The following is a 72,089-nucleotide window of genomic DNA, read 5'->3' as shown; positions in this document are numbered from 1 at the left end:
TTTATGTTTTAATTAGTGTTTGTGCCAAGTAAAGCCTTTAGGATCTTCTTGGGTGATTGTTATTTGATCTTGCTGTAAAAAACATAAAGTATGCGTTCACGAGAATAATTTTCATTTTTTACCAGAGAGCGATAAAATACCAATTCCACTTGCAGTAGATTAATAAGCAAATTTCCTAGGACTTCCTAATTTATCATGATTTTGGGAGTTACAGAAGTATTCGAATCCTACAGATTACTACAGACTGTTCTGTTTTTGATAGATTCTGTTTTCTATGTGTTGTTTGCTTATTTTGATGAATCTATGAGTAGTATCGGAGGGTATTAACCATAGAGAAGTTGGAATACAGTAGATATTATACCAATATGAATTTAGAATGAGTTCAAAACAGTACCTAAGTGGTGATTCATTTTCTTATACTAATGGAGCTCACGAGATTTTCTGTTTAAGTTTTGTGTTGTGAAGTTTTCAAGTTTTGGGTAAAGATTTGATGGAGTATGGAACAAGGAGTGGCAAGAGCCTAAGCTTGGGGATGCCCCGGAAGGCATCCCCTCTTTCGTCCTCATCCATCGGTAATTTTACTTGGAGCTATATTTTTATTCACCACATGATATGTGTTTTGCTTGGAGCGTCATTTTATTTTATTTTGTTTTGCTTGCTGTTTGAATAAAATACCAAGATATGAAATTCTTAATTGTTAGAGAGTCTTCACATAGTTGCATGATTATTCGACTACTCATTGATCTTCACTTATATCTTTCGGAGTAGTTTTGTCATTTGCTCTAGTGCTTGACTTATATCCTTTCAGAGCACGATGGTGGTTTTATTTTGAAGAAATATGAACTCTTGTGATTCACTTATATTATTTTGAGAGTCTTTAGAAAAGCATGGTAGTTTGCTTTGGTTATGAAACTAGTCCTAATATGATGGGCATCCAAGTGGGGTATAATAAAAACTTTCATATACTATGGGAAGCTTGATACTTGATGATTGTTTTGAGATATGGAGATGGTGATATTAGAGTCATGCTAGTTGAGTAGTTGTGAATTTGAGGAATACTTGTGTTGAAGTTTGTGATTCCTGTAGCATGCACGTATGGTGAACCGTTATGTGACGAAATCGGAGCATTATTTATTTATTGATTGCCTTCCTTATGAGTGGCGCTCGGGGACGAGCGATGGTCTTTTCCTACCAATCTATCCCCCTAGGAGCATGCGTGTAGTACTTTGTTTCGATTACTAATAGATTTTTGCAATAAGTATGTGAGTTCTTTATGACTAATGTTGAGTCCATGGATTATACGCATTCTCACCCTTCCACCATTGCTAGCCTCTCTAGTACCGCACAACTTTCGCCGGTACCATAAGCCCACCATATACCTTCCTCAAAACAGCCACCATACCTACCTATTATGGCATTTCCATAGCCATTCCAAGATATATTGCCATGCAACCTTCCACCGTTCCGTTATTATGACACGCTTCATCATTGGCATACTGCTTTTCATGATCGTGTAGTTGACATTGTATTTGTGGAAAAGCCACCATTCATAATTCTTTCATACATGTCACTCATGAGTCATTGCACATCCCAGTACACCGCCGGAGGCATTCATATAGAGTCATATTTTGTTCTAAGTATCGAGTTGTAATTCTTGAGTTGTAAGTAAATAAAAGTGTGATGATCATCCTTATTAGAGCATTGTCCCAGTGAGGAAAGGATGATGGAGACTATGATTCCCCCACAAGTCGGGATGAGACTCCGGACTGAATAAAAAAATAGGCCATAAAAAAAGAGAGAAAAGGCCCAAATAAAAAAATGAGAGAAAAAGAGAGAAGGGACAATGCTACTATCCTTTTACCACACTTGTGCTTCAAAGTAGCACCATGATCTTCATGATAGAGAGTCTCCTATGATATCACTTTCATATACTATTGGGAATTTTTCATTATAGAACTTGGCTTGTATATTCCAATGATGGGCTTCCTCAAAATTCCCTAGGTCTTTATGAGCAAGCGAGTTGGATGCACACCCACTTAGTTTCTTTTGTTGAGCTTTCATATACTTATAGCTCTAGTGCACCCGTTGCATGGCAATCCCTACTCACTCACATTGATATCTATTAATGGGCATCTCCATAGCCCGTTGATACGCCTAGTTGATGTGAGACTATCTTCTCCTTTTTGTCCACTCCACAACCACCATTCTATTCCACCTATAGTGCTATGTCCATGGCTCACGCTCATGTATTGCGTGAAGATTGAAAAAGTTTGAGAACATCAAAAGTATGAAACAATTGCTTGGCTTGTCATCGGGGTTGTGCATGATTTAAATATTTTGTGTGATGAAGATAGAGCATAGCCAGACTATATGATTTTGTAGGGATAGCTTTCTTTGGACATGTTATTTTGAGAAGACATGATTGCTTTGTTAGTATGCTTGAAGTATTATTGTTTTTATGTCAATATTAAACTTTTGTCTTGAATCTTATGGATCTGAACATTCATGCCACAATAAAGAGAATTACTTAGAGACATATGTAAAGTAGCATTCCACATCAAAAATTCTGTTTTTATCATTTACCTACTCGAGGACGAGCATGAATTAAGCTTGGGGATGCTGATACATCTCCAACGTATCTATAATTTTTGATTGTTCCATGCTATTATATTATCTGTTTTGGATGTTTATGGGCTTTATTATGCACTTTTATATTATTTTTGGGACTAACCTATTAACCCAGAGCCCAGTGCCAATTTTTGTTTTTTCCTTGTTTTAGAGTATCGCGGAAGAGGAAAATCAAATGGAGTCCAATTGACCTGAAACTTCATGGAACTTGTTTTTGGACCAGAAGAAGCCCACGGAGTATTGGAGATGGACCAGGAGAGTCCCGGGCTGCCCACGAGGGTGGGGGCGCGCCCCCTGCCTCGTGGACAACCTGGAGATCCACCGACGTACTTCTTCCTCCTATATATACCCATATACCCCCAAAACTCCGAGGATCAGAATAGATCGGGAGTTCCGCCGCCAGAAGCCTCTGTAGCCACCGAAAACCAATCTAGACCCGTTCCGGCACCCTACCGGAGGGGGTAATCCCTCTCCGGTGACCATCTTCATCATCCCGGCGCTTTCCATGATGAGGAGGGAGTAGTCCACCCTCGGGGCTGAGGGTATGTACCATTAGCTATGTGTTTGATCTCTCTCTCTCTCTCTCTCTCTCTCTCTCTCGTGTTCTTGAGGTGGTACGATCTTGATGTATCACGAGCTTTGCTATTATAGTTGGATCTTATGATGTTTCTCCCCCTCTACTCTCTTGTAATGGATTGAGTTTTCCCTTTGAAGTTACCTTATCGGATTGAGTCTTTAAGGATTTGAGAACACTTGATGTATGTCTTGCGTGGGATACCCGTGGTGACAATGGGGTATTCTATTGATGCACTTGACGTATGTTTTGGTGATCAACTTGCAGGTTCCGCCCATTAACCTATGCATAGGGTTGGCACACGTTTTCATCTTGACTCTCCGGTAGAAACTTTGGGGCACTCTTTGAAGTTCTTTGTGTTGGTTGAATAGATGAATCTGAGATTGTGTGATGCATATCGTATAATCATACCCATGGATACTTGAGGTGACATTGGAGTATCTAGGTGACATTAGGGTTTTGGTTGATTTGTGTCTTAAGGTGTTATTCTAGTACGGACTCTATGATAGATTGAACGGAAAGAATAGCTTCATGTTATTTTACTACGGACTGTTGAATAGATCGATCAGAAAGGATAACTTTGAGGTGGTTTCGTACCCTACCATAATCTCTTCGTTTGTTCTCCACTATTAGTGACTTTGGAGTGACTCTTTGTTGCATGTTGAGGGATAGTTATGTGATCCAATTATGTTATTATTGTTGAGAGAACTTGCACTAGTGAAAGTATGAACCCTAGGCCTTGTTTCCTAGCATTGCAACACCGTTTACGCTCACTTTTACCATTAGTTAACTTGCTGTTTTTATATTTTCAGATTACAAAAACCTATATCTATCATCCATATTGCACTTGTATCACCATCTCTTCGCCGAACTAGTGCACCTATACAATTTACCATTGTATTGGGTGTGTTGGGGACACAAGAGACTCTTTGTTATTTGGTTGCAGGGTTGCTTGAGAGAGACCATCTTCATCCTACGCCTCCCACGGATTGATAAACCTTAGGTCATCCACTTGAGGGAAATTTGCTACTGTCCTACAAACCTCTGCACTTGGAGGCCCAACAACGTCTACAAGAAGAAGGTTGTGTAGTAGACATCAGCGGACCCTACGGGTTCGAGAACCATGTAGACATGACCGAGACATGTCTCCGGTCAATAACCAATAGCAGAACCTGGATGTTCATATTGGTTCCTTCATATTCTACGAAGATCTTTATCGGTCAAACCGCATAACAACATACGTTGTTCCCTTTGTCATCGGTATGTTACTTGCCCGAGATTTGATTGTCGGTATCTCAATACCTAGTTCAATCTTGTTACCGGCAAGTCTCTTTACTCGTCCCGTAATGCATCATCCCGCAACTAACTCATTAGTCACATTGCTTGCAAGGCTTATAGTGATGTGCATTACCGAGAGGGCCCAGAGATACCTCTCCGACAATCGGAGTGACAAATCCTAATCTCAAAATACGCCAACTCAACAAGTACCTTCGGAGACACCTGTAGAGCACCTTTATAATCACCCAGTTATGTTGTGACGTTTGGTAGCACACAAAGTGTTCCTCAGTAAACGGGAGTTGCATAATGTCATAGTCATAGGAACATGTATAAGTCATCAAGAAAGCAATACCAACATACTAAACGATCAAGTGCTAAGCTAACGGAATGGGTCAAGTCAATCACATCATTCTCCTAATGATTTGATCCCGTTAATCAAATGACAACTCATGTCTATGGCTAGGAAACATAACCATCTTTGATCAACGAGCTAGTCAAGTAGAGGCATACTAGTGACACTCTGTTTGTCTATGTATTCACACATGTATTATGCTTCCGGTTAATACAATTCTAGCATGAATAATAAACATTTATCATGATATAAGGAAATAAATAATAACTTTATTATTGCCTCTAGGGCATATTTCCTTCAGTCTCCCACTTGCACTAGAGTCAATAATCTAGATTACACAGTAATGATTCTAACACCCATGGAGCCTTGCTGCTGATCATGTTTTGCTCGTGGAAGAGGCTTAGTCAATGGGTCTGCAACATTCAGATCCGTATGTATCTTGCAAATCTCTATGTATCCCACCTGGACTTGATCCCGGATGGAGTTGAAGCGTCTCTTGATGTGCTTGGTTCTCTTGTGAAACCTGGATTCCTTTGCTAAGGAAATTGCACCAGTATTGTCAAAAAATATTTTCATTGGACCTGATGCACTAGGTATGATACCTAGATCGGATATGAACTCCTTCATTTGCTGCTTCCGAAGCAGCAATATACTCCGCTTCACATGTAGATCCCGCCACGACGCTCTGTTTAGAACTGCTCCAACTGACAGCTCCACCGTTCAATATAAACACGTATCCGGTTTGCGATTTAGAATCGTCCGGATCAGTGTCAAAGCTTGCATCAACATAACCATTTACGATGAGCTCTTTGCCACCTCCATAAACGAGAAACATATCCTTAGTCCTTTTCAGGTACTTCAGGATGTTCTTGACCGCTGTCCAGTGATCCACTCCTAGATTACTTTGGTACCTCCTTGCCAAACTAATAGCAAGGTACACATCAGGTCTGGTACACGGCATTACATACATGATAGAGCCTATGGCTGAAGCATAGGGAACATCTTTCATTTTCTCTCTATCTTCTGTAGTGGTCAGGTATTGAGTCTTACTCAACTTCACACCTTGTAATACAGGCAAGAACCCTTTATTTGCCTGATCCATTCTGAACTTCTTCAAAACTTTGTCAAGGTATGTGCTTTGTGAAAGTCCAATTAAGCGTCTTGATCTATCTCTATAGATCTTGAAGCCCAATATGTAAGCTGCTTCACCGAGGTGCTTCATTGAAAAACTCTTATTCAAGTATCCTTTTATGCTATCCAGAAATTCTATATCATTTCCAATCAACAATATGTCTTCCACATATAATATTAGAAATGCTACAAAGCTCCCACTCACTTTCTTGTAAATACAGGCTTCTCCAAAAGTCTGTATAAAACCATATGCTTTGATCACCCTATCAAAGCATTTATTCCAACTCCGAGTAGCTTGCACCAGTCCATAAATGGATCGCTGGAGCTTAGAAACTTTGTTAGTACCTTTTGGATCGATAAAGCCTTCAAGTTGCATCATATACAACTCTTCTTCCAGAAATCCATTCAGGAATGCAGTCTTTACATCAATTTGCCAAATTTCATAATCATAAAATGCAGCAATAGCTAACATGATTCAGACGGACTTAAGCATCGCTACGGGTGAAAAGGTCTCATCGTAGTCAACTCCTTGAACTTGTCGAAAACCTTTCGCAACAAGTCGAGCTTTCTAGACAGTAACATTACCATCAACGTCTGTCTTCTTCTTGAAGATCCATTTATTCTCGGTGGCTTGCCGATTGATACGTCTCCTTCATATCTACTTTTCCAAACACTTTTGCCCTTGTTTTGGACTCCAACTTGCATGATTTGAATGGAACTAACCCGAATATGGTTAGTTCATAATCTTTGCTGAAAACTTGAATGCTGGCTTTACATATTTACAACAACAAGAGCAAACAGAGTTTGTAAAAGTTTTTCTTTATCACATTCAGTTTGTCAACTGAATTGCTTGAGGACAAGCAAAGGTATAATCTTGGGGGAGTTGATACGTCTCCGTCGTATCTACTTTTCCAAACACTTTTGCCCTTGTTTTTGACTCTAACTTGCATGATTTGAATGGAACTAACCTGGACTGACGCTGTTTTCAGCAGAATTGCCATGGTGTTATTTTTGTGTAGAAATAAAAGTTCTCGGAATGACCTGAAAATCAACGGAGAATTATTTTAGAATATATAAAAAATACTAGAGGAAGAATCCACGTCAGGGGGCCTCCACCTGTCCACGAGGGTGGGGGGCGCGCCCCTGCCTCATGGGCCCCCTAACGCTCCACCGACCTCAACCCTGACTCCATATATTCACTTTTGGGGAGAAAAAAAATCAGAGAGAAGGATTCATCGCGTTTTACGATATGCAGCCGCCGCCAAGCCCTAAACTCTCTCGGGAGGGCTGATCTGGAGTCCGTTCGGGGCTCCGGAGAGGGGAATCCGTCGCCATCGTCATCATCAACCATCCTCCATCACCAATTTCATGATGCTCACCGCCGTGCGTGAGTAATTCCATCGTAGGCTTGCTGGATAGTGAGGGGTTGGATGAGATTTATCATGTAATCGAGTTAGTTTTGTTAGGGTTTGATCCCTAGTATCCACTATGTTCTGAGATTGATGTTGCTATGACTTTGCTATGCTTAATGCTTGTCACTAGGGCCCGAGTGCCATGATTTCAGATCTAAACCTATTATGTTTTCATCAATATATGAGAGTTCTTGATCCTATCTTGCAAGTCTATAGTCACCTACTATGTGTTATGATCCGGCAACCCCAAAGTGACAATAATCGGGACCACTCCCGGTGATGACCATAGTTTGAGGAGTTCATGTATTCACTATGTGTTAATGCTTTGGTCCGGTACTCTATTAAAAGGAGGCCTTAATATCCCTTAGTTTCCAATAGGACCCCGCTGCCACGGGAGGGTAGGACAAAAGATGTCATGCAAGTTCTTTTCCATAAGAACGTATGACTATATTCGGAATACATGCCTACATTACATTGATGAACTGGAGCTAGTTCTGTGTCACCCTAGGTTATGACTGTTACATGATCGATCGCACCCAACATAATTCTCCATCACCGATCCAATGCCTACGAGCTTTCCATATATTGTTCTTCGCTTATTTACTTTTCCGTTGCTATTGTTACAATCACTACAAAACACCAAAAATATTACTTTTGCTACCGTTACTTTTGCTATCGTTATCACTACTATCATACTAATTTGCTACTAAATACCTTGCTACAAATATTATGTTTCCAGGTGTGGTTGAATTGACAACTCAGCTGCTAATACTTGAGAATATTCTTTGGCTCCCCTTGTGTCTAATCAATAAATTTGGGTTGAATACTCTACCCTCGAAAACTGTTGCGATCCCCTACACTTGTGGGTTATCAAGACTATTTTCTAGCGCCGTTGCCGGGGAGCATAGCTCTATTCTTTGAGTCACTTGGGATTTATATCTGCTTATCGTTATGAAGAACTTGAAAGATCCGAGAACCAAGATTTATCCCTCAACTAGGAGGGGAGGTAAGGAACTGCCATCTAGCTCTGCACTTGATTCACCTTCTGTTTTGAGTAAGCTTGCGACACCTAAACCAGCTTCTGCTATTAATTCTGATATGTCACATGTTATTGATGATGCCACTTCTGTTATGCATGATACTTATGATGAAACTAATTCTATCACTACTAGAAAAAGGGCTATAGATGGGATTGACACTAATGGCGCACCAGACAAGCGGTGCGCCATTAGTATATACTAATGGCGCACCACCTTCTGATACGCCATTAGAGTTGAAACTACTAATGGCGCACCTGGCCCAGGGTGCGCCATTAGTATCAATTTTTTTGAACTAGTGCGCCTGTCCAAACATACTAATGGCGCATCCAGACACAGTGCGCCATTACTAGTTGTAACTAGTAATGGCGAACCTGTCGGAGAGTGCGCCACTAACATTGTTTTTTTATTCCTTTTTTTGCAAAACTACTAATGGCGCACTGTTCCACCGTGCGCCATTACAAGTTTAAACTAGTAATGGCGCACTGTGCGACAGTGCGCCATTAGTATGTTTTTTTTTTGCAAAACTACTAATGGCGCACCACCAGAAGGTGCGCCATTAGTAACCTGGATTACTAATGGCGCATTTAGAGTTGGTGCGCCATTAGTAAGTGGGCAGCAACAAGATATTTTGGACAGCCTCTCCTACCCACACTCACTTTCTCCCCACTTCGTTCTCTCCACCTCCTCCTTGTCTCGGGTGCCTCCTCTTTTTCACCTCATTTCCACCATAGATTCATTCAAATTAAGTGGTTAAATTACCTTGTTTTGATAGGTAAGTAAGGGGGGAAGCTATATTTACGTTGTTCTCCCTACAACAATGTGCACATGCACTTTTTATGGCCTAGCTAGATCTATGTATGTTCGTGGTGTATCATATGTGTTTGTGTTTGGAGGTGTACCGGTATTTGAAATGCGATAGTTGCCAATATTTTGCCGGAATGTTGATTCATTTCCGTTTCGGCGAGAATTTTGGCATTAAGCATTCTTTTTGGTCCTATTTTTAGGGAAAGTCATGCCAAATTTTTTCTTGGTTCTAAAATATCGTTTTGCTCTACCCCGCAGGCGACCATGGTCCGCACGATGACCGAAGGCATCATGAATAGGTTTTTGAGGTCCGCCAAGGCCGAGATGCTTCAAAAGAACGAGACGGAGATAAGATGTACGTGTCGAAGATGCAAGCTGAAGAGCCTTATTGCGGACCCGGATTCCGGGAAGGTGCGGGACCACCTGCTCTTGCGTGGTTCCATGGATGGCTATTGGTGGCAAGGTGATGAAGATGACTACGAAGTCGTCCATGGGGGCCGGGCAAGAAATGAGGAAGGGCAGCAAGACAACCACCACGGCTCGGGCGGGCGAGAAGACGAAGAATCCCCAGGAGATGATCATGACGGTGATGCTGTACACAGTCATCATGTAGAAGATGCAGGACATGATGATGAGGAAGATGCCGGAGCAGACGACGGGCATGATCATGAAGATGATGATGCCAGCGGAGCAGACGACGCTGGACCATCGATGGGCTGGGTGCAGGACCCTCATATTCAAGAGCTGCTTCTCAAGCAGACGGATAACGCAAGAGCTGCCGCCCGAGAGAAAGCCAAGATGGATCAACTTGAGTTAGACGCGGTTACTCCATTGTATGAAGGATGCAGGCCCGAGGATACCCGCCTGAAATTAACGCTCATGGCTCTGGAGATGAAGGTAAAACACAAAATGACCGACACATGCTTCGACGAGAACATGTCATTCTGGCACGAACGTCTTCCCAACGGGAACAAGTGCCCGACCAGTTTGGAGGAGGCAAAGAAAATCGTGTGTCCTCTGGATTTACCGCACGTGAAATACCATGTGTGCATGAACAATTGCATCATTTATCGGGACGAGCACGCGGAGTCTACCATATGTTCGGTGTGCGGCGTCACTCGATACAAGAAGAGGAAGAAAGCTCCTCGAAAAGTGGTGTGGTACTTCCCGATCACTCCTCGTCTGCAGCGGTATTTCGCAGACCCTAAGGTAGAAAAGCTCCTGCGTTGGCACGCGGATAGGGAGGAGAAGAAGCGAGAAGATGACGCAAATGATCCGGAGATAGATAAAAAAGACAAGATGCTGAGTCACCCTAAGGATGCGAGCCAGTGGCAAGCGTTGAACTTCGAAGACCCAGAATTTGGGAATGATCCAAGGAACATCGTGCTGGGCGCGAGCACCGATGGAGTCAATCCGTTTGGCAGCCAGAGAAGCACACATAGCACCTGGCCTGTATTTGTGTGGATGTACAACCTTCCCTCCTGGTTGTGCATGAAGAGGAAGTACATTCACATGAGTATGCTAATTGAAGGACCGAAAAAACCAGGGAACGACATCAATCTGTATCTGGGGCTGCTGAAAGAGGAGCTTGACACGCTGTGGAAAACGCCAGCCAATATGTGGGACGCCGCAGAGAAAGAATATTTCCCTATGAGAGCCGCGCTGCTCACGACGGTGCACGACTATCTCGGTTACGGATATGTCGCGGGGCATGTGGTCCACGGATTTTCTGGATGCGTCAGGTGCATGGATGACACAACGTATCGCTAGCTAGATAGAGATCCCGGGTCTTCGAAAACCATGTTCATGGGACATCGAAGGTGGCTTCGCGACGATGACCTGTGGAGAAAACGTAAGGATCTGTTCGATGGTGAAACCGAACCCCGAGGACGCCCGCGTACGAGGAGCGGCGAGGAAATAGACGAGCTGTTGAAAAATTGGAAAGACTGCCCACTGCCGGGAAAGAAGCAAAAGGCGCCAGAGCCGGGAAAGAAGCGAAAGGCGCCAGATCCGCTGCTGAAGGTATGGAAAACGAGGTCTGTTTTCTGGGACTTGCCGTACTAGAAGATCCATCGTGTTCCTCACAGCCTTGATGTCATGCATATCACGAAGAACGTGTGCGAGAGTCTGCTTGGTACCCTGCTCAACATGCCAGAGAGGACCAAAGATGGGCCGAAAGCAAGGGCAGACTTGAAATCAATGGGCATCAGGCAGGAGCTTCACGCTATATATGATGATCATGATGATGATGATGATGATGATGATGAGGCGAAGCAGGACACGAAAAGTCGTCGCAAAGGCAAAAAAGCCAAGAAGACCGGAAATGACTACCCTCCCGCGTGCTTCACTCTAAGTCAGGAGGAGATTGAGCAATTTTTCACCTGCCTCGTAGGAGTAAAACTTCCTTACGGTTACACGGGGAAGATAAGCAGATACCTAGACCCAGCGAAGCTGAAGTTCAGCGGGATGAAGTCTCACGACTGTCACATGCTGATGACGCAGATACTTCCAGTTGCAATCCGTGGGATCATGGACGCGCACGTCCGTGAAACCCTATTTGGCCTATGCAACTTTTTCGACGTCATCTCTCGGAAGTCTGTTGGCGTGAGGCAACTCAGAAGGCTACAGGAAGAGATCGTGGTGATACTATGCGAGCTTGAGATGTACTTCCTGCCCGCATTCTTCGACGTTATGGTGCATCTACTGGTCCATATCGTGGACGATATCATCCAACTCGGGCCGACGTTCCTGCATAGCATGATGCCGTTCGAAAGGATGAATGGTGTCATCAAAGGATACGTTCGCAACATGTCACGTCCAGAGGGAAGCATAGCCAGGGGCTTTCTGACCGAAGAGTGCATCTCCTACTGCACGAATTATCTAGGCATCGAGAACCCCGTTGGTCTGCCCGTCAACAGGCACCTCGGCAGGCTCGCTGGATGGGGTCACCGTGAGGGTCGTCGCGAAATGCATGTCGACTTCGAGGGTCGACTCGCCGACTTTGAAAGAGCAAACCTAGTCGCGCTACAACACATAGACGTGGTCGATCCTTGGGTGGTAGAGCACAAAACCTTTATTAAGAAGACGTACAATGACCGAGGCCAATAGAGGACGGACAGAGATATACTCAAAGAGCACAACTCATGTTTCACGCGTTGGTTCAAGCAGAAGCTTCTGTCGTACCCTTTACATGAGGATTCTTCCGCGGAAGAACAACTCATATTCGCCTTGTCACAGGGCGCCGAGCACAACCTGATGACCTATGAGGCGTACGATATCAACGGCTACACATTCTACACCGAGGCCAAGGACATGAAGAGCGATGGTTAGCAGAACTCCGGGGTAACGATGGAATCCTACACCGGTAACGACAAGGACAGATACTACGGAAGGATCGAGGAGATCTGGGAGCTGAGCTACGCTGGAGAGAAGGTCCCGATGTTCCGTGTCAGATGGGCCAAGAGCGTCCTAAAAGAAGACCGGTATTTCACCACCATGGTTATACCCGAAGCCAAATCCAAGACCGCGGGCGCAAACGTCACCGCGAAAAATGAGCCATGGGTACTGGCTTCCCAAGTGGACCAATGCTTCTTCATTACCGACCCGTGAAAGCCCAGTCGTGTTGTCGTGAGGAGAGGCAAAAGGAAGATCATCGGAATGGATGGAGTAGCCAATGAGCAAGACTTCGACAAGTACGGCGACCCGAGGATCGAACATGACGACGATCATGAAGTAGCAGCATACACCACAAGAAGAAGCAGGACCACCCTACCTAAAGGACGTCCGTTCCACAGAAGAACTCCATTTGCGAAAAAGAAGGGCAAGAGGATTGTGAACAGATAGCTAGCTAAGATCGATTGTATTTAAATCGTAGCCTTCATTTCTCGATTGTATTTCATGGGCACTTTTTGAACTATCATGAATATATTTAAATTTCATGGACACTCGATCTCGATCCCCCTCCATCTCGATCGCTATCCCACCTCGCCAGATCTGGTCCCCCTCGCCGCCGAGCACCCCCCGGTCCACCAGCCGCCGCCGCCGACCGCCCTCACCCTCGATTCCCCTACTCAACCGCCGCCGCCGACCCCCCGCACCCCTCCCCTACTCAACCGCCGCCGCCGACCCCCGCACCCCGCGCACCCTCCCCCGCTCCACCGACATTACTGTTTGATGATATATTTTTAAAAAATATTACTGTCTTATAAAAAAAATATTACTGTTATGATTTAAACAAGTTTGAACATATTTAAACACAAATAAGTATCAAACAGCATTTTAAATGCATAAAAAAATTTGTGGAGCCTGGGAATCGAACCCAGGACCTCCTAGTGTGAGAACTAGCTGCTGACCAGTCGAGCTAGTAGAGGGAACTTGGTGTGGATCAGGTCAGGTGGAAGATAACCTGTTGGCTCGAGCAGAAATCAATTTTTTTTTACTAATGGCGCACCACGGTGAGGTGCGCCATTAGTATGGATGTACTTATGGCGCACCGAGGGGTGGTGCGCCATTAGTATTGAGCCATTGCTATAAGAAAAAAAACTACTAATGGCGCACCAGGGTGAGGTGCGCCATTAGTATGGATGTACTTATGGCGCACCGAGGGGTGGTGCGCCATTAGTATTGTGCCGCCCCCATCCATATTTCCTCCCCGGCCCCTCCCTATCCCCTCTCTCTCCCTCGCCCTCGCCCTCGATCCCCTTCCCCTCTCCTCTCTCGACGCCAGCCTCTCCTCTCCCGACGCCGCCCCGTTCGTCCTCGTCTCCCCGCCGCCCCGTCGTCCTCGTCTCCCCGCCGCCCCGTCGTCCTCGTCTCCTCGGCGCCGCTCTCCCCGTCGCCCCACCTCGTTGGACGCCATCTTCCCGCCGCCCTCGTCGCCGGTGGCCCGGACGCCGCCCCGTCCACACCACCGTCGCCGGAGCACCACCACCACCCGGACCTCGTCGCCTCCCGGACCTCGTCGCACCACCACCACCCGGACCTCGTTGCCCCACCTCGTCGCCCCGTCCACACCACCGCCCCCGTGAGCTCCCCCTCCTCCTCTCCCCCTCTCCCCCTCTGTTCACTGTGAAGAAATGTGTGACAGTTTCACTAACTTAATTTCATTCTGAAGAAATTTGCGCCTAGAATTTCTTTTTGTTACAATGCTGCTTGCTGAATGGAGTGATGGCATCAAATTGAAATATGGATAGAAAAAAATTGTGTTCTGAAATATGTGTTCTGAAATATTATGCTAGAAATGTAAATATGTGTTCTGAAACACTTAGCTTGATCATAGTTAATTTACCGAATTTTTTAACAAAAAGGAGATCCAGCATGCACAGTGTCCTGCACTATATACTCATCTTTGTATGCCCAGGCACATTGATGCACCGGCCTTGTAAGAAGCATCAGGGAAATAGAGGTTGGTTGTGGCAATTGTCACATTAGCCTTGCGCTCTCCGACCAAATGTAAGATATGCAACAAATAACGGACAAATACCTAACAGTTTTTTGGAGCTAGCGAAGAGATTAAAATCTATGTGAGATATTCATAGCCATGAAGCCCAGTAGCCTATAGTTCACTAAACTTATAGCTCAAGACCCAATTTACATGCTATACCCTTCAGCAACATTGCTTGCTAGAACTACTGTCACATGTGCACTTGGCAGGTAACACTAACTAAACCTAGCATGCAAAAAGGATCACATGTTTTAGAGCAGTATCTTCTACTACAACCTGAGGGTTTTCTTAGCTAAATTAGGCTATGTTCGTTTTGTGTCAGCTACTTGCTGTCCATGTTAACTTCTTTGCATGGTACCCAGATATTTGACTTTCAGTGTTGGTGATTCTGCAGTTGCCGTAGACTACTATAGTGATGAGTGTCTAGCTTTTGTAATCTACACTTCTTGCATAAGGATTTGCATGTGCCTTTGTACCATGAGTAATTTGGGACTTGGGAATTGGTTCTTTCTTACTACAGTCTTGCTGCTATAGTATGGCTCTGTTCTTGGTGGAGGTTTCATTACTTGTTTTGTGTGGCTTAGGTTATATTTTAGTGGAATTTGTGTGATATGTTTGGCTGGACTCTGCTCTTTTCACTGTTATAGTGTTGTCACTTTACAGCTTGCATGCTTGCCATACCAGACCATCAGTGTTCCGCTGTTATGATAAACTGTTCAATTCTTTTTCCGCTATTATAGTTTGTCCTCTAATTAGCAGAAACTACTCATTCTTACTCCCCGCAGGTGGCTGGCAGTATCATCCTTGATCTATATTTTTTGGATGGTTAGTCAAAGAGCATGTGATTAATAAATTAGAGGAAGTGCATGTGATTAATAAATTGTGGATACCACTTGCATCTTTTCTATGTACACATGAAAAAGCATGACGGTTTGCTTCAGTTTGTATGTGTCCAATTGTTTTTTTTAATTTGACTGAAACTATCTATCTTGGTGGCACTTGCATCTCCTGTACATACATACATATGAATCAGCACCACACTTCTCTTCAGTTTGTATGTGTCATTTTTTTTGGTTGAACTTTGACTGAAACCAACTGGATGTACTTGGCATTAATTCAGATTCAGTCATGTACTTGGCATTCAAATAGTATAAATCTGTTCAAATGGCATAATTTACTTGCTGATAGATAGATAGCATATCCAAATACTCAGACATGTACTACTAGTTATTTATAGATCAAATCTGACAAAACAAGGACATTAGTTGGAGGTCACCTTTTTTTGGGGTAGTTTTTGTTTGGAGATTGCAATTGGAATTGTTGTATTTGGTGCATCTGTCAGTCAACTGCTGCTGACCATATGATACTGCTTGGAGATGCATATATTGTTTCACCTCTTCACATGCCAATGTATTTTCCATGTTGTGATGGAGGCCTTTTTTGCCTTGTCCACCCGAGAGGCCCTTGAGTTTGCTGGAATGTCGATTAACTTCCGTTCCGGCAAATTCGGGTACTCCATATGTCCTATTTTCAGCAAAGGTCATGCTGAAATTTTCCGTGAATTTTAGCATGACTTTGCTAAAAATAGGACATATGGGGTACATGTGACTAATGCATGGGCCGGGGTATCTTAGTAGTTAATTAAGTAGGATCAAGTGCCCCGGCGTACTTGTGACTAATGCATGGCTTTTAGGGTGCCTCGGTGTCGATAAAAACCGAAATGATGAAAGCTTAGGCTTTTAGGGTGCCTCGACGTTGAAAAACCCTCAATGATAAAAGCTTAGCTTTTAGGATGCCTCGGTGTCGACAAACCCTAAATGATGAGACCATGATCTTGTTCCTTGACAATAACCAACTTTTTGACCAAACTTTGTTCCTATTTAGAGAGAAACATGGCCAACAACGATGAGGCCGGGGGTTCGGGCATCAAGGCATTCTGGGAGCTGTCCCAGGAGATGGAGGAACAACCTCACTTGTATGAGGACGCCGCCTTCCCCACCGATCCTGAGACCACTGATGGTACCGTCGAGGATGACCCCACTGATGCCACCACTGATGGTGCCGCCAAGGATGCCACCACTGATGATGGCGGTGCACGCACAGATGGCAGCCAACCGAAGAGGCAACAGAAGGACCGGCGCCCGACCGTGCTCCGCACCCTCAAGGAGGAAGTTACTGAAGTGGACTCCAACGGGAATCCAACGGCACCCAAACGAATAGTCAAGGGGTACTCGCTTCAGCTCGGGTGCATTCTCCGGAGCACCGTCTCGATCAACACCGAGAACCTGAGGCATCCTGAGCTAGGGAATTTGCGCAACCTCCTCTTCACGAAGCCGCACGAACGATACAAGTTCCCTGCTAAATTTGAAAACACAAGCCTCAAAGGGAATAAAGTGAACAGTGCTGCCCTCACGAAGATGAGCACGGCCTTGTCTACTTGGAAAAGCAATGTGAAGAGAATGATCGAGAAAGGTGAGAGTTATGAGAAGATTAAGGAGAAAAATCCTTCGATCACCGAAGATGACTACAACGACTTCAAGATCAATTGCTCGAGCACCGCAAACTCCGAATCAAGTAAGTGGGGGAAAGAAATGCGGGAGCTGAACTTATTGGAACACACACTCGGTCCCGGCGGTTACAGAGTGGCGGAGCCTATATGGGACAAGGAGGAGGCAGACCGTGCCGAGCAAGGCCTACCGCCCCTCTTCGATAAATACGGTGACAAGTAGACCAGGAACTTTGTCAGGGCCCGGTACAAGTAGGACCCGAAAACAAAGGAGCTTACCATGGATCCGAAGACCCGGGCGCTTGAGCTTGTTCTGGTAAGGAATACACCCCCGCGTAATTAGCTCCATATGGTTGCATTCTAATTAATGAAGCCAAATTTCTAAATGGTTCACATTCCTTCCGCAGGCGACTGAAAGCAGTAGCGCGGGGTCGACTAAGAGCAACCCTTGGGACACCACTCTAAATAGGGCGTTGAATGTAATGAAGAACAAGGATAAGCTCAGTAAGCCGACGTCAGCTGGTCGTGTGGCCGGCAAAGGCTTGTCGACAAAATGGTCGTCATACTATAACACTGGTGGGCGGAAGGAGAAAAAGACCAGCTCGGAAAGCCAGGCGCGCGAGGTTCAAGAACTCAGGGCACAGGTGGCGCGGATTCCAGAGATTGTCCAAGAGCAAGTGCAACAACAACTTGGAGCGATGATCACCGCCATTGTGCCTACCTTGATCCAGGGGATTAGTGCGTGGATTGCGGGCGGCCAATAGGGGCCGCCCCCGATTCCTAGCTTCACGGCCAGCAACTCGCAGAACGCGATGGCGGGGCCATTGGTGTCTCCGGCGGAGGCGGCATTGGTGTCTCCGACGCCGGCACGGGAGCTTAATGCACCCGGGTGTACGCCGGCCGGCACCTCTGCAGCAAGCGGCCCCTCCGTCAACTGCACGCCCGCCGTTGGCGGTGCCTCGACATTAGCCGAGCTCGACGCCATCATCACGGTAACTAATTAAGCCTCTCTCGGCCGAGGACTTCATCTCCTTGCCTTTGAATGGGCATCCCTGACGCCCTACATGTTTTCGCAGGGCGCCGCTGACGTTCCGTGCACTCTCCTGCACTTCGTGAACAACGAGTTGGTCGATGTCGCCAAGGGAAAAATCGTTCAACCGGGCAACCCCTTGTTCCACGGTACCCAGATGCCACCCAACTTGTTTAGGGTTCAACTGGTTCGGGTGCTGACAGGCTGCGACGAGTTGTTACCTCCGATTCGACCCGTCGGGGCCGACGATGATGACGTGATGACCCTCAGCGCCTGCCTGAGCTGGCCCCTGCTTTGGCCGAAGAGCCAGATTCGTTTGGGGGCGGGGGACACCACCCCAAAGACAACACCGCCAGTCGTGCCGGCGCCAAGTCGGCCCCATGGCAAGACCGCCGCAACGGTGTCGGACATCCCTATGCCACTGGATCCAAACATGGATATGGCACAGGATCAGAATGACGACGACGATGATACATTTGCCAACGTCGATCAGTACTTTGCCGATCATGGGTACGGTGGCGACTTCATGGGGCCTGCTTCTCAAGAACCCAACCCAACAAAAGACGTGCGCGATCTAGCTGGTACCGCGGAGAAGCCAAGTTGCAACAGGCGTCGTCTGCCGTTCAGCTCTCAGGAGACGCCTCCAGCTGCCGACTTCACCGAGCCTTAGATAGGCGTGGTGCGAAATATTATCAGCCCCAACACACTCAGGAAGGCGGTTTGTGAGCAGAACTTGGTCCCATTACAGGAGAAGAAGAAGGCACGCAAAAGAAAGACTAACAAGGGTGCGGGCCAGCCGGCACCGAGTACGATCCGTGCTCAGGACGGGCCACCTTCACCTGAGGATTTAATGAGGAGGCTACCGAGAAATATGCTCGATGCTGCAACCGGTGCTATGCGGAGTCTGCATGACAGTGTTCTTTCTTTAGAGAAGCGGCGTCTCAGAGAGAAGGATGTGGCATACCCGGTTTTCGCGGCCAAGGTGCCAGAGGGCAAGGGCTTTGTGGATAACTCCATCGGGGGTACGATCGTCCTGCGGTTTGATGACATCCATGCTATGTTGAACCTTCATCCGCTGCACTACACCTTCGTTCGGCTATTTTCGCTGAGTATGGAGATGCGGATCATTCGCGACAAGACCCCAGACATCGTGATAGTTGACCCCTTCTACATGCGTGCCAAGATCTTGGGCAGCGCTGGGGTCCGGCAAGTCGCGAGTTCTTACCTCGAAGGCGTCATTCTGGCAAACCAAGATAAGGATAACTTCCTCGTGCCTTACTTTCCCGAGTAAGTCCTCCCCTCAACTACCCCGTAACATATGAATTCTTAGATTTCGATCGTTTTTCTTTTAACATTCCGTGTTTTCTGCAGTGACACACATTGCATGCTCATCCTCCTAAGCCCCAAATATTCCATGGCCATGTATTTCGACCCGGACCGTCAGTCGAACGTAGACTACACAAATGTCAAGAAGGTTCTTGATGATGTTCTCCCCGGCTACGTCAAATCCGGAGGCACCTTCACCTGGCCTATTCGTAAGTACGGCAAGCACGTGTTCTCCCACAATACGACGTTCTGCTGTGTCAAGCAGCTGCCTGGCGGTCAGAAGGGTGCCTACTACGCCATCCATCACATGCGGGCGATCGTACGGGACCATCATCAACTTCTGCTACCGATTAGACTCAAAGATTGGGCCGCGAGCGTGTCGGCAATCGAGGACGCGGACATCAGACAAGAATTCTTTCGCATCCAGTCGGAGTTTGCGGAAATCATCCATCAAGATGTCCTTCGTACCTCGGGGCAGTTCTACCTCAGAAATCAACCGTTCAACAGTGACATCGACACAATCCTACAAATGCAGGCTGACAACGCCCGTTATTTCATGACTCCCGCGATAGACGGCGGCTTCATCCACGCTCCGGTCCCTTGAGTCGAGTCGAAAGCAGTGATGCTGTGTCTAGTTCTGAAACATCGATTGGCTCATGTTGTAATTAAACTTTAATGAACTTGTAGTATGTCTCTTTGGTTTCGAGAGTCGTTCAACTTAGATGTAATCGATTCTATTAATGTCTTGCTTTTCTCTTCCGATCGTTCTGTTGCATACTTATATATTGCTTATGTATTGTCTGTGAATTGGTACTAACGTTTCGTTTGGCTACTGCATAGCGATGCCGTGGTATGTCGTGTACAAGGGTAAGGTTCCCGGAGTCTACGATTACTGGGAGGAGTGTCAGAGGCAGGTTCACCGATTCAGCGGTAACAGTTACAGAGGGTACACCACTAGGGCCGAGGCCGAATCTAGATACGCCCGCTATCTAGCGGGAGAGGGGAGGGAGCGTTGGAGGAACCGGATGAAGACGAGTTTCATCGTGATGATGCTCATCGTGATGACCGCAGCTCTCTTCTATGTGATGGTAGTTTAGATGATCGATATCGACTTGTAATGTGAAGACAAACTCGCGGTCTCGAGACTTGTAATATAATGTTCTATCTTTGTTCGGTCTTTTCAACTCGGAGACTAATATGATGAATTGTATTCGGAGACTAAAATGATGAATTGTATTCAGAGACTAATCTTCTATTGTATTCGATGAATCTGTTGTTGATGTGTGCTGTCTATATTTTGTCCAATTATACATTTTGTAACCTGTGCAAAAAACAGAAAATAAAAAAATAAAAAAACCTAATATTCATACTAATGGCGCATCACATCACAGTGCGCCATTAGTATGCCAAAGGATACTAATGGCGCATCATTAAACAGTGCGCCATTAGTATGCCGAAGTTACTAATGGCGCATCTTGTTGTTGTGCGCCATTAGTATGCCAAAGCACCTGGGTATACATGGCCCCCTGGGAGGCATACTAATGGCGCACTGTTGTATATACTAATGGCGCATCTGAGGTGCGCCATTAGTATACCAGATACTAATGGCGCACCAGTGGCACTAATGGCGCACCACTAATGCGCCATTAATGGACAAATTAGGTGCGCCATTAGTAGGCCTTTTCCTAGTAGTGTATACTTGATACTACTGTGCCACTTGGTGAATTTCTTGATGAACAACTTGCTAGGGCTAGAGAGAATGAAATTATTGAAACTGATAATATTGATGAAAGTGATGATGAAGATTCTCCCCCTAGATATGAATTACTTGTTGTGCCTGAGGGCTATGTTATGGATGAAGAAACTGCTAGAGATTTTCTTGCTTGCAATGATAGGAGTGATCTTAAGAAACTTTTAGCTAAGCTGAAACAAAAAAACTTTGGATGCTAGAATGAAATATGATCCCGCTTATGCTACTTCACCTATCTTTGTTACTGATAAGGATTATGATTTCTCTGTTGATCCTGAGATAATTACTTTAATTGAATGTGATCCTTTCTATGGCTATGAATTTGAAATGTTGTGGCACATCTTACAAAATTAAATGATATAGCCACCCTGTTCAATGATGATGAGAAAACTTGCTACTATTATATCCTTAAGATATTTCCGTTCTCATTAAAGGGTGATGCTAAGATATGGTTTAATTCTCTTGATCCTGATTGTGTGCATAGTCCCAAGGATATGATTTATTACTTATCTGCTAAATATTTCCCTACTCATAAGAAACAAGCTGCGTTAAGGGAAATATATAATTTTTTGCAAATTGAAGAAGAGAGTCTCCCACAAGCTTGGGGGAGGCTTCTCCAATTACTTATTTCTTTGCCTGATCATCCTCTTAATAAAAATGAAATGCTTGATATCTTTTATAATGGACTAACGGATGCTTCCAGAGACCACCTGGATAGTTGTGCTGGTTGTGTTTTCAGGGAAAAAACACCAGATGCAGCTGAAATTTTATTGAATAATATGTTGACCAATGAAAATAATTGGACACTTCTTGAGGCAACCCCTAAGCCAACTCCGAAGAAAAGGGGTATTCTATTTCTCAGTCCTAAAGATATGCAAGAGGCAAAGAAATCTATGAAAGAAAAATGTATTAAAGCTGAAGATGTTAAGAATTTACCTCCTATTGAAGAAATACGTGGTCTTAATTTACCGCCTGTTGAAGAAATACATGGTCTTGATAACCCGACACAGGTAGTAAAGGTAAATTCTCTCCATAGATATGATAAAGCTGAAATCCCATTTACTAAGTTTGCTAGCCCATGCTTGGCTGAGTTTGATGACTTTATGGTTAAACAAGAAAACTTCAATGCTTATTTTGGTAGAGAGTTAAAACATAATGCTTATATGATTGAACACTTGAGTGATTATATGGCTAATGTTAAAGGTGAACTAAAACTTATTAGTAAACATGCTTCTATGGTTACCACTCAAGTAGAACAAGTACTTAAAGCTCAGAATGATCTGCTCATTGAATTAAATAGTAAGAAAAATGATAATGTTGTTTGAGTTATGACTAGAGGTGGTAAAATGACTCAGGAACCTTTGTATCCTGAGGGCCATCCTAAGGGAATTGATCAAGATTCTCAGATAAATAATATTGATGCACCTAGTCCTTCTAAAAGGAAGAAAAAGAAAAATGATAGGACTTTTCATGCTTCTAGTGAACCTGTTGTTGACACACCTGAGAATCCCAATGATATTTCTATTTTTGATGCTCAAACCCAACCTGGTAATGAACATGAACCTAGTGATAATGTTAATGATGATGTTCATGTTGATACTCAACCTAGCAATAATAATGATGTAGAAATTGAACCTGCTGTTAATCTTGATAATCTAGAATCAAAGAATCAATGTTATGATAAGAGAGACTTTGCTGCTAGGAAGCACGGTAAGGAAAGAGAACCATGGGTTCAGAAACCCATGCATTTTCCTCCCAAACCATCCAAGAAAAAGGATGATGAGGATTTTGAGCGCTTTGCTGAAATGATTAGACCTATCTTCTTGCATATGCGTTTGACTGATATGCTTAAAATGAATCCTTATGCTAAGTACATGAAAGATATTATTAATAATAAAAGAAAGATACCGGAAGCTGAAATTTCCACCATGCTTTCTAATTATACTTTTAAGGGTGGAATACCAAAGAAACTTGGAGATCCCAGAGTACCAACTATACCATGCTGCATTAAAAGAAACTATGTTAAAACTGCTTTATGTGATCTTGGAGCTGGTGTTAGTGTTATGCCTCTCTCTTTATATCATAGACTCGATTTGAATAAGTTGACACCTAATGAAATATATTTGCAAATGGCTGACAAATCAACTGCTATACCTGTCCGTATTTGTGAGGATGTGACTGTTGTGGTTGCAAACGTTACTATTTTAATGGACTTTGTTATTCCTGATATCCCCGAGGACGATAGTATGTCTATTATTCTTGTAAGACCCTTTTTGAATACTGCAGAGGCTGTTATTGATTGCACCAAAGACAATGTCACTTTTCATGTTAATGGTAATGAGCATATGGTACACTTTCCGAGGAAACAACCTCAAGTCCACAGTATCAATTCTATTGGACAAATTTCAACAATTACTATTGGAGGTTTTGAATTTCCTCTTCCTACTGTCAAGAAGAAATATGATATTCTTATTGTTGGGGATGTGCATATCCCCGTTGAGGTAACCTAGTGTTATTCGAAAATTCTCCGGTTCCATGTTACCCGGAATGAGTTTGTTAACAAGACCTGATCAACCTTGTTAGTGGATTCCTTTTGATGAGCATGAGATGGATGAATTTAGAAAACACAACTCTCTGTACCCTCTTTTTACTTTCTGTTATTTATATTAAATAAAGCAAAAATAGTAATTTCTGTCAGTGTTCTGAATTATCCATGCAATAAAAAATACCTTGAAAATAAAAGTTCTCCAAGTGCCCTAAAATTTAAATATGATTTTTTTCTAGAATATTTGAGAATATCTGGCACTAAGAACACAGCAGGGGGAGCAAGCACCTGGCCACGAGGGTCCAGGGTGCTCCCTACCCCCTGGGCGCGCCCCCTTGCCTCGTGGGCCCATGGTGGCTCCCCTCCACTTATTCCAGCCACCACACACTCCTTCTTCCCCCCAAAAACATCACTAGCCATCTCAAACCCGAGCCCAAGCTCATCTTGCTGCCATTTTCGATCTTGCTCAAAGCTCCATTCACGAAACTGCTTTGGGGGATTGTTCTTTGGTATGTGACTCCTCCAATGGTCCAATTAGTTTTTGTTCTAGTGCTTTATTCATTGCATATTTTTGCTGCTTAGGTGACCCTGTTCTTGAGCTTGCATGTCAAATTTATATGGTCAAAAGTAGTTTTAATGCATGATATATACTCTAGGCACTTGTGGGAGTAGTTGCTATCAATTTTGTTGAGTTTGGTTCACTTTTATTTTGAAGTTACTAAAAATTTCAGAAATTTTTTAGAGGAAGAAATATGTTTAGGAAAATGTACCAAGGTGGTTCTTCAAGGAAGCAAGCACCCAGACTCGCAATACAGGATGAGGACGAGGAACAACCAAGGGATGCTCAAGTGCGGCCCTGCGAATGGTCGTCGGAGGATTTCATGATTCGAGCAGGAATCAAGGAGGGATTTGATGCTTATGTGCGTAATGCCGATCTTGAGAGCTTCGAGGAAGATAAGTGCCGCCAATACCTCTATTTAACTGATTCATTTGTGAGAAGGTTTAAATTTTCATCATCACGCAATTCTCAGACTGTCCTATTTGATCTTTATGATAAATCTTATAGAATGGACTTAGAAGATTTTACCACTGCTTGTAAACTCCCTCAATGGGGTGATGTTAGTGAACCTCGCAAGTCTGAATTTAGAGATTTTCTTGCTAGTATAACTGTGGGGAATCTAGGGATGTGACGCAAGCTACCATAGGGAGCATTCATTTTCCTACTATACATTATTTTGCTCTCTTCATAGGTAGATGCATTAATGGTAAAGATGAAGCATGTCACATATGTGTGCCTGATCTTAGCGTTCTCAGAAGCGCTGTATTAGGAGATAGACAATACAACTACCGTTGCACGTAGGTTGCATAATAATTGTATTCATGGAGATTTCTTTGGTGGAATTTATGCAACCTGCATAGCTAACTTTCTTGAGATACCCATACATGGACATGATATTGAGTTGCCTCCTTCTTATCTAGATTATGAGGCTATGGTTCGTCATCAGTTTGTTGAGAGGAATGATCAGTTCCGCTAGTACCGACTAATCTTTGACAGACGACGCCCCTATCACGTCGCTCTCCCTGCTCCTACTTTCTTTGACTTTCAGGCAAAGGGCGATATTTTATAACCAAGGAGGAGGCGACCGAGTATGAGAGGATGGCGGAGACATCTCGCCTCCAAGCTGCAGCTCATCAGACAATTGCCGCTGCATCTCAGTACGACCCCAGCTACAACTTTGGATATCCACCAGGCCAGCCGTGGCCATAGACCAACTTAGGCAAACAGCCTAAGCTTGGGGGAGTACGTATTTCTCACCAACATTACATTCATGTTCACACACTCATTGCTAGTTGTTGGTGCTCATACTTTTTCATTGTATCATCCATGCTAGTTTATTTTTCCTTTTTATGCTTTCTTCTTGTGTGTTTAATAAACCTTAAGAAAAACAAAAAAATAGTTGTAGCTTTTAATTAGTTTACTTTCCATGCTTGTAGTAGTAATTAAAAAGAAACCCAAAAAGATTTCCTATTCTTCTTTTGCTTGTTGGGAGCTTTCCCGTGTAAATATTTTATTTCTTTCTTGTTCTTTGGGGGTCGAGAGGAGAAGACCATAATGAAAATGTTGAGTGGCTCTTATATGCATTATTGTTGATCTAACGAAGAGGCCATATTACCTTGTCTTCTCTCTTGAATTGAATGCTTGCAGATTCTAGCTTAGTCCAATGCACGTGCACTATTATTATTTTCCACACTATTCGGTCATGCAAGTGAAAGGCAATAATGATGATTATATGATGAGCTTATTGAGATGAGAAAAGCTGGTATGAACTCGACCTCTCTTGTTTTTTAAATATGATTAGTTCATCGTTCCTGATTCAGCCTATTATGAATAAACATGTTTGCAATGACAATTGGAGATTGTAGTTGCTTATGCCATGCTTAATTAGCTAGGAGCTTATAATGGTTTACCTTGCTTGCCAACATGCTATTAAATGGTTGTGATGTGGTATGATAGGGTGGTATCCTATTTTGAACGATTCGAGTGGCTTGACTTGGCACATGTTCACGCATGTAGTTGAAACAAAATCAACATAGCGTCTACGATATTTATGATCATGGTGCATTATATCCTACTCATGCTTGCATTCGGTGTTGATTAATTTTAATGCATGCTCATGACTGTTGTCACTTTCTAGCTGGTCGCTTCCCAGTCTTTTTCTAGCCTTTACTTGTACTAAGCGGGAATACTGCTTGTGCATCCAACTCCATAAACCCCAAAGTTGTTCCATATCACTAGTAGAAAAGGGGGCAAAGGTCCAGGCCGGGTCAGCCCATTAGTCCCGGTTCAGTCCAGAACCGGGACCAATGGGGGCATTGGACCCGGTTCGTGAGCCCAGGGGGCCGGCCGGGCCACGTGGGCCATTGGTCCCGGTTCGTCTAGGCCTTTTGGTCCCGGTTGGTGGGACGAACCGGGACCAATGGGCCTCGCTCCTGGCCCACCACCATTGGTCCCGGTTGGTGGCTTGAACCGGGACCAAAGGCTCCCCTTTAGTCCCGGTTCATGCCACCAACCGGGACCAATGAGGTGCCTATATATACCCCCTCACGTAAGAGCAGAGCACACTGCTCTGTTTTTTCTGGCCGAGGGGGAGAGGGCTTGGTGGTGCTCTAGCTCACCTCCTATGCACACAAGGTGTTCGATGGAATGCCCGAGCCACACTACTTAAGCTTTCTCCTCTCCAAGCTCGACCTCCAAGCTCCATTTTCCTCAATATCTGTCTAGGTTTAGCGGTCCGTCACACCTCGTCCCCGTCTTCACCGCCGTCGTTCACCTGCGCAAAGCTCATCGCCGGCACCACCGTGGTGAGCCTCTTGTTCTTATCTTATTTCTGAAAGGAAAAAATATTCTTACTTGTATGTTTACATAGATACTTGTATTATTTTCTTACTTTTATTATTTCATCTTATATAGTGCGATGGTTTTGGTATCCGCCCCCGTCGGCCCTCGTCCTGTCTATGATTCGGATGTGGTATATATATTATCTTTATAACTATTGGTTCATTTATTGTTTATGAAAATTAAGCCGACCAACGTGACATAGATTTTATTTATCTAGGATGTATGTGAACCGGAAATTCCAACCGACCCTATTGTCGAGAGGTTAAATTTAGTTGAAGAAGAAAACAATTTCTAGAAGGAAAAAATAAAAAAATTGAGGAGGAGAAGATGATATTGGAGTTGCATGTTGCGGATGTCGTCGATGATCACAAGATCAAGATGGATGCAATGCGCTTGAAGATGAGAAAGATTAGAAAATATGCCATTCATATCGAGGCTTGGTATCATTATGCTGTTGGATCAATTGTTACCTTGGTTGCGATTATGATCACATTTTTTTCGCATTGAAATGCTTTACATAGTTTCAATGTATGGTTTAATTAATTAGATGCTCTGGAGAGCTATATGTTGTTAGATGAGAACTATGTATGTACTTTGGTTTTAATGTGATGACGAACTTCTATTAATTTGGACACTTAATTATATATAATGCACGCAGATGAACCGGCAATGGATGTACGGTGACAAACACACCTCCGAGTACATTAAGGGCGTGCATGAGTTTCTCGATGCGGCTGAGGCAAACAAGCAGAATGGTTTTATGTCTTGTCCATGCACTGAATGTGGGAATACGATGTCTTACTCTAACCGGAAAATCCTTCACTCCCACCCGCTTTACAAGGGTTTCATGCCACACTATAATGTTTGGACGAGGCACGGAGAAATAGGGCTTATGATGGAAGACGGCGAAGAAGAAGAGTACGATGACAACTATGTGCCCCCTGAATACGGTGATGCTGCAACGGGGGGAGCTGGTGAAGATCAAGAGGAACCAGACGATGTGCCCAATGATGCTGCAACGGGTGAAGGTGCTGAAGATCAAGAGGAACCAGACGATGTGCCCGATGATGATGATCTCCGCCGGGTCATTATCGATGCAAGGACGCAATGCGAAAGTGAAAAGGAGAAGCTGAAGTTCGATCGCATGTTAGAGGATCACAAAAAAGGGTTGTACCCCAATTGCGAAGATGGCAACACAAAGCTCGGTACCGTACTAGAATTGCTACAGTGGAACGCAGAGAATGCTGTGCCCGACAAAGGATTTGAGAAGCTACTGAAAATATTGAAGAAGAAGCTTCCTCAGGATAACGAATTGCCTGACAGTACATACGCAGCAAAGAAGGTCGTATCCCCTCTAGGATTGGAGGTGGAGAAGATACATGCATGCCCTAATGACTGTATCCTCTACCGTGGTGCATACAAGGATCTGAACGCATGCCCGGTATGCGGTGCATTGCAGTATAAGATCAAACGAGATGACCTTGGTGATGTTGATGGTGAGCCCCCTAGGAAGAGGGTTCCTGTGAAGGTGATGTGGTATGATCCTATAATACCACAGTTGAAACGTCTGTTCAGAAACGGAGAGCATGCCAAGTTGATGCGATGGCACAGCGAGGACCGTAAGAAAGATGGGAAGTTGAGAGCACCCGCTGATGGGTCGCAGTGGAGAAAAATCGAGAGAAAGTACTGGGATGAGTTTGCAAAGGACCCAAGGAACGTATGGTTTGCTTTAAGCGCGGATGGCGTTAATCCTTTCGGGGAGCAGAGCAGCAATCACAGCACCTGGCCCGTGACTCTATGTATGTATAACCTTCCTCCTTGGATGTGCATGAAGCGGAAGTTCATTATGATGCCAGTTCTCATCCAAGGCCCTAAGCAACCCGGCAACGACATTGATGTGTACCTAAGGCCATTAGTTGAAGAACTTTTACAGCTGTGGAATGGAAACGGTGTACGTACGTGGGATGAGCACAGACAGGAGGAATTTAACCTAAAGGCGTTGCTGTTCATGACCATCAACGATTGGCCCGCTCTCAGTAACATTTCAGGACAGACAAACAAAGGATACCGCGCATGCACGCATTGTTTAGATGACACTGAAAGTATATACCTGGAAAAATGCAGGAAGAATGTGTACCTGGGCCATCGTCGATTTATTTCGACCAACCATCAATGTCGAAAGAAAGGCAAGCATTTCAAAGGCGAGGCAGATCACCGGAAGAAGCCCGCCATGCGTACCGGTGATCACGTACTTGCTATGGTCAATGATTTACATGTAATCTTTGGAAAGGGTCCCGGTGCACTAGCTGTTCCGAATGACGCTGAGGGACACACACCCATGTGGAAGAAGAAATCTATATTTTTGGACCTACCCTACTGGAAAGACCTAGAGGTCCGCTCTTCAATCGACGTGATGCACATCAAGAAGAACCTTTGCGTGAACCTGCTAGGTTTCTTGGGCGTGTATGGAAAGACACAAGATACACTTGAGGCACGGGAGGACCTGCAACGTTTGCACGAAAAAGACGGCATGCCTCCGAAGCAGTATGAAGGTCCTGCCAGCTACGCTCTTACGAAAGAAGAGAAAGAAATCTTCTTTGAATGCCTGCTCAGTATGAAGGTCCCGATTGGATTCTCGTCGAATATAAAGGGAATAATAAATATGCCAGAGAAAAAGTGTCAGAACCTAAAGTCTCATGACTACCACGTGATTATGACGCAACTGCTTCCAGTTGCATTGAGGGGGCTTCTACCGGAAAATATCCGATTAGCCATTATGAAGCTATGTGCATTCCTTAATGCAATCTCTCAGAAGGTGATCGATCCAGAAATCGTACCAAGGCTAAGGAGTAATGTGGCACAATGTCTTGTTAGTTTTGAGCTGGTGTTCCCACCATCCTTCTTCAATATCATGACGCACGTCCTAGTTCATCTAGTCGATGAGATTGTCATTCTGGGGCCCGTATTTCTACACAATATGTTCCCCTTTGAGAGGTTCATGGGAGTCCTAAAGAAATATGTCCGTAACCGCGCTAGGCCAGAAGGAAGCATCTCCATGGGCTATTAAACAGAGGATGTTATCGAGTTTTGTGGTGACTTCATTCCTGGCCTTAAGAAGATAGGTCTCCCTAAATCGCGGTATGAGGGGAGACTTACTGGAAAAGGCACTCTTGGAAGTGACTCAATAATATGCAGGGACAGATATTCTTGGTCTCAAGCACACTATAAAGTTCTGCAGAACTCTACCTTGGTGACCCCGTATGTCGATGAACACAAGAACAGTCTGCGCTCGAAACATCCGGAGCAGTGCAACGACTGGATTACATGTGAACACATCAGGACTTTCAGCAGTTGGTTGGAAACACGTCTCAGAGGTGACAACACTGTTTGTGATGAGCTGTACTTGTTGTCCAGGGGACCATCTTTGACTGTATTGACTTACAAAGGATACAAGATAAATGGGAATACATTTTACACGATCGCCCAAGATCAAAAGAGCACCAACCAAAACAGCGGTGTCCGCTTTGATGCAGCAACCGAGAGCGGAAAGGACACATATTATGGTTACATAGTGGACATATGGGAACTTGACTACGGACATGATTTTAAGGTCCCCTTGTTTAAGTGCAAATGGGTCAATCTGTCAGGAGGCGGGGTACAGGTAGACCCACAGTACGGAATGACAACAGTGGATCTGAAAAATCTTGGGTACACTAACGAACCATTCGTCCTAGCCAATGATGTGGCACGGGTTATCTATGTGAAGGACATGTCTACCAAACCGAGAAAAAGAAAAGATAAGGGAGCGAATACATCATATGATGAGCCAAAGCGCCACATAGTTCTTTCAGGAAAAAGGGATATCCTGGGAGTGGAGGGCAAGACAGACATGTCTGAAGATTAAAAAGTTTCATGAAATTCCTCCCTTCAATGTCAAGGCTGACCCAAGCATCCTGATAAACGATGAAGATTATCCATGGTTACGGCACAATAAGAAAATGACACAAGCGAAGAAAAAGTGAAGACTTTCTCCCGCAACTATTATGATGATACCATGCCAACTTTGTAACACACGAGTATGCAATGCCAACTTTTTCAGAGTTCATTTGAAAACAATGAATTTAGGTCGAATTTTCTCTATTGGTGCATCTATGTTCATTTTTTAGTAAAGTTAATCACAAACTTGTGATTCACACAAATTTCAAAGAATTCAAATTTTAACTATTCAAATTTGAAAAAATGGCACTAACAGAAAGTTTATAATTTTTCTAAAACTAATGGCACTAACAGAAAGTTTATAATTTTGCTGACCTAAAAGCAAAAAGAATTAAAAAATAAAGCAAAAAAAAAGAAAATAAGTAATACAAAAAACAAAACAAAAAAACTGAAAAAATTAAAAATAGTAACAATAAGTATTTTGTTGTAAGTAGAAACAAAATAAAATAAATAAAGCAACAAAGAAAACAAAAAAACTAAAAAAGTGTTTTCAAATTTGAAAACTAATGGCACTAACAGAAAGTTTATAACTTTTTTAAAACTGAAAGCAAAAAGAATTGGAAAATAAAGCAAAAAACAACAGAAAATAAATAATGCAGAAAACAAAACAAAAAAACTGGAAAAAATAGGCACTAAAAGCAAAAAAAAGTGTTCTCAAATTTGAAAACTAATGGCACTAACAGAAAGTTTATAATTTTTCTAAAACTAAAAGCAAAAAGAATTAAAAATAAAGCAAAAAACAAAAGAAAATAAATAATGCAGGAAACAAAACAAAAAAACTAGCAAAAAAAAATTAAAAATAGCAACAATAAGAAAGAAAACAAAAAAAACAAAAAGTGCCTCCTACTGAGCCCCCACGGCGTGAATACGACTAGAAACCCTACCATGGGCCAGGACTCAGGCCCGCAGGAGACCCAGTAGGCCCACAGGCACAGACAGTGGATTTAGGCCCGTAAGCCTGCAGTAGAGAGGAGCTCGAAGTGGTTGGCTCGGCAGAGCTTATAAACCACTCCAAGCCCCTCTCGGCTAGCGAGGTGGGACTTAACATCCCACCGCACTGCGCCAGTTCTAGCACACAACCTTTGGTCCCGGTTAGTGCCACCAACCGGGACTAAAGGGGTGCCTTGGTCATGGTTTGTGGCACCAACCGGGACCAATGCCCCCCCTTTAGTCCCGGTTGGTGCCACCAACCGGGAAAAAAGGCAGCCGCTTCGCGCCCTTTGGGCTGCTGAAAAGAGGCCTTTGGTCCCGGTTGGTGGCACCAACCGGGACTAAAGGGGGCATTGGTCCCGGTTGGTAGGACGAACCGGGACCAATGCTCCATCTATATAAGCCACACTTGTGAAAAAATTGGTTCTGTTCGATCCCGCCCCGACGCCGCCGCCAGGCTGCCCCTCTGCGCCTCGCCGTCGCCGTCGTCGCCCCTGCCTCCGACACCGTCCCGCGCCGCCCAGACGTCGTCGCCACCCCGCGTCGCCCCGACTCCGTTGCCGCGCGCCACCCCACGCCATCGCGGTCACCTCCCCGCGCCGCCCCGACGCCATCGCCGCCCCATGTCGCGCCTCGACGCCGTCGCCGCCCCGCGTCGCCACCCCAACGCCGTCGCCGCCCCGCGCCGCCGTCGCCTCTCGCTTTGGTCAGGGCCGGCACCACCCCCCTCTCCCCCCCTGTTTTTTTGCAAATATATATATGTTTTTTTCCTGATTATATGTATATGTATAGTACATGTATGTGTGTATATGTATGCAAAAGATAGATTAATAGAAAAATAGTATTTTTTTCTGTTCATAGATTTTTTTTGGTGATATTGATTATTGTAAATATGCAAATGTTTGTATATTCATATGAACAATGAATTAGGCAAAACCTTTACTTTTTTTCTAAAATTTCTATTTGAACATTATTTTAAAAAAACAAGCAATACTACTTCATGTATTTTTAAGAAGGAAGAAGATGAAAAAGAATGAGAGGAAAAAGGAAATAAGAAGAGGAAGAAAGGAGAAGAAGTGGGGAGAGGAAGACGAGGAGAAATAAATAAGAAGAAGAAAAAAGAAGAAAGGGGGGGGGGTCGATATACCCCCTCCCGATAACTTCAACCCGAGGGGGGGGGTCGATATACCCTCTCCCCGATAATATTATTTTCCCATGTATGTATGTCGTGTCGATATAAACTCCCGATAACTTCAACACGTGGGGGGGGGGTCGATATACCCCCTCCTGATAACTTCAACACGGGGGGGGGGGGTCTATATATACACCCCGTCCCCGATAATATTATTTTCCCGCATGTACGTATGTCGTGTTGATATAAACTTCTGATAACTTCAACACATGGGGTGGGGTCGATATACCCCCTCCCGATAACTTCAACACATGGGGGGGTCGATATACTCCCTCCCGATAACGTCAACACGAGGAGGGGGGGGTCGAACATGAGAGGAAGAAGAGGATAAAAAAAGAAGAGGAAGAAGAAAAAAAAGAGGAGAAGAAAGAATAGAGGAGACTCCTCTATTCTTTCTTCTCCTCTTTTTTTTCTTCTTCTTCCTCTTTTTTTATCAGGAACGAGGGTCGAGAGGGGGTCTAGGGTCGCCGAGGGGTCGAGGGTCGAGAGGGGGTCGACGGTCGCCGAGGTGTCGAGGGTCGAGAGGGGGTCTAGGGTCGCTGAGGGGTCGAGGGTCGTCGAACATGAGAGGAAGAAGAGGATAAAAAAGGAAGAGGAAGAAGAAAAAAGAGAGGAGAAGAAAGAATAGAGGAGTAGAACTTGTGGATGTAGATGTAGTCTCCGACACCGACGGCCACATGTATCTCACACCCAGGATACTTGCTATTTAGGGTTTCCTCTACCGCTCGGTGACCCTCGACGACCCTCGTTCCCGATAAAAAAAGAGGAAGAAGAAGAAAAAAAAGAGGAGAAGAAAGAATAGAGGAGTTCTTACTCCTATATTCTTTCTTCTCCTCTTTTTTTTCTTCTTACTCTTCTTTTTTTTATCCTTGAAGCATTGTCGAGGCCACCGCAAACCCTAGAGAAGCAGCGTCGAGGCCACCCCAAACCCTAGAGAAGTAGCGTCGAGGCCACTAATTAACATTAGTTCTACGTTTGCCACTAATATATCCATCTGTCATGTTTGAATAATAATTGCCATGTTGTAAATATTTGTAGAAACTATGGACACCGCCCGAGACGAAGTACAAGAAGAGTTGTTGGGGGACATGATCGCACGAGGAAGTGATGCCGTCTGCTCGTTGTTTCTCAATGACACCGATGGTCTGGAAGCAGCTGGCTATGATTATGATGGCTCCGGTGACCTAATGCCGGTGCAAGAAGGAGACCGTGAGGACGGCTCCGGTGACCCAATGCCGGTGCAAGAAGGAGACCGTGATGACGTCTCCGATGACTGAACCGAGTCCGGCCAGGTATATATATTAGTTAAGCTTCTGCTGACAAGCTAATTGATGCATTCATTGTTTTGGTATGTACAAATATTAATTAAGTCTTTGTTCTTTTTTCTAGCCCTCCGGATCGAGAACAACTTCGATAAAGAGACGAGGCCCGAAGAAAAAGTTGAGCTCGGATGAAAAGTTTGAGATCATAGCAATCGCGCCCGACGGCCAACCGATTGAACCCCTTCGGACAAAGAGCGCATTTGTTGCTCAGTGCGGGGTTTTGGTTAGGGACAAGATCCCGATCAACATCCAGCAATGGTTAAAGCCGGCTACAGAAGACCCTGAGGTGTCTTATGTCAATGATATGCAGAAAAATGACTTTGGACTGAGCTGAAGTCAAATTTCACCCTACCGCTAGAGGATGATCCGGAGAAGCCAGTTAAAGAGCAATTAATCAAGTCTTTTGCTCTTAAGAGGATGGCATAACTATTCAGGAGGTGGAAGAAAGAGCTGAATAAGTTTGTCGAAAATAAAGAGACACCAGAATTCAAGGGCAGATACGAGAAGATCAGAGATCACTGGCCCGCATTTGTGGCCCACAAGACATCGGAAAAGAGTAAGAAGATGTCGGCGACAAACAAGCAAAATGCTGCGACGAAGAAGCATCACCATCGCACAGGGTCAGGTGGCTACCTCGTAGCCCGACCTAAGTGGGCCAAGACTGAGAATGATCTGGTTGATAAAGGGATCGAACCAGAGACAATTAACTGGCCAGACCGTTGCCGGACTTGGTTCTTCGGGGATTGGCAGAACCTTGGACCCTGTATCAAGGAAGTGCATTTGGACGAACAATCAAATGGAAATACTAGTCAAGAAGCTTCAGCAGTATATCGAAGCAGCGCAGCAAGGGACGTTCGTTCCAGACAGAGAGAACGACGAGCTCAAAATGGCCCTTGGGAATCCTGAGCACCCTGGACGGACAAGAGGCACGCCAGGCTCCATTCCGTGGAAGGTTGGGTTTCCGGACGTAGGCGGTTACAAATGCCACAAGAGGAGGAAGAAAGTGGAGCAGACCCAACTGCAGGCGCCGCACGCTAGGGTACAAGCGATAGAGGAACGAGAAGCAAATCGCAGCAAACGAACTGCCGAAGCTTCCCCCGAAGCTACCCCGCCATCTCAGCGGAGAAGCAGCGTGGCTTCCACCGAGCTGCTTCAGCCGGAGAATGTCTTGACGGCTCCTGCCAGCTATCCCATGGATGCTATCACGGAGTCTCAAAATTGCCACCTTATGACGCAATGGATTAATATGAAGGTCAAGGCGGCTGTTGGCTCTGTTTTTCCTACTGAACCCGGCGCAACTTTTCACTGCCGGCCGATTCCAGAAGGATATGCTAGGGTGATGGTGGATGAAAGAAGGGAGGGATTTGAGGACCTCCAACTTGACCAACCTACCAGTGAAGGGGAGACTCGTCTGGGTTCTGCTCTGAAGACTCCATGCCTATGGCGGAAGGAGCTCATCAGCCTTCCGAACTGGACGCCTCCGCCGCCTCCTCCTCCTCCGGCGAGTCAGGGCACTCCGTCTCCTCCACTGCCTCCTCCTCCGGCCAGTGACGATCAGGGCACTCGGCCGGTTCCTTCTTCGGCGCGTGGCGGCACTCCGCCTCCTTCTCCGCTTGCGCCAGCGCGCCCGAGCAGCCAACCTCCTCCTTCCCCGCCTCGTCAGCAAGGGCGGAAGAGACCTCCCGCCGCTCCGGCTGCTTCGGCACGTCGTAGTCCTTCTCCTCCGCCTCGTAAGCAAGTAAAGAAGACAACCGCTCCGTCTGCTCTGCTGGCATCTAGCAGCACAGCCAGAGGCGGGAGGACATACAGATTCGGTCCTTCTCTGAAGACTCCAGAGAAGTTACCATACGAGAGGACCCCGAAGGAGAACGCCGAGATCACGCGAGAAGAAGTGAGGAACTTCTTTGAAGGGGTGAAAGCAAAGAAACATCCACCTCCGGAGGAGAAGGTAGATCCGGTGAAAGCGAAGCGCACTCTAGCTGCCCTGACAAAACCACCCAAGTCTCCGCCGAAAGGAAACTATGAGCGCATTATTGGAAAGGAATTTGCCAAAGCGGAGCGGTCAGGAAGTACTGTCAGTGATCAAAGGCTGAAAGAACGACGAGCTGGGAAACAAATTGCCCAGCTCGGCGAACAAGCATAGCAATCGTGCCCCCCGCTCAAGGTGCCTAGCGACATCGTCGCTAATGATCCGAGGATGGTGCCCAGTTATAGCAATCTTGGAGATTACCTGCCCGACGATGTACATTATGATTTCATGGAGGTGCAGATACAAAGATACGAGTATGGGAAGCCTCTCGTCAAAGATGAAAGATCTCTATCAACGATGATGTGAAGATTGCATGATTGGTACTTGGAAATCTGCAGAGAGTCTGGGGGGAGGAGTACTTTGTATGTGAGAGTTAAAAAGGAGCATGACCTCATTGGAATTGAACTGTTGCCTGTTCCATTTGAGGAGTTCTTTCAGTTTTTCAGTCAATTGGCCCTCGATAAAGCAACGGTCACCTGCTACTGTCTGTAAGTAGTACTACTTCTGTCATTAAGTCTCTCTATATAGCTCAGCTCTTTCATTGCATGTATTTATAATTATTCTCACTATATTATGTAGATTGAAGATCGTCGAATTGAAGAAAAGACAAATCGGTGATATTGGGTTCATTAACACAAATCTCATAGATGCAACTGAGGTTAAATTTCATGCCGCAGATACTGTTGGGGATATCACTACTGGGCGTAAACCGGCCTATCTGGGCCGGGTTAACTTCGTCAGTAGTTAACTATGTTAAAGCCCAAGAAGGCAGATGAGGGCTCAAGGCCCATAGCCGGTTCAAGGCCTATAGCCGTAAACCGGCGTTGGTATGTAACTTGTATTATAAGTTAGAAATAAGTAGAGACCGAACCGGACACATCTATGAGCCGGTATTGGGACTCTGTGAACCAACGGGCGTCACCCGTGTATATAAGGGGACGACCCGGCGGCGGTTCAAGGACAACAGAGGACAACTCGAGACTTAGGCGAAGCTTGTTGGCTCCCTAGTCATCGAAACCCCATCAATTCCATCACAACTAGACGTAGGCTTTTACCTTCATCGAAGGGGCCGAACTAGTATAAACTCTCTTGCGTCCCTGTGTCCGCTTTAACCCCATCAAGCTAACCCGTTGCGATGTCTCCATGACTAAGTCCTTTCTCTAGGACATCTGCCGTGACAAAACCACGACAGTTGGCGCCCACCGTGGGGCTATCGCACGATGGTTTCAAGTTCTTGGAGGGCCGCTTTGAAGGACTTGAGGGCTACACTGTAGGCCAGATGACTAAGAGTCGTCGCGGAAAGCTCTACATCGATGATGCAGGATGGGGCCCCGAGGCCGGCTCAGTTGAGTATGGGTACCGGGTCCCCTTCGGTGGCATACACGTTTTCATCGACAAGATCGGTGAACCGGGCCCTGAGCCGGACATCTGCACCGACCTCGTCGAAACGGCTCAGCGTGCACGGTCCGCCCGGGTTAAACCGGCCGTGAAGCGTGCCTTAGTGGGACTCATCCATGGAGGAAGTTACGAGGATGGATCGGAATCTCGCCGTGAGACCGTCGTTTATTCCGGCGACGAGTCATCAACCGGAGAAACCGAATCTCTATTTCAGCTACAAGATGGCCGGATTGGGGGCTGTTCCGATGGCGACAGTATTCCGGACCCCTCTGATCTACCCAACTGAGTTGGAATATTCATGGACGGCACACAAGCAACGCTTCATTCTTCGACCGCTACGTCAATGACCTCTGGTTCAGTAGCAACGACGGCTGCCGGGGCAGGAAGCTCTGTACGCCCGCCGGCTCAAGTTCTATCAGATCTATTTGATGCATTGGCCATGCTTATGGTAGAAGCTAATCCGGTGGATCAGGACGTCCAGAACGCGGAGATTGCAAAGGTGAAGGAACAGATCACCCAGGCCAAGGCGGACCTGGCAGCTGAGAATGCCAGGATGACCGCAGAGCTGGCCGCTTTAGACCAGAACGCGTCGCATGAAGTCATGAAGAGGAAGTACCGATCCCGTTTGCCTTCGGTTTTCGACGCCAGAGACCTTTTCAACACCCCAGGAGCAGGAACTAGTAACCCGATGGAGGGAAACCGGGCGGAAGCTCCTGGGACCGGTCCCGGCTGATGGATCTGCCTCGTCAAAACACTGTTATACCTCAGGCTGTTTCGACACCTCCGGGTCACTACTCCAACCCGATGGACAATCTCGTTGCCGTCGCTGCACGGCTGGAGGCCATTCCAATTGAAGGTGACTCGCCGCAGGCGGTAGAGACGCGACGGGTCAAGGAGCTTCTTAGGACAGCTCCGCGTAAGGTACCAAATTACACGGCGGATCAACCTCCAGAGATATGGGTGGAGAGCTATGAGATGGCCATGGAAATGCTTGATGTGGATGATGTGGCATGTGCGAAGTACTACACCATGATGCTCGAAGGAACGGCCCGTACTTGGTTAAAAAACTTACCGGCCAATTCTATCAGTTCATGGGACCAATTACGAGCCCGGTTTATCAGTAATTTCAAGGATACATGTAAGCAGCCTATGTCGATAGTGGACTTAGCTGCCTGTGTCCAGGAGGAAGGAGAATCGATGACTCATTGGGTGCACCGGGTCTCGCAGGTTCTGCATTCATCAGACTGCATCAACGCTGACACCGCAGTTATAACCATAGAAGGCAATTGCCAGTTTGGGCCCCTAAAGCTGAAATTAGGATGGATGAAGCGCCATTGCACTGACATGGGGACCCTCATGGCTGCCTTGGTAAAATATGCTGATTCTGATAGTACCAAGGATCCCGAGTCTGATGATGACAAGACAGGGAAGGGAAAAAAGAACAGCAACTCGAAAGGTCAATAGCACCACTCGGCAGGTAATGGTAACGGAGGCAAGCGTAAAGCAGATGGCAACATGGACTTCGTGGCTAATACCAACGCGTAGGACAAGGGTCAGCGATACAAGGGTAAACCGCCGAATCACAGTGGAGCGCCTAACCCTAACCCGGACCGCTTAAATTATCTATTGAACCAGCCCTGTCCAAAGCATGGGATGAAGGAGGTGCCAGCAAACCACCTTTGGAAGGATTGCTTCATTATGTAGGAGTTCAAGAATTCTAATGCTTTCCGGTATGATCACGGCTCCAGCGGTGGCTCAGGATCCGGGCCGGGATACGGTGGAGGAAATTCCGGTTCAGGATTTAATGGTAATCCGGGCGGACATAACAATCAAAATAATCAGAACAACCAGGGTGGTTACAACCAGCAGCAGCAACAGTTGGGTTACCAGAGCAACCCAAAGCAGTTGAATAGTGGGCAGTACCATGTTTTCACCACTATCTTGGACAAGCGAGACCAGAAGGTTCAGAGGCGGGCAGTCAACTCTGTTGAACCGGCCGTGCCCCGTTATCTACGTTGGTGTGAACAGCCAATCATATGGAGCAGAGAGGATCACCCTCCCCAGGTTGATAATCCGGGTCAGTTGGCTCTGGTGGTGGCGCCTCAGGTGGGAGGTTACAAGTTCACCAAGGTGCTCATGGATGGAGGGAGCAGCATTAATATCTTATACTATGAGACCTTCCGTCGTATGGGACTAACAGATAAAAATCTCAAACCATCCAATACGGTGTTCCACGGTGTGGTACCTGGCAAGTCAGCATATCCTGTTGGTAAGATAGCTCTGGAAGTGGCCTTTGGAGATGATCATGATTCCAGGTCGGAAACATTGACGTTTGAAGTGGTGAAAATCCAAAGTCCATATCACGCCCTGTTTGGGCGACCGGCCTACGCCAAGTTTATGGCACGACCCTGTTATGTGTATTTGCAGCTCAAGATGCCGGGTCACAAGGGGACAATAGCGGTTCACGGAAGCCGTAAAATTGCTTTGGAGTGCGAGGAAGGAGATGCGGCCTACGTAGAGTCGGTTTGTGCCACCGAGGAGCTGAAGTATTATAAGGACAATGTTGATCCGGCGGACATGACTCCATTAAAGAAGCCAACTACGGAGCATGATCCGGCCCTGAAGTTCAAATCGGCAGCTGAAACTAAGCTTGTTGACTTCGTGCCTGGCGATTCGTCCAAGCAGTCTAGCATCAGTGCCAACTTGGATCCGAAATAGGAAAGCGCGCTCATCGAGTTCATCCGTGAGAATCGGGACATTTTTGCATGGAAGCCCTCTGACATGCCAGGTGTACCGAGGCAACTCGCTGAGCACACTCTTAATGTGGATCCTAAATACAAACTGGTGAAACAGTTCCTCCGCCGGTTTAACGAAGAAAGATGCAAGGCGATTGGAGAAGAGGTATCCAGGCTCTTAGCAGCTGGCTTTATTATTGAAGTTTTCCACCCTGAGTGGCTTGCCAATCCGGTGCCGGTCCTTAAGAAAAACGACACCTGGCGCATGTGTGTGGATTACACAGATCTTAATAAGGCTTGTCCAACAGATCCTTTTGCCCTCCCCCGTATTGATCAAATTATTGATGCTACGGCGGGTTGTGAGCGTTTGAGTTTTTTGGATGCATATTCTGGCTATCATCAGATCAAAATGGCAGTAAAGGACCAGGAGAAGACAACATTCATAACTCCCTTTGGAGCCTTCTGCTATGTGTCTATGCCCTTTGGGCTCAAGAGTGCCCAGGCAACTTATCAACGGTGTGTACAAAATTGTCTTCACAAGCAGATTGGCCGTAATGTACATGCTTACATGGATGATATCATGGTTAAATCAAGGGAGAAGGAGACTCTGGTTGATGACTTGAAGGAAACCTTTGATAACCTAAGGACGTACAAGATGGTGCTTAATCCGGCCAAGTGTGTCTTTGGTGTACCGGCAGGCAAGTTATTGGGTTTTCTGGTGTCTAACAGGGGAATCGAGGCTAATCCAGAGAAGATCACAGCCATCACCTCCCTGGCTAAACCGAAGTGTATCAATGATGTTCAACGCCTGGCAGGACGGATTGCCGCGTTAAGCCGGTTTATCAGCTGCCTTGGTGATAAGGCAATCCCTTTGTATCAGATGTTGAAGAAGACGGACCAATTCGTCTGGAGTTCTGCTGTTGATAAAGCATTTGAGGACTTAAAGCGGCAATTGGCCAATCCGCCTGTGCTCGCCGCTCCCATTGACAAGGAGCCGTTATTGCTATATGTTGCCGCTAATGCTCGTGCGGTCAGTGTGGCTATTGTGGTGGAGCGAAAAGAGGTAGGTAAGGAGCATCCGGTTCAACGTCCGGTCTATTATATCAGTGAGGTACTCATTGAGTCCAAGCAAAGGTATCCGCATTGGCAGAAGCTGGTATACAGAGTTTTTATGGAAAGCCGGAAGCTTAAGCAATACTTCCAAGGGCACCCCATTACGGTGGTCAGTTCTGCTCCCTTGGGGGATATCATCCAGAACCGGGAAGCGACTGGCCGGATTGCCAAGTGGGCTATAGAGCTTGGGCCGCACGGGTTGAAGTATGTGCCTCGGACAACGGTTAAGTCTCAAGCACTTGTTGATTTCATCAATGATTGGACGGAACTGCAAGCACCTGAAGAAAAGCCGGATCACACATATTGGACCATCCATTTTGACGGATCCAGGCAATTGGAAGGCTCGGGGGCTAGAGTCGTATTAACTTCCCCACGAGGTGATAAGTTTTGTTACGTTCTCCGCTTAATGTTCCCTTGTACTAACAATGAAGCTGAGTATGAAGCCTTGCTCCATGGTCTCCGGATGGTTAAGGAGATGAATCTAAGTCGAGTTAAGTGCTTTGGTGACTCGGACCTCATGGCTCAACAAGTATCTGGCACTTGGGATTCCAAGGACCCACTCATGGCAGCATATCTTCGTGAGGTGGATATTGTTGCAGGTCACTTTAAAGGCTATCAGGTGGACCACGCGGACCGACGGAAGAATGAAGCGGCGGACACTTTAAGCCGGCTGGGCTCTCAGTGCAAACCGGTCCCGCCCAATGTTTTTCTGGATGTGCTGCACAACCCGTAGGTCAAACTCCCTGGTGAAGCGGGTTTGGCTATTCCTGATCCGGAGGCTCAATTGATGGCAACCCTTCATGTCATTCTGGATTGGACGCTTCCTTACTTGGCGTACATGAACCGGGGCGAGTTACCAGAGGATGAGACTCTAGCCCGACAGATAATCTGACGGTCCAAGTCCATGACTATTGTCAATGGCGAGTTGCATCATTGCAGTGTATCAGGGGCGTTTCAACGCTATGTGTCTCCTGAAGAAGGCTGTGAAATTTTGTGTGAGATCCACGAAGGAGATTGTGGTCACCATGCCGGTTCGAAATCTTTGGTGGCTAAAGCGTTCTGCCATGGTTTTTATTGGTTAACTGCTCATGCTGATGCGGAGGATCTGGTCAGACGATGTGATGGTTGCCAAAAGTTTTCAAGACGTGCTCATGTGCCGGCTCAAGAATTGAGAATGATTCCAATTACTTGGCCGTTTGTGACTTGGGGGCTGGATATGGTTGGGCCTTTCAAAAGGTCCAAAGATAAGAAGACCCACCTCCTGGTGGCGGTTGACAAGTTTACAAAGTGGGTGGAGGCAGAACCTGTTAGCAAGTGTGATGCGGCCACGACAGTTCAGTTCATCAAAAAAGTGATTTTCCGGTTTGGCTTTCCACACAGTATCATCACAGATAATGGTACCAATTTGTCCAAGGGTGCCATGAGGAGTTCTGCGAATGGGAGCACATCCGGCTTGACGTTTCATCAGTAGCACACCCACAGTCCAATGGTCAAGCAGAAAGGGCTAATCAAGAGATCTTGAGAGGCATCAAGCCCCGGCTTATGGTTCCTTTGCAGAGAACACCGGGTTGTTGGGTAGAAGAGTTACCATCTGTGTTGTGGAGCATCAACACTACACCCAACAGATCAACAGGATATACACCGTTCTTCATGGTCTACGGAGCGGAGGCGGTTCTCCCCAGTGATATCCGTCATGACTCACCTCGTGTGGCGGCTTATGTTGAAGCAGACAACGAGACAGCACGGCAAGACGCTTTGGACCTGTTGGATGAAGAACGTGACATAGCAGCCGCCCGCTCGACGATTTACCAACAGGATCTTCGTCGTTATCACAGTTGCCGAGTCAGAACCAGAACCTTTCAGGAAGGAGATTTGGTGCTTCGGCTTATCCAAGATCATACTAACATGCATAAGCTATCCCCACCTTGGGAGGGACCTTTCGTGGTCAGCAAGAATCTGCACAATGGGTCATACTATCTGATCGATATTCGAGAGCATAAAGATTCACGTACATCAGAGGAGGAGACCAACAGGCCGTGGAACATAGCTCATCTTCGGCCTTACTATACCTGAGCCGTTGGCTCTACTTATGTACATATTACGACGATGTATATATATGATTAAATATAATAAACTGGAACCTCAGCTAAAGCGGGGGTATCTGTTCTTTTACATCATGTGTGGTTACACGGAGTTGTTCTAAAGCGGCCTCCGGTTTACCCCTTGAGTTAGCTTTTCAAAGCATCATGTTATATCACTTGGGGGCTTGGTCGTGTCCGAACCAATGCAACACCTCTTGATAGGCGAGAGCCACCAGATCACTTGGGGACTTGGTCACGTCTGAACCAGTCATGCCTCTTGATCGCCTGGGGCTTGGTCGAACCCGAACCATTGCCACGCCTCTTGATCGGCATAAATGCCACGGTTTCATTTGGGGACCTGGCTGACTTGAACCATAGCTACACCTATCGGGAGCTTGGTCGTGTCCGACCATGGTAACGCCATCTGATCGGCTCAAATAAAGCCTCTTTTTGCAAACGGTTTTATCATTGCCTTTGCTTCCCAATTTTCTTTGATAGATATTTCTTTCTTTTTGTTGCGTTTTTTAAACCGACAAAGTTTTAAGCCGGTTCAAATTGTCAATTGACGGAACACGGTCCATTTTTAATCCGGAGACTATTTGCCCGGTTTGATTTTTTATTAACATCCTATTACGGAGTAACACGGTGTTTTATTATAACCCGGCACGGTTTACATGGTAAACTGGCATTATATATATACAGGAGCTGCTATCTCCTCCAACAGTGTGGGTTTATAAACCTCCGCTTCAAGATTGGCTAAGCCAACTTCATGCCCAACGATGGCAGGTATTATGTATCTCAAAGATTTGATCATATGCTTAAATTTCAGATATTTTGATTTCATATATGCAGACATCATACTCCGCCTGACGGTACAACCGCGGTGGCACTTTAAGATTTTTTATATTGCAGAAAATACTTTGGAAAATTCATCCCCAAAGGAAGAACAAGTTGCAGTAATTATGCACGAAGGCATATCAAAATTAAGAGTATCGGCTAGCCTATTACAAGGCAACACGGTGCCCAAAATAAGATCATTGTTTTTTCAAAGGAGAGGCAGTTTAAACCGGCTTCCGGTTCAAGCTTGGTCACCAGCCTGGCCTGATGGTTGTGGGTCATCCCGCGCCGCTTCAACTTCAGCTTCTCTACCCAGCGACTGGAAATCAACAGTTGTCCAGTCGATTCCCATTAATGCTCGAAAGACAGCTTCATCATGGATCAGCGATGACGGTTCAATATCTGGAGCGTAAGTATGCTTACGGATTGGAGGGATAAGATTTTCCGCTTCAGGAATTGGTGCAGCTACTCACTTGTTTTGGTTGTCATATTGGGCTTGATAATGAGACAAGTCTGCTTCTTCAACCAATTGACAAGCTAGCGGACGCACCTCCCGGTTTATTGCTTGCAGATCCGCTTCACTAAACTCTGACCCGTCTTCCTTCAAGCTGGGATAGCCCTGAGCCACTTCAACAGGATCGAAATCTGGCACCCAAGATTTTGCCTAGATTAAGGCATTGATCGCACCAGTTCGAGCAGCAGGTTTCTTCAGCTCTTCAACCCGGGCAGGAAGCATCGACAGTCTCTTCAGAGTGTCTTGAATCAAAGTGGGTGCCGAATTGTTGTGGGATGCAGTAGAGATGATCCGCTGTGCACCAGTGTACAGTTGTTCGATCAATGTGTAGGCGGCTTTCAATTTCTTCCGCACATCTGACCCCAATTGACCAATGCGTGTCCCTGAAATATCACAAAGGGTTAACAAACCAGCAGCTCTATAATACGGCCGAATCAATCCAGAAATCAAACCAGCTTACCAAAGATAGCAGTAGTCATGGCATGCACGTGCCGCTTTGTGCTGGTCAGTTCGTCCACCAACGGTTTTAGTGCAGCCTCGGCATCTTCTGCTCGTTTGGTTAAAGCGGATTTTTCAGTCGCCCAATCCGCCCGCTCCCTCTTGAAATCCTTCTTAAGCTGTTCCAGGACGCTTAAGGCGCTGGTCAACTCCTCTTTTGCTTTTGAGGTTTCAGTCTGTTGGGACTTCAGATTTTCTTGGAGATTGGCGATTTGGGTTTCTTTTGTCTTCAGCTCAGCCTGCATACAGACAGTTATATGATTCACCAAGCAGTGCAAGAATTGAAGCACCAACCACATAACAAGTTATGCACTTGGCGCTTGGGGGCTAATGCCTATTTGATCCTCATATTTCACTTGATTATAAAGTCCCAAGATCAATACAAGTATTCAACTTTGCACTTGGGGGCTAATGGCTATTTGCTCGAATAAATTCTGATGCTATGTTCTCAATTACTTAAAGTCCCGGTTTAACTACGCTAAGTTGAACCGGCCCTTGGGGGCTACATCAGCGAATTCCGAAGCATTGGGATTTATATTAGCAAGTCCCGGTTTAGATGAAGATTCTAAACCGGCTCTTGGGGGCTAGGAGAGTTAACAAGATTGAAATATCCAAGCAGGAAAAAGTACATGAAAGTTACCTCAAATTTCTCTTTCATCATATTCACCAGACCAGCTTCATAATCACGGCTGGTATACAACCGGTTCAGGTAGCTAGAATGAAGATCTTGGGCATTCAGAGCAGCATAGGTCGCCAAGTCAACATTCCACTTGCCTTTGCCCATGGCAGCAAAGTCTTCTTTGGTGGTATGCTTGGATAAAACAACAGGATTACTAGGCTCTGTACGGCCAATGCCAGTAATTACAACTTCATCATCCTTAGCATCACCGGTTTGCACTGGCGCAGTCAGTTTGTCAGTAGGCTGAGATGGACTGGTGGATCTTCCAAACCAGATAGGGCTTGTGGGCTGGTTGACAGGACTTGAGGTGTCAATAGGCCTTTCTTCAGCAATAAAAGCGTCATCTTGCCGTGGTGGATCATTGGGTATATCTTCCGGAATAGCCGCTTCAAGATCTGGTGCTTTACCCGGTTCAGGGACGGCGTCCTCCTCGGCTGCTTTATCCAGGCGAGCCTTCTTGCTCGGCCTAGGCTTGGCCCTGAAAGGAATAACAAAGTCAAATACAACATATGTTCCAAGGTGATGTACCGGAAATATTATGATAAGTATAGCTTACCCAAGCACCGTTTTGAGCAGTGGCAGGTGAGTAGCCGATGACTCGCCAGAGGATGAGTGGGAAGTAACCTGATAATCAGAGTCAGATGGATTAAGAGGTTGATGAAAACAACCCGCTTTAGGACAAGCACTGACAAGCAAATTAGAGACCTCTGAACGGCGTTTCCGAACCGGACTGTTCGGTAAACCGGTGGAGGTAACTACCTGGCCGCTGTGCCGGGTTGTGCGGCGAGCTTCGTGCTGTTGGGTCTTCATAAGAAATTTGGGATCCCAGTAAGCAAGAGGATGAGAAAAATTTAACCTTCCGTTTTGCCTGATGGATTTTTAGTGAAGGCAAAGGGTCTGAATCGGAAGAGAGAATAATTACCTCTGCAGCATCAGCATGGCTGGCTTCGGCATCATCCTGACAAATATCATCATCAATAAGGCGCATGAAAAATAAGCCAAGTGAGTCAAGCTCTACCTCAAGGTCCGGATTACCCACATCATCATCAGGGGCCGGATTAGAAGATGCAGTGGTTTTCTTCTTGTGAGCAGGCCGTTTCACGACTTTAGTCTTTGGCCGGGTTGGTCGTTCCGGTTTGTCTGTTTTTTCCGGCTTCTCCTGTGGAAGTTTCTTGCTCCAAAATGGATCATTACCCTGTTTAAACAGACATTGATATTAAACAATGACCAGATATATCAATAACAGGTTTAGTAAAAAGAAAAATCAAACTCTTACAGCTGGCAGTTTGTTGGTGGCACAGAAGGGAAGCAGGCCCGTTCGAGCACAGACGTGTTCCGGTTCATTCAGCATTTTATTCACAGCCTCTGTGATTTCTTTGTCGGTGAGCTGGATGTTAGCATGTCGCAGTGGGTCATCAACACTGCCAGTATACTCGCACATCAAACCGGAGCGCTGACTAAGGGGCAGTATGCTCCACGATATCCAACAGCGAGCGAGATCAACTCCTGTTAAACCATTGGCCATGAAGGCTCTGAGCTTGGACAGTTGAGGAGCGTATTTGCTTCTCTCCTTGGCAGTCAACCTTTGCGGAAAGGGGTGTGTATTGCTAAGCCGCTCCGGACGAAAGCCAGGCAAAGGATTTTCACCAGCAGGGGAGGTGTCTTTGCAATAGAACCATGTTTGATTCCATTCTTTGGGGTGGCTGTGCAGTTTGGCGTGAGGGTATGTGACCTCTTTCCTTTTCTGAATCGCCACACCACCCAATTCCGTATTGGAACCGTCAGTAAACTCAGTACGGCGGTTTAGATGGAAGCAGTCTCTGAACAACTCCACTGTGGGCTCCTCTTGAAAGAACACCTCACAGAGCACTTGGAAGTGACACATATTTGTAACAGAGTTGGGGCCAGTGTCTTGTGGGCGGAGTTGACAATTGGCTAAAACTTCCCGGTAAAATTTAGAACCAGGCGGCTTAAAGCCCCGGGCTAAGTGATCTACGAAAACGACGACCTCTCCTTCTTGAGGTGTGGGAGGGCATTCTTTGCCAGGGACCCTCCAATGGATGGTGTTTTTGCTGCCTAAAGCGCCAATCAGGACTAAATTGTTCAGTTGAGTCTCTGTGACGCGAGAAGGAACCCAGTTGCACTCATATACTTGCTTGGCCATGATGAAATCTACAAGATAGGTAATTCCGGTTCAAGAATGCATTGATTAAGGTACACTGGTATGTACAATGTTAAACCGGAGAGAGCTCTAACTAAACCGGAGTTTTATGAAGCAACAACATCTGGCGGTTCAACAAGGGGACTAATGGTATATACCGTTTTGTTAATTTTTTCTACACCAAGTTAAACCGCCGGATCTAAGCATTGAAACAGTTGAGATTGCGGATGGGTAAGTGTAGAGAAACAGATTTCACAAGATTTCTCTACAGCGACGGATCTGAAGCAAGTTCAGAAAAGAAGGAAAATATTCAAGGTTCAAAAAAGAACAGTACCGAATCAATGGGCAGAGATACAGGTAGATCTATGGTCTTGAGGCATGTAAGTGAGGGCGGATGCTAAAAACTACCGCTACACAGAGCAAAGGTTCACAGGTTCATCTAAGATCTATCATATGAGTACGAAGCAGACGATGAACACTGAAGAACTTGGAAACCCTAGAATGGATCTACGGAGGAAAAGGTGAAGAACTCACCGGAGCCGAGGAAGAAACAGAAGGTCGCCGCGATTCTCTGGTACAATCAGGGTGATGCAGCGGCCAAGGTTGGAGCAGAGGTTGTCGACGGCGGCGGAGCTCCGAAGCTGGACGACACGGGGAAGACGAAGCAGAAGGGCATGAAGGGGAACAAGAAATGACCCTTCGGTCCTATTTATAAGCCAAGGGACATGTGTCAGGCGTGAAAATCAAGGGACCATGGGTTCGGAAACGAAGCTGTCGCCTCAATTGTCGCGGGCCTATTAAAAGGTATCATGGATAAGGTTCTTTATAATAGGTGACGTCACGCCGGCTTACAACGACCAGAGAAGATGACGTCATGGCGGTTCAACAAACTACAAGAAGATGTTGAAGATGAAGATTTTTGCTAAGGATTGACATGAACCTGTTCAAATCAATCTGGGGCCTAATGTTGGGGATATCAGTACTGGGCGTAAACCGGCCTATCTGGGCCGGGTTAACTTCATCAGTAGTTAACTATGTTAAATCCCAAGAAGGCAGATGAGGGCTCAAGGCCCATAGCCGGTTCAAGGCCTGTAGCCGTAAACCGGCGTTGGTATGTAACTTGTATTATAAGTTAGGAATAAGTAGAGACCAAACAGGACACATCTATGAGCCGGTATTGGGACTTTGTGAACCGACGGGCGTCACCCGTGTATATAAGGGGACGACCCGGCGGCGGTTCAAGGACAACAGAGGACAACTCGAGACTTAGGCGAAGCTTGTTGGCTCCCTAGTCATCGAAACCCCATCAATTCCATCACAACTAGATGTAGGCTTTTACCTTCATCGAAGGGGCCGAACTAGTATAAACTCTCTTGCGTCCCTGTGTCCGCTTTAACCCCTTCAAGCTAACCCATTGCGTTGGCTCCATGACTAAGTCCTTTCTCTAGGACATCTGCCGTGACAAAACCACGACAGATACCGAGGCCAACTTGCTACGATCGTTTGTAATAAATGAAAACAAAGATATAATACTCTTTCCTTACAACTTCAAGTGAGTGATACAGTCTTGTGCATATTCGGTTTCCCTTATATATTAGTCAAGGTTATAGTAATGTAATTGATGAGTTATGCATGCGTGTGCAGTTTCCAGTATATTCTCCTAGAGATTAAGCTTGAGCAGGGACTAGTAACCGTCTTAGACTCAAGACGAAAAGATCCCCAGGACTATGCGGACATGACTCAAATTCTCGAGAAGTAAGTTAAATGGAGCATTATCCACCATATCAGCAACTTTGTTCATTTCCTGATATATCAAGTAATTGTTTTCTTTGTCTGGCAGGGTTTGGAAAAAATTCACCAAGAAAGCTCCGGGACTCCCGAAGAAGGTGCAATTTAGACACCCGATAGTAAGTACCATTTGGCATCCCCTATTGATTCAAGCGCTAGTTTCATCAATACCATTTGGCATTCTTGCTTATCAGTTTGATTGACCTCTATTTCTTGTAAAGTGGTTGTGGCAGGAACAAGGGAATGATTTCTGTGGATACTACGTTTGCGAGTCCATCCGCCACATGACTTGTGAGCGGGGCTACTCTGACGAACAATATGAAGTGCGCAAACAACAACATTCACAATTTATTTTATTACCATCATTTGTGTTGAGTTTCATTCATTCATATATATATATATATGTATTGACCCCCTTCTTCAAATTAGATGTTTCGGAAGTGGGATGAACTCCTAGCACCAGCTCGCATGCGAGCAATTCAAGAGGAATTGGGGGCATTCTTTCTTGACCACGTGATCGCTAAAGACGGACAATACTATGTAGACCATGCGTCCATATGTTAGGAGATTATATTTGTAAGAGATAATTATTATATATATGTAGCCGGTAGTGTCGGATAGATATACGAGAACTTGTTGTTCGACCAATCTCTCGGAGAAGGAGAGGTGGTCGATACCACTTCTCTCTGTATGCATATATGTTCATGACGATCTTCTGTTTCCTTCATTTGCTTACTAGCTAGCTAGCGTGTCTAGTCCTCTCTATACGTATGTATAGTACGTAGCGTCGACCAAGCACATACATAAGAGAGGACACTTCTCTCTATTAATTATAGCTAGCTAACACAATATATGAAACACCTAAATTAAGCCTCCAAAACCCCCAAACCACCCCCTTTCAAAAAAAACCCCAGCTACAGAAATGCTGACACGTGGATGCCTATGGGTCCCGGTTGGTGCCACCAACCGGGACCAAAGGCCCTCCTGCCTGGGCTCCGCGCACAGGCCACGTGGAAGCCCATCTGTCCCGGTTCTGGATTGAACCGGGACTAAAGGGAAAGGGCATTAGTACCGACCCTTTAGTCCCGGTTCAGGAACTGGGACAAAAGGCCCTTACGAACCGGGATAATAGGCCCTTTTTCTACTAGTGTATATAAGCAAAGACTTAGTGTTTTTCATTTCATCTCTGCAGTTGCCCACGCCGCCGCCGCCGCCAGGCTGCCCGATTCACACCACGCCGACGCCGTCGCCGCCCCCGTCGCCACCCGCGCACCGCGCCGTCACCACCCCGCGCCGCCCCGACGCCGTCGCCGCCCCGCGTCGCGCCCCGAGGCCGTCACCTCCCCGCGCCACCCCGACGCCGTCGCCGCCCCGCCTCTGCCTCGTCACCGCCTCTGCCTCGCCGCGCCCCAGCTGCCCCGCGCCGCCGTCGCCTCTGCCTCGCTTTGGTCAGTGCCCGGCACCGCCCCCCTCTCCCCCCTGTTTTTTTGCAAATATATGGATGTTTTTTCCTGATTATATGTATATGTATGAGTATATGTATGAGTATATGTATGTGTTTATATCTGTTTATATGTCCTTTTTTAAAGATTTTTTGTCTTTTGCATTTTTATAAAAAAGTATATATGTATGTATATATGTTCTCTGTGTATATATATATATATATATATGTTCATGTATATATGCAAAAGATAGATTTTTAGAAAAAATAGTATTTTTTCTGTTCATAGATTTTTTTGGTGATATTGATTATTGTAAATATGCAAATTTTTGTATATTCATATGAACTCTCTCGGAGAAAAAATATTATCGGGGAGAAAAAAAGTTGTAGGATCGTCAAGGGGTCGAGAGGGGGTCGAGGGTCGCCGAGGGGTCGAGGGTCGAGAGGGGGTCGAGGGTCGCTAAGGGGTCGAGGGTCGAGAGGGGGTCGACGGTCGCCGAGGGGTCGAGGGTCGAGAGGGGTTCTAGGGCCGCCGAGGGGTCGAGGGTCGTCGAACATGAGAGGAAGAAGAGGATAAAAAAAGAAGAGGAAGAAGAAAAAAAAAGAGGGGAAGAAAGAATAGAGGAGTTCTTCTCCTCTATTCTTTCTTCTCCTCTTTTTTTCTTCTTCTTCCTCTTTTTTTTATCAGGAACAAGGGTCGTCGAGGGTCGCCGAGCAATAGAGGAAACCCTAAATAGAAAGTATCGTCGGTGTGAGATACATGTGGTCGTCGATGTCGGACACTACATCCACGTCCCACAAGTGACGCGGGCGTGATACATGTGGCCATCGGTGTCGGACACTACATCCATGTCCCACAAGTGACGTGGGCGTCGACGCCCGCATCACTTGTGGGATGTGGATGTAGTGTCCGACACCGACGGCCACATGTATCTCACACCGACGATACTTGCTATTTAGGGTTTCCTCTACGGCTCGGCGACCCTCGACGACCCTCATTCCTCTATTCTTTCTTCTCCTCTTTTTTTTTTCTTCTTCCTCTTCTTTTTTTATCCTTGAAGCGTTGTCGAGGCCACCCCAAACCCTAGAGAAGAAGCGTCGAGGCCACTAATTAATATTAGTTCTACGTTTGCCACTAATATATCCATCTGTCATGTTTGAATAATAATTGCCATGTTGTAAATATTTGTAGAAACTATGGACACTGCCCGAGACGAAGTACAAGAAGAGTTGTTGGGGGACATAATCTCACGAGGAAGTGATGCCGTCTGCTCGTTGTTTGTCAATGACACCGATGGTCTGGAAGCAGCTGGCTATGATTATGATGGCTCCGGTGACCCAATGCCGGTGCAAGAAGGAGACTGTGAGGACAGCTCCGGTGACCCAATGCCGGTGCAAGAAGGAGACCGTGATGACGGCTCCGGTGACCGAACCGAGTCCGGCCAGGTATATATATTAGTTAAGCCTGTGCTGACTAGCTAATTGATGCATTCATTGTTTTGGTATGTACACATATTAATTAAGTCTTTGTTCTTTTTTCTAGCCCTCCGGATCGAGCACAACTTCGGTAAAGAGACGAGGCCCGACGAAAAAGTTGAGCTCGAATGAAAGGTTTGAGATCATAGCAATCGCGCCCGATGGCCAACCGATTGAACCCATCCGGACAAAGAGCACATTTGTTGCTCAGTGCGGGGTTCTGGTTAGGGACAAGATCCCGATCAGCATCCAGCAATGGTTAAAGCCGGCTACAGAAGACCCTGAGGTGTCTTATGTCAATGGTATGCAGAAAAATGATCTTTGGACTGAGTGAAGTCAAATTTCACCCTACTGCCAGAGGATGATCCGGAGAAGCCAGTTAAAGAGAAATTAATCAAGTCTTTTGCTCTTAAGAGGATGGCAGACCTATTTAGGAGGTGGAAGAAAGAGCTAAATAAGTTTTTCGATAAAAAAGAGATACCAGAATTCAACGGCAGATATGAGAAGATCAGAGATCACTGGCCTGCATTTGTGGCCCACAAGACATCGGAAAAGAGTAAGAAGATGTCGGCGACAAACAAGCAAAATGCTGCGAACAAGAAGCATCACCATCGCACGGGGTCAGGTGGCTACCTCGTAGCCCGGCATAAGTGGGCCAAGACTGGGAATGATCTGGTTGATAAAGGGATCGAACCGGAGACAATTAACTGGCCAGACCGTTGCCGGACTTGGTTCTTCGTGGCTAGCGGAACCTTGGACCCTGTATCAGGGAGGTGCATTTGGACGGACGAGCAAATGGAAATACCAGTCAAGAGGCTTAAGCACTATATCAAAGCAGCGCAGCAAGGGACGTTCGTTCCAAACAGAGAGAACGATGAGCTCACAATGGCCCTCAGGAACCTGAGCACCCTAGACGGACAAGAGGCACGCCAGGCTCTATTCTATGGAAGGTTGGGTTTCCGGACGCAGGCGGTTACAAATGCCACGAGGGGAGGAAGAAAGTGGAGCAGACCCAACTGCAGGCGCTGCACGCTAGGGTACAAGCGATAGAGGAACGAGAAGCAAATCACAGCAAACGAACTGCCGAAGCTTCCCCCGAAGCTACCCCGCCATCTCAGCGGAGAAGTAGCGTGGCTTCCATCGAGCTGCTTCATCCGGAGCATGTCTTGACGGCTCCTGCTAGCTATCCCATGGATGCTATCATGGAGTCTCAAAATTGCCACCTTATGACGCAATGGATTAATATGAAGGTTAAGGCGGCTGTTGGCTCTGTTTTTCCTACTGAACCCGACGCAACTTTTCACTGCCGGCCGATTCCAGAAGGATATGCTAGGGTGATGGTGGATGAAATAACGGAGGGATTTGAGGACCTCCAGCTTGACCACCCTACCAGTGAAGGGGAGACTCGGCTAGGTTCTGCTTTGAAGACTCCATGCCTATGGCGGAAGGAGCTCATCAAACTTCCGAACTGGACGCCTCCGCCTCCTCCTCCTCCTCCGGCGAGTCAGGGCACTCCGCCTCCTCCTCCTCCGGCGAGTGACGATCAGGGCACTCGGCAGGCTCCTTCTCCGGCGCGTGGCGGCACTCTGCCTCCTTCCCCGCCTACGCCGGTGCGCCCGAGCAGCCAGCCTCCTCCTTCTCCACCTCGTCAGCAAGGGCGGAAGAGACCCGCCGCCGCTCCGTCTGCTCCAGCGCATCTTAGTCCTTCACCTCCGCCTCGTAAGCAAGTAAAGAAGACAGCCGCTCCGTCTGCTCTGTTGGCGTCTAGCAGTACATCCAGAGGCGGGAGGACATACAGATTCTGTCCTTCTCTGAAGACTCCAGAGAAGTTACCATACGAGAGGACCCCAGAGGAGAACACCGAGATTGCATGAGAAGAAGTGAGGAACTTCTTTGAAGGGGTGAAAGCAAAGAAACATCCACCTCCGGAGGAGAAGGTAGATTCGGTGAAAGTGAAGCACACTCTGGCTGCCCTGACAAAACCACCAAAGTCTCTGCCAAAAGGCAACTATGAGAGCATTATTGGAAAGGCATTTGCCGAAGCGGAGCGGTCAGGAAGTACTATCAGTGATCAAAGGATGAAAGAATGACGAGCTGGGAAACAAATTGCCCAGCTCAGCGAACAAGCGAAGCAATCTGTCCCCCGCTCAAGGTGCCTAGCGACATCGTCGCTAATGACCCGAGGATGGTGCCCAGTTATAGCAATCTTGGAGATTAACTGCCTGACGATGTACATTATGATTTCTTGGAGGTGCAGATACAAAGATACGAGTACGGGAAGCCTCTCGTCAAAGATGAAAGATCTCTATCAACGATGATGCGAAGATTGCATGATTGGTACTTGAAAATCTGCAGAGAGTCCTGGGGGAGGAATACTTTGTATGTGAGAGTTAAAAAGGAGCATGACCTCATTGGAATTGAACTGTTGCCTATTCCATTTGAGGAGTTCTTTCAGTTTTTCAATCAACTGGCCCTCGATAAAGCAACGGTCACCTGCTACTGTTTGTAAGTAGTACTACTTCTGTCATTAAGTCTCTCTATATATCTCAGCTCTTTCATTGCATGTATTTATAATTATCCTCACTATATTATGCAGATTGAAGATCGTCGAATTGAAGAAAAGACAAATCAGTGATATTGGGTTCATTAACACAAATCTCATAGATGCAACTGAGGTTAAATTTCATGCCGCAGATACCAAGGCCAACTTGCTACGATCGTTGGTAATAAATGAAAACAAAGATATAATACTCTTTCCTTACAACTTCAAGTGAGTGTTGCTGTCTTGTGCATATTCGGTTTCCCTAATATATTAGTCAAGGTTATAGTAATGTAATTGATGAGTTATGCATGCGTGCCCAGCTTCCACTATATTCTCCTAGAGATTAAGCTTGAGCAGGGAGTAGTAACTGTCTTGGACTCGAGACGAAAAGATCCCCAAGACAATGCGGACATGACTCAAATGCTCGAGAAGTAAGTTAAATCGATCATTATCCACCATATCAGCAACTTTGTTCACTTCTGATATCAAGTAATTGTTTTCTTTGTCTGGCAGGGTTTGGAGAAAATTCACCAAAAAAGCTCCGGGACTGCCGAAGAAGCTGGAATTTAGACACCCAAAAGTAAGTACTATAGTAGCATGTTCCGCGCATCGCCTAGTGATTCAAGCGCTAGTTTCATCAATACCATTTGGCATTCTTGCTTATCAGTTTGATTGACCTCTATTTCTTGTAAAGTGGTTGTGGCAGGAACAAGGGAATGATTTCTGTGGATACTACGTTTGCGAGTCCATCCGCCACATGACCTGTGAGCGGGGCTACTCTGACGAACAATATAAAGTGCGTAAATAACAATATTCACAATTTTATTTTATTACCATCATTTCTGTTGAGTTTCATTCATTCATATATATATGTATTGACCCACTTCTTCAAATTAGATGTTTCGGAAGCAAGATGAACTCCTAGCACCAGCTCGCATGCGAGCAATTCAAGAGGAATTGGCGGCATTCTTTCTTGACCACATGATCGCTGAAGACGGAGAATACTATGTGGACCATGCGTCCGTATGTTAGGAGATTATATTTGTAAGAGATAATTATTGTATATATGTAGCCGGTAGTGTCGGATAGATATACGAGAACTTGTTGTTCGACCAATCTCTCGGAGAAGGATAGTTGGTGATATCACTTCTCTCTGTATGCATATATGTTCATGACGATCTTCTGTTTCCTTCGTTTTCTTACTAGCTAGCTAGCGTGTCTAGTCCTCTCTATACGTATGTATAGTACGTAGCGTCGACCAAGCACGGACATAAGAGAGGACACTTCTCTCTATTTATTATAGCTAGGTAACACAATATATGAAACACCTAAATTAACCCCCCAAAACCCCCAACCCCCTCCCCCTTTCAAAAAAACAAAAACCCCAGCCATAGAAATGTTGACGGGTGGATGCCTATTGGTCCCGGTTGGTGCCACCAACCAGGACCAAAGGCCCTCCTGCCTGGGCTCCACGCACAGGCCACGTGGAGGCCCATCTGTCCCGGTTCTGGACTGAACCGGGACTAAAGGGACATGGCATTAGTACCGACCCTTTAGTCCCGGTTCAGGAACCGGGACAAAAGGCCCTTACGAACCGGGACAATAGGCCCGTTTTCTACTAGTGTATGAGTCCACCATAGCTACCTATATACGGTATCTACCCGCCATTCCAAGTAAATTTGTATGTGCCAAACTCTAAACCTTCAAATAAACATTATGTTTTGTATGCTCGAATAGCTCATGTATGAACTAGGTCTGTCCGTATCTTCCATGTTAGGTGGGTTCTTCTCAAGAGGAGTGGACTCTGCTCCTCACTCATGAGAAAATGGCTGGTCACCGGGATGCCCAGTCCCATGCTTTATGCAAATCAAATCAAAATAATTGCAAACAAAACTCCCCCGGGACTGTTGTTAGTTGGAGGCACTCGTTGTTTCGAGAAAGCCATGGATTGATGCTTGTTGGTGGAGGGGGAGTATAAGCTTTAACATTCCGTTTGGGAACCGCCTATAATGTGTGTAGGATGGAAGATATCGCCATCTCTTGGTTGTTATGTTGACAATGAAAGTATGCCGCTCAAAATATTATTCAACTCTGTTTCAAAACTAAGCTCTGGCACCTCTACAAATCCCTGCTTCCCTCTATGAAGGGCCTATCTATTTACTTTTATGTTGAGTCATCATCCTCTTATTAAAAAGCACCAGTTGGATAGCACCGCTGTCATTTGCATTCATTACTGTTAGTTTACATTGACTATGACTTGATTGGATCTCTTTTACCGTGAATTTACAATGTCTAGTCAGTCCTTGATCTTTAAAGGTGCTCTACATTTATGTTTTGCGATCTTAGAAAGGGCTAGCGAGATACCATCCTGTTATGTCATATCATGATTGTCTTGAGAAAGTGTTGTCATCCGAGATTTATTATTATTGCTCGCTAGTTGATTATGCCATTGATATGAGTAAACATGAGACCTAAATGTTATTGTGAATATGGTTAGTTGATAATCTTTGTTGAAAACTTGAATGCTGGCTTTACATATTTACAACAGCAAGAGCAAACAGAGTTTGTAAAAGTTTTTCTTTATCTCTTTCAGTTTGTCAACTGAATTGCTTGAGGACAAGCAAAGGTATAAGCTTGGGGGAGTTGATACGTCTCCGTCGTATCTACTTTTCCAAACACTTTTGCCCTTGTTTTTGACACTAACTTGCATGATTTGGATGGAACTAACCCGGACTGACGCTGTTTTCAGCAGAATTGCCATGGTGTTATTTTTGTGCAGAAATAAAAGTTCTCGGAATGACCTGAAAGTCAATGGAGAATTATTTTAGAATATATAAAAAATACTAGAAGAAGAATCCACGTCAGGGGGCCTGCACCTGTCCACGAGGGTGGGGGGCGTGCCCCCTGCCTCGTGGGACCCCTGACGCTCCACCGACCTCAACCCTGACTCCATATATTCACTTACAGGGAGAAAAAAAATCAGAGAGACGGATTCATCGCATTTTACGATACGGAGCCACCGCCAAGCCCTAAACTCTATCGGGAGGGCTAATCTGGAGTCCATTCGGGGCTCCGGAGAGGGGAATCTGTCGTTGTCGTCATCATCAACCATCCTCCATCACCAATTTCATGATGCTCACCGCCGTGCGTGAGTAATTCCATCGTAGGCTTGCTGGACAGTGATGGGTTGGATGTGATTTATCATGTAATCGAGTTAGTCTTGTTAGGGTTTAATCCCTAGTATCCACTATGTTCTGAGATTGATGTTGCTATGACTTTCTTATGCTTAATGCTTGTCACTAGGGCCCGAGTGCCATGATTTCAGATCTGAACCTATAATGTTTTCATCAATATATGAGAGTTCTTGATCCTCTCTTGCAAGTCTAGAGTCACCTACTATGTGTTATGATCCGGCAACCCTGAAGTGACAATAATCGGGACCACTCCCGGTGATGACCGTAGTTTGATGAGTTCATGTATTCACTATGTGTTAATGCTTTGGTCCGGTACTCTATTAAAAGGAGGCCTTAATATCCCTTAGTTTCCAATAGGACCCCGCTCCCACGGGAGGGTAGGACAAAAGATGTCATGCAAGTTCTTTTCCATAAGCACGTATGACTATATATGGAATACATGCCTACATTACATTGATGAACTGGAGCTAGTTTTGTGTCACCCTAGGTTATGACTGTTACATGATCGATCGCACCTGACATAATTCTCCATCAGCGATCCTATGCCTACGAGCTTTCCATATATTGTTCTTCGCTTATCTACTTTTCCATTGCTATTGTTACAATCACTACAAAACACCAAAAATATTACTTTTGCTACCGTTACTTTTGCTATCGTTATCACTACTATCATACTACTTTGCTACAAAATACCTTGCTGCAGATATTAAGTTTCCTGGTGTGGTTGAATTGACAACTCAGCTGCTAATACTTGAGAATATTCTTTGGCTCCCCTTGTGTCGAATCAATAAATTTGGGTTGAATAATCTACCCTCGAAAACTGTTGCGATCCCCTATACTTGTGGGTTATCACCGATCATCGGGCAAGTCAACCAAAGAACACACTTTGTTCTCATACATGGATCCCGTCTCAGATTTCATGGCCTCAAGCCATTTTGCGGAATCTGGGCTCATCATCGCTTCCTCGTAGTTCGTAGGTTCATCATGGTCTAGCAACATGACCTCCAGAATAGGATTATCGTACCACTCTGGTGCGGATCTTACTCTGGTTGACCTACGAGGTTCCGTATTAACTTGATCTGAAGTTTCATGATCATCATCATTAGTTTCCTCACTAATTGGTGTAGGTGTCACAGGAACCGGTTTCTGTGACAAACTACTTTCCAATAAGGGAGCAGGTACAATTACCTCATCAAGTTCTACTTTCCTCCCACTCACTTCTTTCGAGAGAAACTCCTTCTCTAGAAAGGATCCATTCTTAGCAACCAATGTCTTGCCTTCGGATCTGGGATAGAAGGTGTACCCAACAGTTTCCTTTGGGTATCCTATGAAGACACATTTCTCCGATTTGGGTTCGAGCTTATTAGGTTGAAGATTTTTCACATAAGAATTGCAGCCCAAAACTTTAAGAAACAACAACTTTGGTTTCTTGCCAAACCATAGTTCATAAGGCGTCGTCTCAACTGATTTTGATGGTGCCCTATTTAACGTGAATGCAGCCGTCTCTAAAGCATAACCCCAAAACGATAGCGGTAAATCAGTAAGAGACATCATAGATCGCACCATATCTAGTAAAGTACAATTACGACGTTCGGACACACCATTATGTTGTGGTGTTCCAGGTGGCGTGAGTTGCGAAACTATTCCACATTGTTTCAAATGTAGACCAAACTCGTAACTCAAATATTCTCCTCCATGATCAGATCATAGAAACTTTATTTTCTTGTTACGATGATTTTCCACTTCACTCTGAAATTCTTTGAACTTTTCAAATGTTTCAGACTTATGTTTCATTAAGTAGATATACCCATATCTGCTCAAATCATCTGTGAAGGTGAGAAAATAACGATACCCGCCGCGAGCCTCAATATTCATTGGACCACATACATTAGTATGTATGATCTCCAACAAATCTGTTGCTCGCTCCATTGTTCCAGAGAACGACGTCTTAGTCATATTTCCCATAAGGCATGGTTCGCAAGTACCAAGTGATTCATAATCAAGTGATTCCAAAAGTCCATCAGTATGGAGTTTCTTCATGCGCTTTACACCAATATGACCCAAACGACAGTGCCATAAATAAGTTGCACTATCATTATCAACTCTGCATCTTTTGGCTTCAACATTATGAATATGTGTATCACTACTATCGAGATTCAACAAAAATAGACCACTCTTAAATGGTGCATGACCATAAAAGATATTACTCATATAAATAGAACAACCATTATTCTCAGATTTAAATGAATAACCGTCTCGCATAAAACAAGGTCCAGATACAATGTTCATGCTTAACGCTGGCACCAAATAACAATTATTTAGGTGTAAAACTAATCCCAAAGGTAGATGTAGAGGTAGCATGCCGACGGCGATCACATCGACTTTGGAACCATTTCCCATGCACATCGTCACCTCGTCCTTAGCCAGTTTTCGCTTAATCCGTATTCCCTATTTCGAGTTGCAAATATTAGCAACAGAACCAGTATCAAATACCCAGGTGCTACTGCGAGCTCTGGTAAGGTACACATCAATAACACGTATATCACATATACCTTTGTTCACCTTGCCATCCTTCTTATCCGCCAAATACTTGGGGCAGTTCTGCTTCCAGTGACCAGTCTGTTTACAGTAGAAGCACTCAGTCTTAGGCTTAGGTCCAGACTTGGGTTTCTTCTCCTGAGCAGCAACTTGTTTGATGTTCTTCTTGAAGTTCCCCTTCTTCTTCCCTTTACCCTTTTTCTTGAAACTGGTGGTTTTGTTGACCATCAACACTTGATGCTCCTTTTTGATTTCTACCCCCGCTGCCTTTAGCATTGCGAAGAGCTCGGGAATTGTCTTATTCATCCCTTGCATATTATAGTTCATCACGAAGCTCTTGTAGCTTGGTGGCAGTGATTGAAGAACTCTGTCAGTGACACTATCAACAAGAAGATTAACTCCCAGTTGAGTCAAGTGATTATGATACCCAGACATTTTGAGTACATGTTCACTGACAGAACTATTCTCCTTCATCTTGCAGCTATAGAACTTATCGGAGACTTCATATCTCTCAATTCGGGCATTTTCTTGAAATATTAACTGCAACTCATGGAACATCTCATATGCTCCATGACGTTCAAAATGTCGTTGAAGTCCCGGTTCTAAGCCGTAAAGCATGGCACATTGAACTATCAAGTAGTCATCAGCTTTACTCTTCCAGACATTATTAACGTCATCAGCAGCATCTACAGCAGGCCTGGCACCCAGCGGTGCTTCTAGGACGTAATTCTTCTGTGCAGCAATGAGGATAATCCTCAAGTTACGGACCCAGTTCATGTAATTGCTACCATCATCTTTCAACTTTTCTTTCTCAAGGAACACATTAAAATTCAACGGAACAACAACACGTGCCATCTATCTACAATCAACATAGACAAGCAAAATACTATCAGGTGCTAAGTTCATGATAAATTTAAGTTCAATTAATCATATTACTTAAGAACTCCCACTTAGACATCCCTCTAATCATCTAAGTGGTCACGTGATCCAAATCAACTAAACCATGTCCGATCATCACGTGAGATGGAGTAGTTTTCAATGGTGAACATCACTATGTTGATCATATCTACTATATGATTCACGCTCGACCTTTCGGTCTCAGCGTTCCGAGGCCATATCTGCAAATGTTAGGCTTGTCAAGTTTAAACCGACTATTCTGCGTGTGCAAAACTGGCTTGCACCCGTTGTAGATGAGCGTAGAGCTTATCACACCCGATCATCACATGGTGTCTTGGCACGACGAACTTTGGCAACGGTGCATACTTAGGGAGAACACTTTTATCTTGAAATTTAGTGAGAGATCATCTTATAATGCTACCATCAAACATAGCAGAATAAGATGCAAAAAGGATAAACATCACATGCAATCAATATAAGTGATATGATATGGCCATCATCATCTTGTGCTTGTGATCTCCATCTCCGAAGCACCGTCATGATCACCATCATCACCGGCGCGACACCTTGATCTCCATCGTAGCATCGTTGTCGTCTTGCCAACTATTGCTTCTACGACTATCGCTACTGCTTAGTGATAAAGTAAAGCAATTACAGGGCGATTGCATTGCATACAATAAAGCGACAACCATATGGCTCCTGCCAGTTGTCGATAACTCGGTTACAAAACATGATCATCTCATACAATATATATAGCATCATGTCTTGACCATATCACATCACAACATGCCCTGCAAAAAAAAGTTAGACGTCCTCTACTTTGTTGTTGCAAGTTTTTATGTGGCTGCTATGGGCTGAGCAAGAACCGTTCTTACCTACGCATCAAAACGACAACGATAGTTCATCAAGTTAGTGTTGTTTTAACCTTCGCAAGGACCGGGCGTAGCCACACTCTGTTCAACTAAAGTTGGAGAAACTGACACCCGCCAGCCACCTATGTGCAAAGCACGTCGGTAGAACCAGTCTCGCGTAAGCGTACGCGTAATGTTGGTCCGGGCCGCTTCATCCAACAATACTGCCGAACCAAAGTATGACATGCTAGTAAGTAGCATGACTTGTATCGCCCACAACTCACTTGTGTTCTACTCGTGCATATAACATCTACGAATAAAACGTGGCTCTGATACCACTGCTAGGGAACGTAGTAATTTCAAAATATTTCCTACGCACACACAGGATCATGGTGATGCATAGCAACGAGAGGGGAGAGGTTGTCCACGTATCCTCTTAGACCGTATGCGGAAGAGTTAGCACAACGCGGTTTATGTAGTCATACGTCTTCACGATCCGACCGATCCAAGTACCGAACGCACGGCACCTCCGAGTTCTGCACACGTTCAACTCGATTACGTCCCGCGAGCTCCGATCCAGCAAAGCTTCACAGAGTTTCATCAACACGACGGCGTGGTGACGGTGATGATGATGCTACCGACGTAGGGCTTCGCCTAAGCATCTCTATGATATGACCGAGGTGGAATATGCTGGAGGGGGGCACCGCACACAGATGGAATAGATCAACAGACCAACTTGTGTGTTCTAGGGTGCCCCCTGATACGTCTCCGTCGTATCTAGTTTTCCAAACACTTTTGCCCTTGTTTTGGACTCTAACTTGTATGATTTGGATGGAACTAACCCGGACTGACGCTGTTTTCAGCAGAATTGCCATGGTGTTGTTTTATGTGTAGAAAACAAATATTCTCGGAATGACCTGAAACTCCACGGAACAACTTAGAAAAAATAATAAAAAATCCTCGCCAAAGATGAAGACCAGGGGCCCACACCCTTCTCACGAGGGCGGGGGGCGCCCCCCTACCTCGTGGGCCCCCTGGATGCCCTCCGACGCCATCTCCAACTCTATATATTTGCTTTCGGAGAGAAAAAAATCAAAGAGAAGAAATCATCGCGTTTTATGATACGGAGCGGCCACCAAGCCCTAAAACCTCTCGGGAGGGCTGATCTGGAGTCCGTTTGGGGCTCTAGAGAGGGGGATTCGTCGCCGTCGTCATCATCAACCATCCTCCATCACCAATTTCATGATGCTCACCGCCATGCGTGAGTAATTCCATTGTAGGCTTGCTGGATGGTGATGGGTTGGATGAGAGTTATCATGTAATCGAGTTAGTTTTGTTAGGGTTTGATCCCAAGTATCCATTATGTTCTGAGATTGATGTTGCTATGACTTTGCTATGCTTAATGCTTGTCACTAGGGCCCGAGTGCCATGATTTCAGATGTGAACCTATTATGTTTTCATGAATATATGTGAGTTCTTGATCTGATCTTGCAAGTCTATAGTCACCTACTATGTGTTATGATACGGCAACCCCGAAGTGACAATAATCGGGACCACTCCCGGTGATGACCATAGTTTAAGGAGTTCATGTATTCACTATGTGCTAATGCTTTGTTCCGGTTCCCTATTAAAAAGAGGCCTTAATATCCCTTAGTTTCCAATAGGACCCCGCTGCCACGGGAGGGTAGGACAAAAGATGTCATGCAAGTTCTTTTCCATAAGCACGTATGACTATATATGGAATACATGGCTACATTACATTGATGAATTGGAGCTAGTTCTGTGTCACCCTATGTTATGACTGTTACATGATGAACCGCATCCGGCATAATTATCCATCACTGATCCGGTGCCTACGAGTTTTCCATAAACTGGTTTACGCTTATTTACTTTCCCGCTGCTATTGTTACAATCACTACAAAATACCAAAAACAATACTTTTGCTGTCTTTACTTTTGTTGCCGCTACCACCACTATCATATTACTTTGCTACTAAACACTTTGCTGCAAATACTAAGTTTTCAGGTGTGGTTGAATTGAAAACTCAGCTGCTAATACTTGAGAATATTCTTTGGCTACCCTTGTGTCGAATCAATAAATTTGGGTTGAATACTCTACCCTCGAATGCTGTTGCGATCCCCTATACTTGTGGGTTATCAAGACTAATTTCTGGCGCCGTTGCCGGGGAGCATAGCTCTATTCTTTGAGTCACTTGGGATTTATATCTGCTTATCACTATGAAGAACTTGAGAGATCAAAACACGAAGATCTATCCCTCAACTACGAGGGGAGGTAAGGAACTGCCATCTAGCTCTGCAGTTGATTCACCTTCTGTTATGAGTAAGTTTACGACACCTACACCTGCTTCTGCTATTCGTTCCGATATGTCGCATGTTATTGATGATGCCACTTCTGCTATGCATGATACTTATGATGAAACCGCTTCTATGCCTGATACTACTGTGCCCCTTGGTGAATTTCTTGATGAACAAATTGCTAGGGCTAGAGAAAAAGAAATTATTGAATCTGAATATGATGATGATAGTGATGATGAAAATATGCCCGTTATTCCTGAGGGTTATCTTTTTGATATGGAATCTTCTGCCGCTAATTTAGCTTGCAAAGATAGATATGAGCTTAAGAGGTTATTAGTTAAATGGAACAAAGAATCACTTAGAGATAAAATGAAACCCGACCCTGCTTTTGCTACTTCGCCTATTTGTGTTCCTGATAAGGATTATGAATTCTCTGTTGATCCTGATATAATTACTTTGGTTGAATCTGATCCGTTTTATGGCTATGAATCTGAAACTGTTGTGGCACATCTTACTAAGTTCAATGATATAGCTGCCCTGTTCACTAATGATGAGAGATCGCGTTACTTTTATATACTCAAAATATTTCCGTTCTCATTAAAGGGTGATGCTAAGATATGGTTTAATTCTCTTGATCCTGGTTGTGTGCATAGTCCCCAGAATATGATTTATTACTTCTCTGCTAAATATTTCCCTGCTCATAAGAAACAAGCTGCTTTGAGGGAAATATACAACTTCGTGCAAATTAAAGAAGAGAGTCTCCCACAAGCTTGGGGGAGGCTTCTCAAGTTACTTAATGCTTTGCCTGATCATCCTCTTAAGAAACCTGAAATACTTGATATCTTTCATAATGGACTAACCGATGCTTCCAGAGATTACCTGGATAGTTGTGCTGGTTCTATTTTCAGGGAAAGAACACCGGATGAAGCTGAAATTCTATTGAATAATATGTTGACAAATGAAAATAATTGGGCACCTCCTGAGCCAACTCCTGCTCCAATTACTGAGCCTATTATTAAACCAACTCCGAAGAAGAGATGTGTTCTATTCCTCAGTCCCGAAGATATGCAAGAGGCCAAGAAATCTATGAAAGAAAAAGGTATTAAAGCTGAAGACGTTAAGAATTTACCTCCTATTGAGAAATACATGGTCTTAATATACCGCCTATTGAAGAAACATATGATCTCAATTCTTTATTCACTGAAGAACCTGTGACACCCCAAAAATTTGGGCTTGTTTTAATGAATTAAAATTTTGCCAGGAATTAAAACTTTAAATTTCTGAGCTCCATTTTGATTGTTTTAATCATTTCCTTCCTTGTTATGAAGAGTTTTTCCCAAAGAGAAAACCTTTCAAATATGTTTTTTTGGACTTATTTAACCTCTCAAGAAAAACTTTTCTTTTATCAGTATAACTAATTATATAATTATGTTGCTTGATCTTTACTTTCTTGAAAATGGATTTTTCAAGGTTAAATGCCCATATTTGAACTACAACCATTTGATAAATTCACTTAAAATTCCAACCAAAATTTGGAGATGTCATGTGATGTTTTTAAATCACTTTTGTGCAAAAACATCTTTATTTTATGTCATATTTTGAGCTCTACAACCAATTTTGTTCTCTGGTCCAGTGGGCAACTTTGCTATGCAACCCTTTTAAATAATTCTTTCTAGCCTCCACCAAAATTATGGGATGATGGTAATAGCATATGATTCAACATTATGCAAAAACCTAGTGCTGTGCTTTGAAAAATTTGAGTGAATCAACCTCATTTTTATTCTGGTCCAACTTGATGGTTTGTACAACAACCATATTTTTGCTTGCTCTTTAACCCTTGATTTTTCTCCTACTTGTAGTCCTCCATGTTAAATCCTTAAGTCCAGGAGCATGCACCCTTTGGATCATTTTTGGTTCATGAAATAATGCCATTTATTTCCTGTCCAGAATTGAGATTCTGCAAAACTTGCACTAGCAAGTTTGTGCTTTCCACCAACTAACCTCACCACCTTCTCTTTCATCTAAAGAGACCCCAATCTGGAAGTTTTGGCCACCCCAAGAGTTGCCTAGGTGCATGTGGCATTCTATTGAGCACCCTGTAGGCATGACCAGTTTTGACATGAGTTTTGGCATTACACTGTGAGCTTGCACCTCTGATCAAACTAGCATGTCCACTAGACTCCCTGTTACTCCTAACCTCGATCTGCTAAACCCCAACCTCACCTGTGACCTGTAGCCTGCACTGGCATTCCGTCGAACATCTCCCGTGCGTGCACTGGACGCGCCCAGAGCGCGCGTATTGCACGATGCCGCGCCCGAGCCGACACGCTGCCCCCCTGGCTTTGGCCCACTCTGCAGCGCCACGCCACTCGCTACCCTCTCACCGCTACGCGCCAAGCCGCCCCTCGCCACGCACGGCAGGCCAAGAGCTAGCCGCCACGACCGCCGACAGCCCCCTGCTCCGTTCAGCGCCGCCGAGCCGCCCCCGCTCGCCACCTGCCTCCTGGAACAGCGCCGCTCGTCCGCTAGCTCCTGCCGTCATCCCCAGCCACGCCACGTTGCCCTGCACGCTACAGAGAGGCGGTCCGCCGGCGTTCTTATCCGGCCGCTGCGGAACCGACCTCGACGAGCTATAAAGGGAGGCCCCCGAGCTTCCCCGAGCACGCAGGCAACCTCAGGCCACCCCATTGGCGCTCCCCTAGCTCGCAATCGACCCGGGGAGGTCATCTTCCCCACCTCTGGCAGCAGCGGCCGCCGCCATGGCTCCCGCTCTCCCAGCGCCACCAGGGCCTCTCCCTCCCACTTCTCTTCACCAAGAACACCTTCTCCCTTCCGTGGATCTTCTCCACTACTCGATTTCGATCGGGGCTCACTGCGGGAGAATTTTCACTCCACCCCCGAAGCCTCCTCCGCCGCGAAGCTCGCCGCGGGCAGCTCCCTCCGTCCCCACCGGCCTGGAAACCACCGGGAGGACCGCACTGGAGTGGCGGATCCATCCCCGCCCTTGGGGCCCCGCGTAGAGCTGCCAGTCGCCGGCGACGATCGCCTGAGCTCCGCCTCCGCTCGGGACAGAGGAAGGAGGGGGAAAGAGAGACTAGTCAAACCTGACCAGTGGGCCCTCTGGACCCACTGTCAGCGACCCCGTGCCTGTCCACGTGGGATTAAGTGAAAGCGTATAATCCTCCAGTACGTTTTCTCTGCACCGAAGGCGTAATTTCTTTCGAAACGTTTTTTTTCTGTTTTAATTTAAATAACAGATTTTGACCACAACTTTGACTGCCTATAACTTTTTAAATATAACTCCAAATGAATTGATTCTTTTTCCTACCTTCCTCAAATTCAGTCTAGTTTATTTTAAGTTTTATTTGAAAATTTTCCAAACAACTTTTTTGTACTGTTTTTGAAATATGTGTTATTTGCATATTTTTGGAAATAGGATTTTTGGGAGAGAAGGAAGCTTTCAAAAATTTTGGAGAGCACCCCCACCTCTCCACACCATTTAAGGCAAGCATTCTGAACCCTGGCATAATGTTTTTGGTGTGTTATTTGACCCGTTTATAACACCACCTTATACCGGAGGACTTGTTATTTCATGTGACATGATCATTTGCATGGAAGCATATTAGTGATTTCCTTGCTGTTGGAAATGAATATTATTGTGATGGCAATCATCCTCATGTGTCTTGCATGCATGCCGGAAAGGAATCCGGGAAAGCCTCGGCCTTGGGTAGGCGTGAGCTTGTCACCGGTCCCCGTCGGGACGGTTATGTCCGGTATGGCATGGTAAGGTATATTGAGTGGTGATTTTGTTGAGTGAAATATGTTTGATATATATGTCATGCAGGGAACTTATAAACCTCCTGAGTCGACTGTAGACCGAGTCTTGTTCCAGTGACCCCCATACTTGCCTCGTACTACCACTTGTCCCTGCCGCAGGCAGGGTATGGTTCAGTAAGTCGTCAACCCCTTTCAAGCACACACCGTACAGAGAGGCCATGGTGGAAGATATCGGTTGTAGCCGGTAGACATGCCACCTGGTCCGGGGGCATGGGTGTTTTCGGTTGAGACCGAGAGGGGAGGCCACCCCTTAGAGCGCGCGATATAAATTTGATCCCATGCTACACGAGGTTGTAGCCTCCCCACTTAGAGTTTTGCTTAACAAGTGTCGTGGGTGATTCCAGACACCGATGAGTTAAGCTGGTGTGTGCAAGTTAGGCGTGTTTTCTACTAAAAGGCCGTAGACGGAATTAGTCCCGAAGGGCTAAAGGAATCCGTTACTCGTGGGTAAAGAGTACACCCTCTGCAGAGATTAAAACCTATTCGAATAGCCGTGTACATGGTTAAGGATTACAGTCTGGGATGGGTCAAGAGTTGGTCTTAGTGTCAGTCTTCGGAGGTGAAATTGTTAAATCAAACTTGGATACCGACTGGTGACTTGTGAGAACCATGATTATTATTTTATGATGGACTAACCCGTTGCATTAATTGTATTATCGGGTATCCCTGGGATGGTTCTACCTCCTGGATATTCACCGTGATCATTTCTTCTTAAGCCCTTTATGTGGTGTCGCTGAGACGCCCGACTGTGGCATTTTCTTTTAAGCCCTTTATGTGGTGTCGCTTAGACGCCCGACTGTGGCATTTCTTCTTAAGCCCTTTATGTGGTGTCGCTCAGACGCCCGACTGTGGCATTTTCTTTTAAGCCCTTTATGTGGTGTCGCTTAGACGCCCGACTGTGGCAGTTCTTCTTAAGCCCTTTATGTGGTGTTGCTCAGACGCCCGACTGTGGCATTTTCTTTTAAGCCCTTTATGTGGTGTCGCTTAGACGCCCGACTGTGGCATTTCTTCTTAAGCCCTTTATGTGGTGTCGCTCAGACGCCCGACTGTGGCATTTTCTTTTAAGCCCTTTATGTGGTGTCGCTTAGACGTCCGACTGTGGCATTTCTTCTTAAGCCCTTTATGTGGTGTTGCTCAGACGCCCGACTGTGGCATTTTCTTTTAAGCCCTTTATGTGGTGTCGCTTAGACGCCCGACTGTGGCATTTCTTTTTAAGCCCTTTATGTGGTGTCGCACAGACGCCCGACTGCGGCATCTTATTCCCACTCCATTATTGTTTATTCATGTTGCATATAAATAACCTGTTTGCTTACATAAAAGATATTTTATTTATGACTAACGGTGTGATCATAGAATTTTTCAGTGCATGATTATCAATTATATTATCCCAGTGTTCATAATGTTTGCGAGTACATTCAAAGTACTCACTGGCTTGTCCCTGGCTATTGTCTTGGCCAGATTTCTGCATGGAGAGGAGCGTTGCGGTGATAGCCCCGGAAAACTAAGCAACGGTGATAGCAGCCTCGCGAAGATAGGAGTTAACCTGGTCAGCTGTTCCTGTGGGAAATGGAGTCCCATAGACACTGATGTCTTACAGATCGCTTCCGCCATCGACCACTAGAATCCCAATTGTTGTACTCATAGGCCAGAATGGTCTTGTAGTTCATATGTTGTATTTTGCTTGGAATTTCTGTATCAAGTGGAGCCTCATCAGCTAACAGTAATCCTGGGGCTGATGAGCACGACGGTCTTTTCTGGAAATTTATGTCTGGAAAACCCGGTCGTGACAGGCTTGGTATCAGAGCCAGGCTGACCATTGGCTAATCCTATCTCAGCCAGGTCAATAATATTAGGAAAACCAACCCACCAGACCATAACCAAACCCCAGTCAATGCTTCCCTTGCAAGATAACCATACAGTGACCCAACACCTTTCGGCAGTCGGTGCCCAACCTATCCACCTAACCTGTCGCTCATGCGCCAGTTGCCGGCCCCTAAATAGTCCTTTTCCGTAAGCGTGCGAGGGAAGACTCCGTCCCCTTTTTCCTATAAAAAGGGCACACTAGCCCCAACCCAGCACAGCAGCCGCTACCCCAAACCGAGCCACAATGCCTAGACCCGTCGTGCACAATGAGACCACAGCAACCAACCTTGGAGGCTTTGTGACCATACTCGCAAACCTCACCCGTCGTGCCTATGCGTTAGAAGAGCCCCCAGAATATGTTGTGTACCAAGGACCCATGAGCGGTGAGAGCCGTCAATTCTGGGCCACTGTGCACATCTATGGTAGGGGTCTAGAGCACGAGCGCCCCTACAGGTTCACCGGAAGAACAACTTCCTTTGAGCTTCAAGCCATCCAACTAGCCGCTCGAGAAGCTATAGTTCATCTCCGGCACTTGTCGCCCAGAGTTAACTGTCGCTCATTCCACTACTACCCTAGACGTGAAGGGTATGGTAGACCACCCCAAGTTGTCAACGGAGATCACGAGACAGATCCTGCATTGTTG

The 72,089-nt window shown here is 45.6% G+C and overlaps 1 protein-coding gene across 1 annotated transcript; it reads left to right on the top strand.

Annotated features, from left to right (window-relative positions):
• The first annotated feature begins 27,877 nt into the window (after nt 1-27,877).
• Nucleotides 27,878-52,107, top strand: LOC147963866 (uncharacterized). The gene is made up of 3 exons (XM_087529738.1): nt 27,878-29,771; nt 51,685-51,771; nt 52,082-52,107. Exons 1-3 carry the CDS (start codon nt 27,878-27,880, stop codon nt 52,105-52,107), a joined length of 2,007 nt encoding a protein of 668 aa, XP_087385864.1.
• The last annotated feature ends 19,982 nt before the right edge of the window (nt 52,108-72,089 follow it).

The sequence above is a fragment of the Triticum urartu genome, chromosome 6A (assembly GCF_056163025.1).
Source record: "Triticum urartu cultivar PI428250 chromosome 6A, HENAU_Tu73, whole genome shotgun sequence".
Taxonomy (NCBI): domain Eukaryota; kingdom Viridiplantae; phylum Streptophyta; class Magnoliopsida; order Poales; family Poaceae; genus Triticum; species Triticum urartu.
Note: the sequence above shows the minus strand (reverse complement) of the source record. Positions and strands in the feature narration are given on the sequence as shown.

Excerpts from the sequence above, each read along its gene's own strand:
- LOC147963866 (XM_087529738.1), top strand. The coding sequence starts at position 27,878 with ATGAACCGGCAATGGATGTACGGTGACAAACACACCTCCGAGTACATT. Across the intron at positions 29,772-51,684 it reads GCCTCCGAAGCAGTATGAAG|TTGCCCACGCCGCCGCCGCC; the intron begins GTCCTGCCAGCT and ends TCATCTCTGCAG. Across the intron at positions 51,772-52,081 it reads CGCCACCCGCGCACCGCGCC|ATTTTTTGTCTTTTGCATTT; the intron begins GTCACCACCCCG and ends CCTTTTTTAAAG.